At 42.9% G+C, this 72089-nt stretch overlaps 1 protein-coding gene across 1 annotated transcript; it reads right to left on the minus strand.

Moving 5' to 3' along the window:
* Positions 1-10752: 10752 nt before the first annotated feature.
* GABRP (gamma-aminobutyric acid type A receptor subunit pi) lies at positions 10753-40313 on the minus strand. The gene is made up of 9 exons (XM_032768769.1): positions 40258-40313; positions 32085-32197; positions 24891-24958; positions 21663-21880; positions 20766-20848; positions 16797-16934; positions 12795-12947; positions 11876-12069; positions 10753-11055 (listed from the first exon to the last, which is right to left on the minus strand). Exons 1-9 carry the CDS (start codon positions 40311-40313, stop codon positions 10753-10755), a joined length of 1326 nt encoding a protein of 441 aa, XP_032624660.1.
* Positions 40314-72089: the final 31776 nt, after the last annotated feature.

Raw genomic sequence — 72089 nt, forward strand, 5'->3', positions numbered from 1 at the left:
CTAAACCAGGTGATCAGTCAGACCCACATCACCTAAAACCATAGTTCCTTACTATATAATTATGGTGGAGGGGCAGAGGGGCCCCTAAAAGGGGTAAGACTCAAGAAATCCCAGGTCTGGTTTTAAATTAATGATTGTGGGGAGCAATGAGCCAATCAGCTTCCATCTCTCTCTGGCTGGCCAATGGGTAGTGAAGTTCCTAGGGGGAGAAGGGGCTTGCCAGTGCATACACTCCCCCTTTTGTTCTAAAGCTGGCAGGCACCTTACAGATCTAATCAAGCTTCCTGCCCATTAAACCAGCTGGTGCCTGTTGTTTAGCTCCCATCCACAGTTTCTTTGGGCTAGCTCAGTAGTTTGAGCATTGGCCTGCTAAATCCAGGGTTATGAGCTCAATCCTTGAGGGGGCCATTTAGGGATCTGGGGCAAAACATTGGATGATTTAGTTGGGGATTGGTCCTGCTTTGAGCAGGGGGTTGGATTAGATGACCTTCTGAGGTCCCTTCCAACCCTGATATTCTATGTTGCTTTTCCATGGAAGAGGAAGTTCTTAGTTATCTCCTGTTAATACACTCAGGGCTTGTCTTCACTGCAAAGTTAACTCAAGTTGTAACTAGAGGGTTGCCCCTAACTTGAGTCCCATCCACACACAAAAACCCTTTATCCTGTAGCCCATTGGATTATTCTGCTAGCTATTATATCCTACTAATTCAGCCAGCGGTATTAATATGTTCCTTTTTCTAATATTAAGTCATTTTATTCTTATATTTTATCAGTATTAATTCCTTGGAATTTAGGGTGTGTTGAGACATGTATTTCCTAATAAGTAGTTTTGCTGAAATGCAAGAAGCCTGCCTTGTAAAATCTGCTATATAGCAAAAAGTATAATCCGTTATAAATGTTAGCATAAAAGTTGGCAACCTTTGGCACCGTTAAGAATGGTCCATGAACTTTGGGGAGCCAAAGGGAGGAACTATCCACATCACATCGTAGGTTTAGCCGGCTCCTACAACCAGTTGGTAACCACAGGGTACACCACAACTCAAGGTCATCAAGAGAGCCTAGGATGGCAGTTTTGGAGTGAGATAATTCTAGTTAATATATTTAGAAAGTAAGTGTCATAATCCACTAACCTATAGGAGAAGGGTATCCATAAATTTGTTAGGATACAGAAACCAGATTTGGGTATAGTAGGTTAGCCTGAATTACATAGATCAGGATCCTATAAATTACCCTGTAAGGGTTGGTTAGTTAGTCTTTTAGGAGAGTTTTAGGGATAGGGTCTCACTCCTCTAAATTCTACATTCCGGTTCTAAGCTCTATACTCCAACTCCTGAAGCTTTGGTTTCTTGGAGTACTTTACTCTAGAGACTATCAGCTCACTTTATGCAGTATAGTATAACTACTCAACATTTCTAACCATCGGGGAAGCCAGCACCATCGCCTAATCGGGCATGCCAGGAGTGAGGCTGGTCCTTCACCTCCTATTACCGGGCTCCCAAGGAAGAGTGAGAGTATGTTAGGTTAAGGTACTTATAATAGAAATGTTACCAGCAGGAGTTTTGGAATTCTTTTACTGGTTTGCAGTTATAAGTTTCATTACATTCCTTGTTTTTTTATGTTAATGGCAATAAAGATTTATCAATCTGGTATTGTCCTCAGTGTATGCATTCTTGCCAAGCACCCCAAGAATCCTTTCCCCAATATAGAACTCTGAGTTCTTAAACTCTGTAGTCTGAATTGGATAAGAACCTATAAATCTTCTGGTCAGATGCAATCAGTGGCAAGCCATAAAAATTCACCCATCAAATTCAAGTCAACAACTCGCATGTAATGGTGCTTTTAACTCACGTTGATCAGCCAGTTGGGGGTTATGGGCTAAAACATAAGCAAGCACAACATGTCAGCTGCTAAAATGACCATTCTGCAGTATGGATGGAGGTTGGCTCCACTCAAGTGTTACTAGTCCTCGAACGCCTTCCCATAATTCCCCCCTTCTCCTTGCCATCTGCCCAGAAAGGACAGACTAGCTCTCCCACAACACACAGAGGGAATTCATAGTGCAATGCAGCTTACTGCTAAGAATCATGAGATGTGCCCCCAGAATTCCTATGGTCACAAATGAGTGAGTGTAGTGTCATTGTGAATGCCGTAACTTCACTGCTGTGTGGGGCCGCAAGGAGGAGTCACTGGACCTGATGGATCAGAATCAGATTTTCTGTGAGATGGTTCAGAAGGAGTTTCAGTGCTAAAAACTGCACATGGAGTGCAGAATCAGCTTCCTCAAATGGGTTCACATGATCACCAGGAAGCCAATGTCTTGGCATCTTCTATGTTAGCATGTCGAGTTTCTAAATCTTATTCACCATACTGCACTAGAGCCAACCAAGAAATACACCAAGCCACAGACACAGGGAGACAGGAAATTGGCTGGAACACCACATCCTTGGTTAGCATGGACCATGCCAACCGCAGACTGTACTTCCCATGCTGAAACAGCGAGATCATCAAGTACATAGCTGCCATGTGGTGCCTGAAGGAGCTGGACATGTACTAGGGTGGCAGTAGCAACATTGCTTTGCTAGGCAGAGTTGTGTGGCGTTGAATGGAGTTTGTAAGCAGTGTTGGCATCTCCTTATTGCCATGTGTAGCCCCTTAGATTTCTGAGCAAGAGGTGAAGAGGAATCCCCAGCTGGGCCATACCTCCTGGAAGCTGATAGTGGTTAAAGAAATAAACCCATGTGAAAGTTAAAAAAAAACCTCAAACCCTAACTCAACTATTTCGCAGCATGGCTGCGCTCACTGACACTAGGCTAACTTGAGAGGAGTAACTCATGTGTAGATAACCTGAGTTAACTCTGACCTCAAGGTCAGTCTACGCTGCAATGAAACACCCGGGGCTGGCCCATGTCAGCTGACTCAGCCCTCTGGCATGAGCCCCCGTGAGCCTGAGTCAGCTGACATGGGCCAGACCCAGGTGTTTCATTGCAGACCTGAAGAGGCTTTTGGGCAATGGACACTCACAAATTAAAACAGGATTACTTTTTATTACAGCTCCAAATCCCACAATGACCTCTGCAGTTGCTGAACTCAGTGAGGCTCCTTCAGGACAAAGGGCTCAACCTGCATGGAGATCAGCACAGGATCACGTGATGGGGTGCTGTACTCACCACTGGTAGCGCTTCCTCCTGGTCACCCTGGGAAACAGCTGCGTGTGGCTGATGCCCCTTCCTGTGGTTGCCTGCCATCACTGTCTCAGCCTGGGCACCATGCTTACTCCAGGAACCAGTGTCCACTTTGTGACAGCCATCCAGCCCGGTCACCAAGTGGTTTCCCAAGTCTGTTTCCACCAAAAGGCTAAGGCAGTCTTCCTATTCACTGCCTTGCTGGTGCCACTTCCCCAGTGGCTGGCAGGAGAATCTGGGCCCACTCTGGGTTCCAGCTCAGAGGCACTCTAGTCAGCAGGCCAGATTTATTCCATTCTGAAGCTTGCTGCATTTCCCTGAGCCCGTTCCTAACCTTCTGGCCCTCCCCTTCTTCTCTGGGTTTGCCAGCCTCAAAACACCTTCCTCCCATGGAGTAACTGTAGTAAACTAGTTGCCTCTGTAGCCCCAACACACCTCCTTTTCCCTCCAGAGAGGAATTGCAGCTTTCTGCTGCCTGCCCCCTGGCTTTAGGAAAGCCCAGCCTGTTCCTGCACATGTGAGTTTCTTCTAACTAGGGCTGTCCTCTCAGCCATAATTCCCCCCAGATTGCTGCCTAATAGGTTAATTGACCCCTCTGGCCTACCTTCAGCCCTTCAGAGCAAGTGTGGAGAGGACACCCAATCATAACAGGCTTTAATATGAAAGTGGATAATCACAGATGATATGTCAGTAATACTAAGAAAGTTCCTCCTATGTATGTATGTGTGTGGGCACATGTTCATATGTGTGAGCAAGATTGGTTAGAATAGCCTGACTGCTCCTCATGCTTGTTACTTTCAAATCTCTTTAATTCTTTCTATCCCTGTACTCCTTACTCCCTCCTTGTCACTAGATTTGCTTAAATACTTAAATTTACTTTAAGGTGTTTCCACTCCCTTAATCTACTGTTGCTTTCAGAAATATGTATGTTTACTAGAGTGGGAAATTTACTACCCAAAGCTTTGGTGAATATTAGTTCACGCTTTGTTTTCATAATTTAGTTTTGATTGTGTTTGCGTTTCCTTTGTTGTTTCTGCAACCAAACATTCTAGCAAATGAATATACTGGCCAGAATATTTATGGAGGCCCCGATTCAGCAAAGCACTTAGGCATGTGCTTAGTTGCTTTGCTAAGTCAGAGTCTGAAACAGCAAGATTTAAGCAGATTCAGCAGAGTGGCTACACAAGCATTCACAAGGAAACCTGATTCTATCTGTTTGTTTGTCCCAATTAAGGCAAAAGAAATACACCATGGGACCTGTGTCCAATCACAGCAGATCAAATTTTGACTATCAAGTATTCATAACTAAGTGCCCGCAAACAAGCTATAGATCAAGAGTTATTCACAGATATTATTAAGCAAACAATATTGAATACCGCATAAGTGAGAGAAAATTGCACCCTGTTTGCAGGCAGTTCACAGAACGAAACAGAAATTAAATGGTTGGTTGCAAGTCCCCCTTCCCACAGTGATAGCATTTACAAATTATGAGAATTATAAAATCAATGAAAATAAATGAAACAAAATTGTCCACAGAAATTCCAAGGGCAGGACTTTGGTACAACTCAATAAGAGAAAGATCTACAGAACCCATGCTAGATTTGGTGGTTCTATCTGTTGTGCTTAGCACAGCAGAAGCAAAGAACGCAGTTTTCCTTGACCAGGTTGCTAAGTAGCGTGTCACTGGAAGTGCACATTCAGTGCGTCCCATGAAATGTGGCAGTACCCAGAAGCAATATCACGTGAGGTGTACAGAGAAAAATTGAACATTATTTGTACATTTCTTCAGTGACTAATCCCTCTGATTATTCATGAATAGTTGGCTGCCAAAATTTGAAATTTTCACTGTGGTTGGTCGGTCATCTAAGTCAACTGGTCAGCTGGTATTATTCCCTGACTGGAGTCCTGATTCAGGAAAGCATTGAGGAGGTGGGGGGCCCTGGGAACTAGGGGTTTGCAGGGGTGCTACAGAACCCCCAGGTTCCTGGCCTGTGCCTCGGGTCCTGGCTGCCAGCCCATGCTCCTGGCAGGTCACAGAAGGGTCCGGGTCCTGACTGCCCAGACCCACTCAGCAGAGTTCAGACTGCCGGCTGTCCACCCCCACGCCCAGGAAGAAATTGACGCAAAAAGAAAGGTGATTTTTAAAAAAACAGATGACCTCTCCAGGGCTTTGATTTTATATTTCAAACATTCACTTTATTACATTTTATGGAATAGAGTTTAAATGCCACTATGTACAAGTCTACATTTCATTATTGGAATTTTGTTTATTCACTTACCATTGTCATTCAGTTCCCATTTTTTTCTCTGGTGCTGCACTTAATACAAAGTATGATTTATGAATATGTGGTTTTGATCCTTCACAATGTACTGTAGCAAAATGGATCAATAAAAAGTTATTAAAGTAAGAAATCCATAAATTTTCACACACTTTGCCCACCTTCTATAACAAACCCTAGTAAGAGATTTAGCTCACTTTAGTCAGTCACATATCAAGCAAACACTCATGCTTGCACAACTCTGATACAAATATGCACGCAGATATGTCCTTTCTCAGGCAGAACTCCAACTGAAGACAGACATTGCAATCAACAGTCGTTTTGCCTGAATAAGAACTTCTAGATTATGCCTTTAGTGAAGGCATGAAATGAAAGTTGCAGGAAACAAAATCAGCCATATATAATCTGTTTAAGAGACTTACTTTAAAATCAGGAAATTAAACCATCCTCTCTAGCCTAAAGATACACAATACCAAATGGAATTTGGTTCCCAAATGGTTAGTGCTTTGAAGTGTGTGTGTTTGTGGAGGGGCACATTTAACTCTTTTCTAGAACAAAGCAGTCAGTCATGCTGATTTTGGAGTGAGCAAAATAGAGCTGACAAACAGGATTAGCTCCCGAGCACTGCTTTGAATTTGACTTTCTGGAGAAGTGTAACAGTGTTGTACACTTAAACAACAACATACTACCCCATCTCTGCCTTCATCTGCAAAGGCAGCTTTGTCCCTTACCAAGGTTGCATGGATAAAGACCATTAAGAATATATTATTGCTGAGGAAGGAGGCATTAATGATGGTGTTCCATTGTTAAACAACCCTTTGATCTGCACAGTGCTATTCCTTCCCCATGCTCAGAATATGCTTTACACAGCTGTGGCGACTTGGGATGTTGCTTCTGGAGTTCTGTGGTGTCCAGCGCCCTGACAAATGTCATGTGTCACAATGTCACCTGCTCAGTAAGTCTAGGGGCAAGAGGCAAAAGGCTTAATAACAGAACATGGAACTTGAGAGATGATGCAGTTTTTAATCTATCTGTGTTTGATTAAAGATCCAGTCAGGGCTTTTGGTGGTTTGTGTGAAATGTGAACTCAATCCAGTTCCTAGCAGGCAGCTGATTACATTATAAAACCCATCATCTCACTTTATTCCTGTGTCTGAGCAGAGGGGCCAAGGCTGGTGTAGACCACAGAGACTGTACTAGTCCCAGGCCACGTAGACATTCACAGAGTTGCGTCAACTTGGCAGGGCAACTTGCACAGCTGCTGTTATCTGTAAAGAGGACTGGGCTAGAGGGCTTTCAGTTCTGGCAGCTTGTGCCATCATCTTGGAGCTGTCTGAACTTCTCTGCTTCCCTTTTATTGAACCTCTGATCCTACTCCCATCCCTGCCCTTGTTTGATTTGTCACAAGCAATCAGTTGACCCCATGTTCTTTTTTAGCTCCTCTCCTCTTCTGAGGGAGCAGCCCAAAGTGGTTCTTTGGAAGTAGGCCTTTCAGAGTATGTCTATGCTACACTGCAGCTAGAAGCGTGCCTCCCAGCTTAGGCAGAAAGATTTGCACTAGCTCTGCTCGAGCTAGCACGCTAAAAAGAGCAGTGTGGACATTATGGCATGGACGGTAGCTCAGGCTAGCCACCTGAGTCCAGGTCCTCCAAGCCCTGGGTCCATGCTTTGGTGCCAGCCCAAGCCACCGCCTGTGCCACAACATCCACAGCACTATTTTTAGCATTCTAACTCAAGCAAAGCTAGCAGGAGTCTGTCTCCCAGGGCTGGAAGGCTCACTCCCAGCTGCTCTGTGGACATATCCTCAAGGGCTCTCTTGTCCAATCGAGGTCAAATAGCCAGCAGTCTAAAAACAGGTGCCCTCACACTCAACACAAAGGATTTAGGGAGCTGGTGTTGGGGGGCTGGATCAGCCTTTCCTGTGGTGAGACCTGAGGGAGGGAGCTGAGAAAAAGGCTCCTCCAAGGACCACTTTGCAGAGTTTCTCTCCAATCAGCCCATTGAGGGCCACACAGGGTGAGCCACAGAACTGAGGAGACCTTGGCAACATGGATATTAGAGACCCATGCAACCAGGGACACCCAGGCCACAGCTGGCCCCTTTAAGGAGAATCCCTACCACAAACATAGGAAACATAATACAACCCTAGGAAATATTTATTTTTCCAGGTAAATTCCATGGGGCTGAAGAGAGGACAAGCTGTGCCCTACCCAGTGTGAGACTGACAGCTCCCTACCTCCAGCCCAGCAAGGCCCTGCTTCTCCCTCCATGCAGGCCCTGACCCTGCAGAGACCCCTCAGTGTGGCCATTGGGGTGGGGATGCTGCCACAGAGCCAGCTGATCCCCTTCTGACACACTGGAGCGGTGAAGTCTGGCGCTGGAAGATTCCCTCTATACCCAGATCTCAGGGCATGACTGACTCTCTAAACAGAGATCGATGATTGGGCATGGACAGTAGCAGAATTAACAGAGACCGCTTTTAAAAAACAACAACAAAGACAGCCAGAACCAGAGGATTAAAAATATTCAGGTAACTTTAAAAATAAATCACATTCCTCCTCACTTCCTGCCAGGACTAGAAAAGCAAGCACACAAACATTATCAAAGATGAGCTATTCTCAAGATATGTCGATAATGGCAGAGACTAGGTAGCTCTGGCAATTGTGTGCAATGGTCTGATTTATAGAGTTCTCTAGTCCAATTTCCAAACCAAATTGCCTGTAAAATATGCTTGGGTTTTTGAGTGGAATATTCAAGAGGGACCCAGCTCAGTAATAATGCATGGTTAACATTCAGCTTCTGCATATCTGGAGCAATTTTCCTGTACAAAGTTTTAATCTGCAGTTCTGTATTTATTTCACAGTCTTTGGCCATTGATGAGATATATGGATGGAAAATTTATGGGATTAAGAATTTTACTTCACTTGACCTGAAGTTTCCAGCATATGCACTCTGCAACCACAGGGGCCTGATTCTGTTCTCCAATACACCAGTGTTATTCCCGGGTTATGCCACTGACATCTGTTGATCTACTCAGCATTTACACCAGCATAACGAAGTGGAATTTGTCCCATTATCATTTCACTACTTAGATTTCTGATTTTATTACAAAGAGTCATACAAAGAATTATCTATAGAGTCAGTGATGTGTCACACTGTAGAAAAAGAATGAGACAGGAAGATGCTGAGTTTTTAGGCACTCGAATCCAGGAGTATAGGAGTTCAAGAGGGATCTCAATAAATCTCCAGGCACAGAGAATGTTAGGGGAACTTTTTTTTTTTAAAAGCAGGATGAGAGAACTCTACTGAGATTAAATACCTGCATGATGTACTGTTTGTGCTCTTGGGCTTTTATTCACGAACAGAAACAAGTGCCCTATTGCCAACCTCAAGTGCTCAAAATCATGGATTGAGTCCCACAAAAATCATGAGATTGGCTTAAAGATCACGAGATTTTAAACATTTTCAAGCTTTTCTCTGCAACTACGAAGGCTAGAAATTGACTAATTTTTAAAATGAAAGATAAGAAATGATTTTCAAAGGGGGTGGAAGCTGGCCTTTAAAACGACCCTCCCCAATCTTGTATGGGCAATATATTTTTCACATGGACCTGGTGTTGTATGAAGAACGCATTTTTGTGCACACAAATGGGATCAGCATTTTCAAACTGCACCATTATGACCCTTCCTGCGTCTGCAAATTCAGTGTGCGTGTGTGTGTGAAACTCTGCATTTTTCCATATGATACAACAGACATCAGAAAAACACTTGCCCGGAAGCTGGCACAAACAATATTTGGAGTGCAATGTTAGAGGAATTGTCAGAGGTAACAAAAGTTGCAGCGACATTCCCCAGTGTTATCTGGATCAGTTTGCTGCCGGGTCACTCCAATCCTCGACTCTGGGAGCCAGCCTTACCCTGCTCTGCTGTGAGAACCCCCACTCCCGGGCTGTTCACGCACAGCTTTTAGCATGTAAGCTGCTCCCAGCTATGCGAATGAGCACTTTTGGCCAGCTGCTGCTTGGATTGTGCAAGCAAATTACACTAGCCAATATCTCCTGTCACAAACACAACCCTAGGAACCTTCATCTTGTAGTGTCCAGTTATGCCCACTGGACACTGCAAGCGTATATGAGTTTGTCAATTTAACAAAGAAATTGATATGTACCAGGCTTGTTATCCCAAGAGGAGTCTCTGACACGCTTCAGACCAAATACACTGCTTCAGGTAGAATAAACAAACAAATTTATTAACTACAAAAATAGATTTTAAGTGATTATAAGTCAAAGCACAAGAAGTCAGATTTGGTCAAATGAAATAAAAGCAAAACACATTTGAAGCTGATCTTAACACTTTCATTGCCCTTACAAACTTAGATGCTTCTCATCACAGGCTGGCTGGTTGCCCTTCAGCCAGGCTCTCCCCTTTGATCAGCACTTCAGCTGCTTGGTGGTGGTGTCTGTAGATGGAGGTGGAAGACATCTGTCTCTTTTATCATGTTCTTTCTTCCCTTTTAGCTTTGCCCCCCCCTTCAGAGTCAGGTGAGCATTACCTCATTGTAGTCCCAAACTGACCAAGGGGGGTGGGGGTGACTCATTTTAGAGTCCAACAGATCCTTTGTTGTTGCCTAGGCCAATGTCCTTTGTTCCTGTGAGGCTGGGCTGGGTTTGTCCCATATATGCCCTGATGAGGTGTGAACTGCCCCTCTGCTCCTGGAGAGTTTTTGTCTAGGCTTGTTTTAAGCCATGAGGACACATTTTCAGCCTCATAACTATATACATGAAATTACAACCTGTAACATTACTATAACAACAATGGTCAGTGCATCACGAGCCTTCCGAAGACACCTGACATGACAAACTTTGCATTGGATACCACACAATCATATTATAAGGATGAATGTGGGGGTGCAGGGTGTTCCCCCAAGGTACAGTGCATCACAGTTGCCATGGTAGATTAATAGCATTCTATGGAGAGAAAAGTGGCTGAATCACAACTACACTCTGACCCACATATATTAAAAGAAACTCAAGACAAGGAGCAGGATAAAAATGCTGGTTACAGAGCAATAATAAGGGTTCATTGGCTGTATTCCTGGTCCCCAAAGTTCTGAGAATTGTAGCTCCTTCTATGAGCTGTGGAAGATCTACCTTTCTTTCTAGGACAATTGTAATGTGGTAGGATTAGTTCAGTGAGTGTTCTGTCCAGTAAGGGGTATCAAGGAATAAAGGTGGGTTGGTCTCACCTGGTTTCAAGCTCCTCTGAAGTGTGAGAATGAAGAGGTGTCATTTTCTAAAAATACAGATAGTAAGCCCAGTAAAATACATTGACTAGCATGAAAAACAAAGGAAAAAGTAACTTTGAGTAATGGTCAACATTGCTGGGATTCTGAATTGTGAAATAGCTTATGATGCTGTGCATTTTGTTTCTCAACACAAACCTAATTTTGTCATGGGTTTTCATGGTCAGGTCACAATAGTTGACGTTATCGCTGGAAATCTCAGTGCTAGCTAAACTTATTTTCTGCTTATAACTGGTGATGGAGCTATTGAGGATGTTCGTGATGTGGACATCTTCAGTTTCTTTGGTAGGCCCCTAAGAGATGATAGAATGAAATTAATGTTAGGTGATGTGATTTGGATACATATGTAATGCACTGGCTAAGTGTGTCATATCCTCCTCTATTGGCTGCTCTGTACAGAAGATAAGAGACTACACACAGGTCTCAACTAAGGGAGTTACTCCTTTAGCTTAAGTGGTAGAGTCCTATGCTTTAGATTGTTGATGACCCATAATGCTAGGGTTGTTACATGCAAAATTTAAACACTCGGTAAGTGCCATCTTATGGATCACAGCAGCATTTCCTGAAGGATGGAGGTACTCCTTAGAGGCCTCTATTCCAAGCACTGAACCAGCCCAGTCCTCTTAGCTTATAAAATCAGCTGGGTGCACAGCGTAAGGCTGCATGTCAATAGGAAAGAAAAGCCCCTGCAGGCTTCATGTTGCAACATGCAGTTCTCCCCATGGTCATGGCAGTCTTCCCCACTGGTGTAATGCTTTGGCTTGGCACAGTTACTCATCAAATTTTGCCAGTAAGAAAGGTTCTTCTGGCTATTAACATGCATCTAGACAATCCGTGAACACAGTCAGATTTGTTAGGATTCTGGAGATAGTAGCACTCAAGTGTTGCCAAACAGTAGCATCATGGCTATGGGCCAGTGTTGCATGAGACTGTGGGAGTTGTATATACCATTGCTTAATGGGTACAGGAACAAGAGAGACTCATGTACCTCTTATTTGTCCCCCAATAGGAATACTATTTCTCTAGTTCACTATTCACTGGATATGCCATTAACAAGGACCAACTATGGCTGACTCAATATCACCTTGCTCATTAAGGCACTTCTGTATGTACCTTTTGAGGCTCTTTAGCTGCATGTTTTTGTGATGAGCTGTAGTGAGCAATTGCATATTCCAGCAGGGCACCAAAAATGAAACTGAAGCAGATGCCAAGATAAACGTCAATGGCCTTTATGAAGCAGTTGGTTTTAGGCAGCGAGGTCCGGGAGCCAATCATCAGAGTTGTCATCGACAGCACAGTTGTTACTCCTGTAAGGCGGAGAAGGACATATTTTCAGGTCCAATGGGAAAGCATTTCACCCATACTTCAGGAAACAAAAAGCCTGGTTCTCTTACCCCTTGGATAGTCCTTTATACCAAGGCCTAGTGAGTATAACACTACCAAATCCAAATCCTCCATTGATTTACAATGGTAAGCACTTCATACCACTTTGTGCAGATGGGGGAAGCAGAGAATGCAGCTTCGCCACTCAGGGAATCCAGTGGGAAGAGAAATTCCTGCCCCATGGATACTGAAGTGCACCAGTGTAAAATGTCATCCCCTCCGTGGTGCTCTTCTTCCCTCCCCTAGGCTGTTTTCTTATCCTCAGCTAGTGCAAAGAGTCCCTCTCTGGGGGAGGTGCAGAACCTAACTGATGTCACTTCCTGCAGTATTAACTCAGATGCAGATACCCTGGTAGATGGAAGGCAGCCTGAAATGGACAGCAGGCGCGCCTGAGGTCCTGGATCGCATTGGAGCCCTGGCAATGAAGGGCTGTGGTGGAGGCAGTGTTCCAACTAGAATGTACTTCTCCAGCCTCCTTCCTCCTAATCTGGCTCTTCTCCACATGCCAAAGCTGAAGTGTAACAAGGCCTTTTGTATTTGTCATTCTCCATTTCCATGCTCATCTGAGAAAAGCTGGCATTTGACTGTACTGCACACTGCCCAATCACTTGCACATGCCTCAAGTACCCTTCCCCCAGCAGCAGCTCACCAATGCAGGTTCTTGCAGGAACTGAATCCAGGGTGATCCAAAAAGAAACCCAGGACAAGATAACGAGCAGCGTGGAAGGAACATAGGTCTCCAAAATGAAGTACAGGATATTTCTTCGCAGCTCAAAGTGCAGTATCAGTCTCGGGTAGTTGCCTGTTAGGAAAGCAAGGACACATGCCACAAAAGCAAGGCTTCCAGAGAGACTTTGATTAGGATTCAAGCAGACCATAGGCCAGTTCCTTAGCTGATGTGAACCAGCGCAGCTCCACTGAGGTCACTGGAGTGATATCAGGTTACATCAGTAGAGAGACTGACCCATTTTGTCTTTTTATTCATTTCATATTTCCTAAACAAACCAATGTACAATGTAAGTTAATTAACAATGTACGGTAACCAAGAGATATTTAAAACAAATAGGCAGCTCACTAAGGACTCCCCAACTTATTATTTACAGGCAATATTCCATACTATTACCCTAACAAAGCCTGAAGACAGGTTGATGCCTTCATTTCTTCTCTAACAAGCAGCACAGAGTATTTTTCTCAAGGAAGCATTTTGAAAGGACCTTGGCAGATTAAGATTCTGATCCAGTACCCACTGAAGTAAATGGGAGTCTTTCCATTGAACCCAGTGGGCTATGGATCAGGCCCAGAAATAGCACTCTGTTAACATCTGTCCCATAATGTCTTTAAGTCTGGTTAACCTGTTACAATACTTCCCACATCAATGTGCGCCTCTTAAGTTTCCTACAGCAAACAGCAAGGGTGGTAGCTGGTTGGCCTTGTAGCTTAATAGCAGCCCAGGTGATCTCAGGTTTCTGCTTCGTAGGCTGGTAGGAACTGGGAATATCACCACAGAATTGAAGTTCTCAACCATGGAAGGCCAACGGGAAAGATGGAATGTTTGTGCCATTACAATTGGATGCAACATTGTGTTCTCACTTCAGCTCTCTGCTTTGTACCATAGAACAGCTGTAGCACGTCTGTAATGATTTGGTTAAATACAATATATGATATAGCCACTAGTGGTGTCTGTGTGCTGTATAGAGTTCCAGACAGGATGTGATCTCTAGTAAACAAGGGATACCAAAACTGGAACCAAGCTGTGTGGAAGCTCATCTGTTTGCCTGTATCCGTTTTCTTAAATAAACACCTCTTGTCAGGGCTGTCCTTAGGATTTATGGGACCCTGTGCATTATTATTATTAAATTGGTGCCCCTATGTCTGATGGCAGCCCGAGCTCACAGCCCGGTGGGGAGGGATGAGGCAGCAAAGGATATCGAGTTGCCCAGCGAATCTCGTGGTGGCGGAGAGTCACAGATCCCCGCAGAGAGCCCCGTACCCTTTTCCTCATGCAGCATGCGCCGCGCTGGCACATTCGACTCTCTGAATACGCCTCTGCCTAAGGACACTGCACCGTGCACTGGGTGTGCGGGAGCCTACCTGCTCTTACCTGCTGTCATGGGCAGTGGATGAAGCGCTGTTTGAGTAGGCTAGCTCACTAGCCCACCTCTTCTGCCTATGGCCCCACCCATACTCCACTCTTGCTCTGTCCCAGGCCCCACCTCACTCTGCCCAGGCCCTGCCCTCTCCCCACTTCTCCTTTCTTTCTTCCTTCCCCGCTCACCCCCTTCCAGCCAAATCCCTGAACCCAAATGAAGCAAATGCCATTTGAAAAAAAAATTTGTCTGCAATTTCTTTCTAAAGAAAATGGAATGTTTTTTCCACTGCATGCCAGATGGTGAAGACTGGACATGCAGAAGGTACCTAATTAAAAGCACTAAACTTGGGAATAAAAAATATCAGTCATAGGTTTTTTGATACACCCTGAAGTTTGTCAGAGATTTATTTGTAAAAACTTTGTAGTAAGGGCAAGTCAGCTGTCTTGCTGAATACAGCATTAATGTTATGGAAAACATGATGCAGCTCTTCTGTTTTACATTTTATTAATCAGTATTTCTAAGATGATTTTATATTTTAAATGTACTCTTAAGCCTTCATAAAGTAATCATTCCACATCACTACATATTTAACTGAAACAAAGACATTCTTTTAAATTAATCAGTCACAGAGGATTAGTGTGTTCATAACAATGTTCATTGCTTTTAGAAAAAGAGAACATTAATTTACTTTGTGTGATGTTCATAACAATAGACATGTTTATGAAATTTCACTAACTTTAAAAAATATGTTTCCAAAGATTTTAGGCATAACAAAGGATTTTATATCTTACTAAGGTACTGATTTTGCTGGAGGTTTCTCTTAAAACTAGTTCATCAAATAGTCAGAAGTAAAGAAGAGGAAACTCATTTGTCCAGCTATCTGGAAGGAAAAGGGTGTTGTCCCTTTAAGGGCTTTCTTCAACAGGTGGGTGAAGGGAGAAAGGGATGGACAGAAAGGATAGGAAGACTTTGGAAGAAATTTTTTGTACTATAATAATTAAAATTAAAATGTATATTTTAGATAAGGGTGCTCTTTTGAAGGATTTATTTAAAAAACTATATGTCTGAAGATCCAAGCATATAAGGCAGGGATTGGCACATGGCGTGTCAGGGAAATCTGCTGGTGGGCTGGGACGGTTTGTTTACCTGCAGTGTCCACAGGTTCGGCTGATCGCAGGTCCAACTGGCTGCAGTTCACCATTCCATGCTGATAGGGGCTGTAGAAAGCAGCACAGGCCGAGGGAAGTGCTGGCCGCCGCTTCCTGCAGCCCCCATTGGCCTGGAGCAGCGAACCGTGGCCAGTGGGAGCTGCGATCGGCCAAACCTGTGGACACTGCAGGTAAACAAACTGTCCCAGCCCACCAGCGGATTTCTCTGATGGACCATGTGCCAAAGGTTGCTGATCCCTATTTTAAGGCTAAAGATGAATACTCAGATTGTACATCTAAAAATCTATGCAAGGATGTTTTAGAGATGTGATTTTATAATCTTCAGCAACACACTAATGAAATATTTTTAAAGTGAATTTTAAACTAAGGTCCTGAAGACTAACATTTCTGAGTAAATATTACAATAATGCACAACATTTTTTGTCAGTAAATTCAGAAACTGACAGTATATACCTGGGGAGTGGCAAATGCCTGTTAAGTGGCTCTTTAACAGTTTCAATGTTGTGCTAATAGATCTGGCAGGCTGGAAGGCTTTTTCACATTTAAGTTACTAGATCCCCTCCATAGCTCTGTTGGGAGCGTGCAGGAAGTGTCAGAATACGGATAGGAAGAGGCAGAAGGGTGGACACTAAGACCCAGGGGTGCCCTAAATTTTCTGATGCCCTACGCAGCCGCCTATGCTGCCTATGCTTAAGGACAGCTCGTATCTTGACAAGGCCAGGATGTCCTTGGGGTTTAAAACCTTTGATCCTTTGCTGCTAGGCCCCCACCCCGGGTCCTGGTTCATTTTGAAAATCTGGTCACCCTGAGGAAGGTTGCTTCACTCCTCATATTATCTCTGACAGGAGGGAAGGAAGTTTAAACCAGCTGGTAATGAGAAATACATTCCCATTGCATCAAGATAGAAGTGACCTTTGGAAACAAATATTCAACAAGTTAGTTTTGATCCCAGTTACTTTAAGTGTTTCCTAGAATGCTTAATGCAATATTCATAGTGTGCAGATGCAGAAAGCACAATCTAGGTTTTTCTGATGTAATAAAAATGTCAAGTGGATTTCAGGCACGTGTGAAATCCATATTTTCCCTGACTTGAATGGGAATAATGATATTTACCTCCCTTTGTAAAGTACCTTGAGATCTACCACTGAAAAGTGTAATACAAGAGCTAGGTATCATTGTTATTATTTTTATTTGACACCTAAGGAACATATCACCTATTCCTATAGAAGCAATTTTACTGCCTTGTTTCCACTGGGACTAGGAAGTGTTAATGATCTCACTACTCATGTCCTCTTGGCTTGCAAGACATCACTGCATAGAATGGAAAGAGAAAAATTATACAGGCTTGCGAGATACACATGCTCTTCCTTCAGTCCCACCTCCCTGCTTTACCTGTTTCCTGCTGGGATCTCGTGACCAGAGTGTAATAACGTTCCACAGTGTACTGGGAGAGACGCAGTTTTTCCAGGCCATGGACTGAATCGTTTCCCCTAAACCAAGTGAACACTATGTCGTTTCCATCATATCCCCCTACAGATAACATAAAGCGCCGTATTACTGTAATGAACCAATTAGTCCATGTGTGGCATACTGCCCTCTACTGGAGAGAATCAGAAATACTCAGCTATGGAGCCACAAGCAACGAGATTACTTAGGCCACGTCTAGACTACACGCCGTATCGGTGTGTTAAAATCGATTGTTCGGGGATCGATATATCCCGTCTAATCTAGACGGGATATATCGATCCCTGAGAGTGCTTATATCAATTCCGGAACTCCACCAACCCCAACGGAGTTTCGGAATCGACATGGCGAGCCGTGGACATCGATCCCGCGCGGTGAGGACGGGTGAGTAAATCGATTTTAGATATTCGATTTCAGCTACGTTATTCACGTAGCTGAAATTGCGTATCTAAAATCGATTTTACCCCGTAGTGTAGACCAGTAGCTACAGGTTTTGTTTTATAGGTATAATTACTTTACAGTGTTGGTGAAAGTGGCTGCTCTTATATTAGCCATATTTTTATTCTTCTGGATCAAATTTAAATTGAAATTAGGCTGTATGGGCTTTATTCTTCAGTGCCTGTTGCAGTCAGTTACCCTTGCTCATGTGGGTGTAAGTCTCTACCAGTGTTGAAAATGAGTGGCGAATTCTGATCTGCATCCACATTGCCCAGCAAAAAATAACATGCAAGGCAGTGAAGAGTCAGCTCCTATTTCATATCATCTGCATACAGAATTTTATTTTACTAATATTTTTTAAAAGGCGGAAATCCCACTCAGCTCTAATTTGATTGCAAGTGGTGATCTTGGTCAATAACAACAATCCCCATGGATAATTACATCAGCCATATGGGTTTACTAGGGATGAAAATGATGAAAGAAGTACACATCATCTCCAACCCTTCACCCTCTTCTAGAATCAATTCTGTAAACTGTTACAAATTCTCATGACTGGAAGCAGAAGAGTCAGAAATCTTATGTGTGTGTGGCTTTCCTAACCAAACAGCTCACCCATTTATGCACACTTCAAAGATGCTTTGGACAAGCATCTAAACATCTGGGACCTTATCAGCCCTGAACTGGACTATTCAAATATTGTGAGTGTCATTTATCAGGGCCACCATTGATTTTGAAATAGAACTCCCCACTGAAAACAATGGGCCCAGACCGGATCTTCAGCTCTATAAGTCAGCATAGTTCCATTGGCTTCTGCAAAGCCACCCCAAACTACACCAGCTGAGGATCTGGCTCTGGAAGTTTAAGTGACAGCATAACATGACCCCAAATTAAAGTGAGTGATCTTTTTAATAACATGACGTTCCTACTCACTCACTGAATAGCCATCCAGCTCAAAAAACTCATATTAATTTAGTGAATAAGCCCATTAATCTCATTAGTTTGATTATTTTAATTAAATGTCTGTGTGAAAAATTACTAGTGACACTGGTTGGCCAATAGTCACCAGTTCACACCTTGTAGGAAAACTACCACGCTTCCTACTGTATTGTTTATCTAATTGTGTTTTCTATTAAACACAAATTACTGGAGCATGCCTCTGACGTATTCATAAATTCTATGCACAGGTTCTGAATCCCTGCATGCAAACCCTAACCATGTGACTTTTCAAAGTTTCTGGACAGTTTTGTAATAATAGCAATTGCAGTTACTTCGGGAAACTTTATAATAAATGACAGGTTGTTAATTTATCTAGCATATATTTAAATAGCATTAATTCCAGGCATTTATCCTAATGAAATCTCCAGCTGGCAATATGCATGTAATTTCAGTGGAATTAGACAGCAACTGAGCATGAGGTAAGACCCAATTACTTTAAAAAAAAAAAAAGTCTGAAGCCAGCTACACTTTAAAAGAAAAGGCCAATCGTCATTATTTCAGGTGCTATTCTTTGTAATAAAGTTAATCATGGTGAACTAATAGGATTTTAATGTGAAAATAATATGCGCTTCCATAGGAGCTCCATTCTAGAAGCTGGCAAGTCAAACCTGGTTTTTAAATAATGAGATTTCAGGCATTTATTTTTTGTGGTTTGAAACAGCAGATTGGCTTCTGCTTTAATCTGAGGATTCTCAAGGATGGAGCTAAGAAAAGCTCCATCTTCACTGATGAACTATTTGTGATGGGGAGAGTGTCTCGGTTCACCTGGAGCACTGGGCAGAGACCTTCCTGCACAGCTGAATTTAAGAAGCAGACAGGGAGGAAGGAGGAGATGAGTTCTCTGGGTGCTCAGTTTGAGGCAGGGAATTGGGAGCCCTGTGTGGGTGCCCCAGCTTAAGAATGCCTGAAAATGGAGATTCCATTAGAGGCTAGGTGGGAGCTCCCCTTCCTTTTGTCCCAGCAGGAGGTGAAAAATTTCTTTCTTTTCATTGAGATTTTGAGTGCGCCACATCTGAGCAGACTCTTTCTCTGGGGAGCAGCAGTGTCTGGACATGCAGACTGCTGAGAAGGAAGCCTGCCTACAGATGGGTGGAATGGTGGGGGAGTCAGCTGACCTCTGCTTAGCATCCAGAGCAGAGATCCCCTCTCCTGAAAGCCACAATGTATTGGTGCAAGTCCCATGGTTCTCTCTCTCTGGCAACTACTGTTGGGTTATCTGTGCATTGTCTGTTGTCAATAAATGGTCAGCATTGCAGTATCCAAGCCTTCGAGTTTAAGTAACCAAGAGCATTTTTCTCACTGACTTTCACTGCTCCTGCAAGTGCCCTGCAGCCAGGAGTCCCAGAGAGGACCACTGTGGGGTTCTGTGGACAAAGGGCTTGCAGGAGCGGGTTTCCATTCTCACCAACATTTATGTTACTGTAACAAAGGGCATAGATGGGAAAGCTTTCATTGTGCCTTCCTGTGCTAGGACCTGCCCTAGCTTGAGCTCACTAATTTCACAGGCGATACACATTTCCTGAATTCAGCTCTTCCCCCTATAAAAAACATTCTCTGCCTTGAAAATAACTTATGGTAGGTGATTTAGCACAGGTGAAAGTTGCTGGACTGAGGACTCTAGAGACTAGCATGCACCATTCATTCCCAGGGAATCAGTGAAAGCAACAGTTCAAACCATACCATCAAATGCACTGGTTAATTGCAGATTTGGTACCTTTTTTTGTATAATATGGACATGTGTCCATTAGCACCCAGAGTGAGATTATCACCAACTCATTGCATTTGTGTGTTTCATCAATAACTGACAGACCTATTCAGAGGGGAAGCCATCAGCCCCGCAATGAAACCTGTAGAGCCAAATTCTTCCTTAGCCACAATCTAGGCAATTCTACTTAGTCTCTAATTTTCATGAGTGGGCATGTCTGACTTATGCAAGTTTACTGTACAATGCATGCATTCAAGACCAAGATTTCTGCATACACAAACATGAACTGCATGTGTGAATGGGGTGCAATATGGATGATAACTGAGGGCACTCGTTTGAAAATTTGGGTCCTATTATCCACCTTTTGTACCAAAAGCTAGCCCTAATGAAAGAGTGTGCTCAAAAGGAGGTGATTTTAGAGAAAGACAGTATAATTTACTTCTATGTGACAGACTGAAATACCAGCTGACTGTTTGGGGGAAGGTAGTGTTTATCACCATTCTGACGTCTATAAAGTGCACTTGGGGACCATGAGGACAGGAACCTTATACACCCTAGAATAACAATAATTTATATTTGAAGAATTAAGTTGAACTGTTTTCTTCTTGAAAAGTTTCTATATTTGCAGAAATAAAGGCACATTTTCAGAGGCTGTTCTGGCTAAAACCAAATATTTGAATGGACACCTACATACAAATAAACAGATTCAAAATAGGCCAGACAAATATTCTCAGGCATCTGTAGAATGCTATACTTACAGCTTTCCAGCTGCAGTTTACACATCTGTGTGTCCATGGGATATTTTGACAGGTCCATGTTACATGCAACAGTAGTAGTGATTCTACATGGGAAGAGAGAGAGATCGGAAGCTGTGCAGTAAAAACATACTGCAGGATGTCTCTATTTTTAATAGCAAACACAGACCCCAAAGATTCTGATCAGGCTTTTGGATAGTTCTGACTTTTGAAATCAATGCACTAATAACACCAGAGAAGTTGCATCCTAAGGTATAAATTCTGAGCTTAGTTATGCCAGTGTAGTCTAACTCAGCGGAGATAGAGTGACTCAGGATTAACATTGGTGTAAGAGAGAGCACAGTTTGGCTCTATGAACATGGGACATTAATGGGGAAATGACACAAGTAGCTTTAACTGAATATTAATGTGATACCTAAAGATCACCACTGGCTGGTATTGGTTAAGCTAGCAGCAAGCCAAGATGTCCAGTTTTCTGCTAAAGTTTGTTCATTTTGTTACTTCCGCCCCTCACATTCTTCCAGCCCATTCTGTTTTATCCACCTGCCATCTTTTGTCTGTCACTGAAATTGTAAGCTCGCTGGCCAGGGACAGTCTTCTGTGTTACTTCTCTGTATAGGAGCAGATGGGGCGGGGGGCGGGGACATGACAGTGATCCTTGACTGGAGTTCGTAGGGACTAATGCAATAGAAATAATACAAGATAACAACTGCACTGACTGGTAGGAATGTGCAACTGCAGCTAAGGCAATTAAAGTACGCTGAGATCCAGAAAATAATGTCAAAACCAGGGGCCTGTTGACTCCATAGCTCTTGTTAACCATGATGGCCACACCAGCCTACACACATTCTGATCCTGTGGTTTTAATAATTTGCTCTTCACCACCAGTACGTGACTTACCTTAATGCATACAAGACAGTGCCATTGGAGAATAATCTTATAAGACGATTCCCCACGGTAACGTCATGCAGGAAAGACCGTTTAGACTCCACAATATATGTGTCTGGCACCCAGAGCAATTCCACTAGACGAGCATCCAAAGTGAAGCTCTTGTTGCCATGAAAAACCAGGCGGGGGTCCGTCCAGCGCTGCCGCAGGTATATTGTAGCAGTGTAGTCCTGAAGGAGAAAGGCAGGCGTGAGAAGACACGCAGCAAGAATGTTTATGAGGCATTGGTGTCCACCTCCTATGTCCAAAACATACTAAGGAGGCTGAGGCATAGTCTTCAAAAACTGTGTGTGTGTGTGTTTGTTTCACCCTCCTTTGTACAACATCTGGCTGTCTTTCCTGAAGGATACAGCCATAGCATTAAATGTAGGGCATGTAACACACCAAACGCAGCTTAAAACACACAGGACAAAGCTGGTAGACTTGAATTCTAAACTTAGTTCCTCTGTTTGCTTGAGGTTTTTCATGTATTCATACCCAATAAACAATCATAATCATAATAACAGGTTTCAGAGTAGCAGCCGTGTTAGTCTGTATCCACAAAAAGAACAGGAGTACTTGCGGCACTTTAGAGACTAACAAATTTATTTGAACATAAGCTTTCATGGGCTACAGCTCACTTCTTCGGATGCATAGAATGGAACATACAGACAGAAGATATTTATACATACAGAGAACATGAAAAGGTGGAAGTACACATACTAACTGTAAGAGTCCAATCAATTGAGATGAGCTATCATCAGCAGAAGAAAAAAAACCTTTGAAGTGATAATTGAGATGACCCATAGAAGGTGTGAGGAGAACTTTACATAGTTAAGCAGAAAGGTTGACTGGCTTACTCAAGACCCTACATCAATTACATATGAAATAGCTTCCAGTGTGGGAAAATTATATAAGTAACCTACACACGAATGCAGTATATATATATATATATACTTAAACAAATGAACTTTCAATAGGGTGAATAGGTAAAATGCAGGTGGTGTTTGTTCTTGGATTTTAGCTCTGGTGAAAGGCCAATGCAGCTGTATTTGCATTCCTGCTCTCCCTCTATGTGGCTATTTTATATATATTTATATATATATACTGCATTCGTGTGTAGGTTACTTATATAATTTTATATAATATATATAGACACATAAAATAGCCACATAGAGGGAGAGCAGGAATGCAAATACAGCTGCATTGGCTTTCACCAGAGCTAAAAATCCAAGAGCAAACACCACCTGCATTTTACCTGTTCACCCTATTGAAAGTTCATTTGTTTAAGCCATGGAAGGCAATTGTGTAAGGAAAGGAAAGACTATGCATAGAAGATAATGAGAAGAATAATCCAGTGATGATGAGAAGAATAACACAGTTTGGAGTAATGGAGATCAGCAGGACCACGAATGAGTCATGCCACTGGTCTTGTACAATATTTGTTCCTTTATTCATTATTGGGAGCTATATTCAGATCACTCAGATGGGGCAGGTAGGTTGTGCTTAGAGAAGAGGTATTTGGGGGGTGATATGTTGAAGAAATGTAAGAAAATAACATGCTATTTAAGCCAAATAAAGTAGGAAGTGCAGTCAAAGCTTGTAGTGTTACTCTTCTGTCAGGTCGGTGCTAAACTGAGCACAAGCCAGGGACTAGGGGTGTGATGGGATTGAAGTTTTAGGTAGGAGAGTCAAAAAAAAAGATCTTGACCAACTGTTGCCCTGGTCCAGTGTCCTGGTCAAATTCCAACTTGGTTGCAATATCCAGCATGTCTAAAATCCCCCCAGCGGTTTCAAGTGGATGAAGTAGTTTTATAGTGCCCCCGTGATAAAGAGAAAATCAGGGCTCAGTTGTAATGGATACAAAGACAGTTCTTTACTGAACCTCCTGGGTACATAACAGGACTTTGTGACAACCCTTGGCTCTCTAGTTTGCAGATAAACTAAATGCAGCTTTCATGATTGTGTAGTGTTGTTGTGCATTGTTATACAGCTACCATGTTCCTGCCCAGACAAGGCTGCATTTCAGTGGCAGATGTATTGATTCCCTTATGTTCAATAGATGGTTTGTAAAATCCTTTGGTATGAAAGGTGCTAAATAAATTATGTTATTCTCACTCTTCAGATTTGATTCTCAGACTGTTGTGTGGGGGTGGGGGAGGGGGTGGGGGAGTAAATTCTACTCCATGACTTAAGTGATTGAAATGATACACTGTTAAGAGTTTCAGTATAGTGAATTATTAATACTGGTGATGAAGGGGAAAGCCTCTGGGTCATTTCAATTATTTATCTAGCCATAGAATATGTCTCTATAATGTTCTCCTTGACACAAGGGGAATTTAGGTGGGATGGGGAGGGAATATATTTTGTAGAAAGGGGTAATTTTACAAGGAATGGGCGACTGGACTCATGAAAATACCCTGTATTTGGTGAAGGTTTCCCTTTATATTTCCCCTTGGACATTAGGGCTTCTCCTCAGCTTTTATCCACTTTACTCTTCTACAATCTGAAGGCTAAAGAGGAGGACTAGGGGTGGCTTCTGGAGCAACACCCAGTGTCATGCCTAAGCCTACAAGAGTAGACTCTGCAGGGAACAGAATGGGAGATGAAAAGGTACAACAGCTGCAGCCCACGGCTAAATCTTCCATTGTGAATAATAATTTTGTGTGCCACCATTTTTGGTGCCTAGCTTCAGACCCCTCAAATGGGACTGACTTTCAGGACATGCTGAGCTCCTGCCTTTTGACAGTCAGCCCCCTGTCTCTGTCTCTAACTCAGTCCTTATATCCCCTTGGCTGTAGCACTCGAGTGCTTCACAATTGTGAATGGATTTGATCCTCACAGAAGCCTGTGAGTGAGGAAAGTGCTATTATCCTTGTTTTGCAGATGAGCAGCTGAGGCACAGGGAGACCATGGCCAAGATTGTCAAAGGTTTTTAGGCACCCAATTCCCTTTGAAAGGGAGTTAGATGCCTACATATCTTTGAGGATTTCGTCCCAAGTGACTATCTGGTCCCAAGGTCACAGGATGTCTGTGGCTTAGCTGGGAATTGCCACACTGGGCTCCCAAGAACAGAGGCACCCAATACGATCAGTCACTCTTGGTCTCCAACTCTGGTGTCTCAAACCTGGATCCCCTCCAGAGCACAGAGCCAAACTGGCCCCTTTCTCCTCAGTATATGATCGAGACTGAGTCACTTACCATGTCACTCTCAGATATACTTGAAATACTTGCAACATCCAGGCTCAGTGCTATTTGAACAGGTTTCCCTGGGGAGGGATAGAGAGGCTTAGATTAGAGAGAAAAAAGGGTGAAGGTAATGCTATGTTGTTGTGTAGTAAACAAAAGAAATGGACACTTCAGTATGGAATTCAGTTCTGCACTCAATCAAGCAGCACACATAGGTAGTCTTGCAAGAATTAGATTTTTTTTTATAATTTTGATGCATAATATCAATGTTTATTTTAAAGATTTTTATCTAGCTATTTAAATTTTCACAGTTGTGGGAAACTATAGGGAGATCAGACAATTATTTAATGACAGTAGACACAGTTTAAAAAAATTAAAGCCTTGCAATCATTAAATCAAATTGTCAACATCAAAATATACAAAGTAAACAGCCTTAAAATCAAACTCTAATTCATAGATTCATAGATTCTAGGACTGGAAGGGACCTCGAGAGGTCATCGAGTCCAGTCCCCTGCCCTCATGGCAGGACCAAATACTGTCTAGACCATCCCTGACAGACATTTATCTAACCTACTCTTAAATATCTCCAGAGATGGAGATTCCATAACCTCTCTAGGCAATTTGCTCCAGTGTCTAACTACCCTGACAGTTAGGAACTTTTTCCTAATGTCCAACCTAAATCTCCCTTGCTGCAGTTTAAGCCCATTGCTTCTTGTTCTATCATTAGAGGCTAAGGTGAACAAGTTTTCTCCCTCCTCCTGATGACACCCTTTTAGATACCTGAAAACTGCTATCATGTCCCCTCTCAGTCTTCTCTTTTCCAAACTAAATAAACCCAATTCTTTCAGCCTTCCTTCATAGGTCATGTTCTCAAGACCTTTAATCATTCTTGTTGCTCTTCTCTGGACCCTCTCCAATTTCTCCACATCTTTCTTGAAATGCGGTGCCCAGAACTGGACACAATACTCCAGTTGAGGCCTAACCAGCGCAGAGTAGAGCGGAAGAATGACTTCTCGTGTCTTGTTAACAACACACCTGTTAATACATCCCAGAATCACGTTTGCTTTTTTTGCAAGAGCATCACACTATTGACTCATATTTAGCTTGTGGTCCACTATGACCCCTAGATCTCTCTCTGAACTGATAAGTCTTCAAGAATCATTTGTCTTACTTTGCCTAACTGTCTATTTTGATAATTACTGATGGAAATACTTTTTCATCGGTTTGCACACGTATGATGCAATCAACATTTACCTATACAAGTCTAATCCTTCCAAGCCTACATATAGGGGTGTCCCTATGGCTGCCAGCGACCAAAGAACTAGACTAAATTTCAGAGAGTTAAACATGAGCAGATTGTTTGAGTTGTGAAATCTCATGCTCAAAAACTTTTCAGCGGACTGAAATGATCACATGCAGCACCAGTGGCCATACACTCAGGCAATCCAGGTAGGCAATATTTCCATTACAATCAGCCACAGAAATCAAGAGCCACACATGACTCAGCATATGTAATGATAACAATCTTGAGTTGTTATATAACACTTTCCATGGCTTGATCTCAGAGTGCTCTAGAGAGGTGTGTAAGAAGTATTATTCTCATTTCTCAGATGAGAAAACTGAGTCCTGGAGCAATTAAGTGACTTGCCCAGTGAGTCAGAACCAGAAGCAGGAATAGAACTGAGCCCCCCGACTTCTAGTCATGTCCTGTCCACTGAACCACACAGCCTTTTCCTGATGCAAAGCAAGGCGGAGTCCCCAGCCTCACTCTCCCTCTACAGTCCTGCAGCCTGTCCCTGAGTTTGGGAGGGTGAGATTTTGTTCCCTACAATTCTAGTTATTCAGAGATTTATAAGTGATTCAGGTTTCACCTTTTGTGAGTCTAATCAACTGCCATGGCCTCTCATGTGAGCAGCACCACTCGCTGAAAGTGATCACTGGGTTCAAATCAAAGCTATCTCAAGTACATCTCCATGTGCTGCAATTACACCTCCCAACTGCAGTGTACACACACGCTCATAGTGGAGACCTGATCTAGGGACTCTCTCAACTGTCCGTGCACAGAGTCTGACCTGCCCTGTCCCAGAGTGCTGAGCCCAGCACTCTGAGAACCTGCCAAAGGGGATCTAAGGAAATCTTTTACAGTGAGTGAGCATTGTGCCCCAGTGAACCATTGTTTGGCAACAAACAACGTGCTAGGTTTGTTTTAATGTGGCCACCTCCGTCCTGCCTTGTAATTGGAATTGAACAGAGGACAGAGTGCTGTAAGGTACACTGGAAGCATATGGGAAGAGAGATTTGCTTTATGGAGAAAAGATACATGTTCTCCTTTGCACACCCAGCTTTGGAAATCTGCTTTCTGTCTCCTGGGATAGGGCCCATTTGACCCTGCTGCTTCACTGAGCACAGAGAATTCAGATGGCAGAAGCCTATCTGGAGAGGATGGAAGAGGAATTGCCAGGTCTCTGCCATTGTTCCTTATTTTCCTGATCTCATAAAAACCTCTCAGTAGATGTACTTTAGGAGGGTATGGGCCAGGTGCAGGGCCAGATAGAGACTGCTGCTGTCTGTGCCACTGTTCCCCATCTGCCCTCCCTGCCCCCAATTTCCTTACCCACAAGAAATTGCTATGTAAAACAACAACGTTATCTTCATGTGTTGTCCCTTCAGAGGTAGTGCACAGTGAATACCCTGTCTCTCTCCCCGTCCCCCCAGGGGTGGCTTGGGCGGCACAGCAGTCTGTGGGCATCACTATTCTATGGGGAGCATGAATTGTGGTGCATTGAGGTCAGGAAGATTTGTGAACTTAGGAGGCCAAACTCCTGCCATTTCTGTAGAGGTGGAAGAAAACTCAGTCCACTTAGTAGAACAATGAAGTCAGAACTTGTGGGGTTTCCTGTCCCCTGGGCAGGTGTTTCCCAAGTCAGGAAATGGGCCCTACTAGAAATTTAGTTAGCAGATTTCAGTACATATGGAGTGAAATTCTCCTCAGCACACAAGACCCACACAAGGTGACAAAGCAGGCCTCACTGGTGCTTATGGGCCTGGGTGAGCCCTCTATGGAGTTCGCTTCAGTGTCCGTAAAGTGAAACCCTTAAAGAACAGCCTGTCATAAACAGATAGCTAAGGGTTAATGCCTATTTCACCTGCAAAGAAGTAACCAAACACCTGACCAGAGGACCAATCAGGAAACAAGATTTTTCAAATCTCAAGGGAGGCAACTTCTGGGTGTGTGTCTTTCTCTCTCTGTTGCTCTCAGCTCTGAGAGTAAACTGTGTCTCCAAGCTTTCTAATCTTCTGTTTCCAAGTGTAAGTACAAAGGTAGAAGACAATAGGTTTTTATATTGTTTTTGTATTTACATGTGTGTAGTTAGCTGGAATGTTTTAAATTGCATTTCTTTTTGGATAAGGCTGTTTATTCATTTTTCTTTAAGCCAAATACCCTGTATATTGTCAACTTGATACAGAGATCATTTTTATGTCTTTTTCTTTCTTTTTATATAAAGCTTTCTTTTTAAGACCTGTTGGATTTTTTCCTAGTTAGAACTCACCAGGGAATTGGTGGGGAGGAAGGACAGGAGGGAGGGAAAATCTCTTTTTGTCAGAGTTGCAAAGCTTACCTTTGCAGGGACTCTGACTGAGGGTGAAAGAAACTTAATTATTGTCTGTCGTTTGCATTTCAAGGACTTGAAACAGGGTGATCGTCCAGGCCATCCAGGGGAATGCCTGGGAGGAATTAAGAGGAGACAAGGGGAGGGGGTTATTTCCCTTTGTTGTAGACTAGGGCATCTGAGTTCTGTGTGTCGTCCCCAGGGAAGGTTTTGGGGAGACCAGAGTGCGCCAGCACTTGAATCTGGCTGGTGGCAGCGCTATTCAGATCGTAAGCTGGTATAAGCTTGGAGGTTTCATGCAGGCACCCACATTTTGGACGCTATAGGTTCAGAATTGGGACTTATGCTTATAACATGGTGGCAGACGGTGGGTATTAGATAAGACATCCAGAAGCAGTAGGAATATTATTTTTCTTTTTCTCTGCTAGGGCTGTTAAGCAGAGAGAAAGGGTTGGTTTTTAAACGGAGCCAGAGAGAAATTTTTTTCTGTTTCTCTCTGCTCAGTTTGGCTGCATTTTAAGCAAGGAACTATTAATCGTTGACAAGGGTCTTTGTTTAACAATAGTATTCAGCTGTGTGAGTAAAGTACCCAGCAAAACACACATGCAAATAAGTTATTTTTTTTAGTTTAATTGCATGTGAAAGATTAGCTAGAAAGAGAAAAAAAGGACTGTTGGGCAGCCCCGGAGGAACAGAGAGCCAGCAGTTCAGAACAGTAACACCAGAGGGCACCCAACACAAGAAGCAGGAACCATGAGTTACAAGGAAAGCCTGAAACAGGAACGAGCATAGGCAACAAGCCATAGAACCAAGAAATGACAACTAGGAGACGGATAGAACTAATTAAAGGCAGAACTCGCAAAGAGAGGCAGCCCCACAAAGAAAACTACAAGTAGAAGAGGTAGCCCACAAAAGGAAACTACAAGAAGAAGAGGTGGCTACAGAAGGAAACAGAAGAAATAGAGGCAGCCCACAAAGAGACAAGCAGCAAAGATGCAGCCACCAACGAGAGAGGGAAAACACAACAATAGAAAGTGAAGAGAGAGAAAAACAGAGAAAGCATGAACTGGAGTTGAGAGCGGCTAGGCGAAATGTTCCAGCCAATCCTAAAACCCTACACAATGATTGTTCCACAGCACAGGAAATTTCCCCCTACAAGGCAGTGATACACTGAGACCTTCTTAGAAATTTTGAAAGAGCTGCCTTGGGTAGATCCCTGAAGACCAGTACATGGTAGAGCTGAGGTACAGCCTCAGTGGACCTTGAGCAGAGGTGGCGGCTGAAATGCCAAAGGACAGAATGAACATTATAAACGTTGTTTCAACCAAGGCCAGTTCAGAATGGGCATATAACCCAGATCATGCCCCGTCAGCGTTTCAGAACCCAAAAGTGGAAACAGATGTGTCATTTCCCATGACACGGCCTTACTACGTTGGAAAGAATTATGAGGCGCTGGATATCAGGAACAATGTTTAATCCCTGAAGAACTGCACCTCCTCTACAAATGGAGCAGTTCTTGGCATGGTGTTCTGAGACATAACACGGTACATACAAGATGGAAAACCAAAATCTCACTGAGGTGGGGGGAGATTGGAGCCAAATGGATGGAAAGTGGCAGAAAGCAAAACCTACTGTCAAGGGAATGAATACCCCAGCAGGGCACACTGACAATAAACCCTACAACCGAGGGCAACCCAAGACCCCTCTTACAACCCAAGGAAAGCCACAGACACCCTATCCTTCCACCTCACCAGTCTCCAGTAACTCACCTCGACCCAGTGACCCATCGGCTGGAAGATACTTTAAGTGTAATGAACTGGGATATATAAAGGCTAACTGCCCAAAGAACCCCACCCGGGTACAAGTCATTACACTACCTTTAGCTAGAAAGGAGGTAGCTTGTCAGTGACTAAAATACATGACAAAATGGAGACAAAATATCCCCTTTCACTGGGTCGATACACACACAATTTTACATTGAACGAACCACATAACTTGGTTGTGTGGCTGCCTCTTTTCAAGTGCTGAAGCTAGGATTCACCACAAGAGGGCAGCTCGACCCTAGGAAATGTCAGAAGACATTAGTGTAAGTCAGTTTATATTTTGCCTCTTTTTATTGTAATAAGGGTGAACTCAAGGAAGATCAAATCCCATCATCACAGTAGCAAATATATAGCACAGTAACATATTAAAACATTTTCTTCATAACCCACAGATCACAAACATTCATATGCACTGGGCCCAATACTCCATTCCTATTGGTTTCAGTGGGAGATTTGGGTGCATAAGGAAGGCAGAATTAAGCCCTAGGGCCACAGGGACCTGATCCTGATTGGTGCTGAGCACCCAAAAATTCTGCTTATTTGCAGGTGGTCACCATGTTTCAGGAACAGGCCATATATAGCTATCTAGTCAACACGTGTACTTTTTTCGCCTATATGACTTGCTCAATCCTATATATCTTGCCAGTTAGAATTGAAGCCACCCACTTTCTAAAAGTCAGTTAGGTTTAACAAGATTTTTTAAATGTACCTAGAATTCATATTTTTCATTTGCCTAATAAGATTTCAAGTTGCAAAAAGGACAATTGTCAAAAGTGCCTAAGTGATTTAGGAGCTAGATCCTGTTTTCCAAAGTGATAGTTATTTAGGTGCCAGAGTCCTGACAATTTTTATCCAACATGTTATGGACACATTAAACTTGTGCTGATATTGACTTGCATGCATTTAAACTTCTCTCTTCTATTTCATAACCATCTGTTGTCCTATGGGACAAATTTCAATGAAGAGCTGGTATTATTCCACAATACCAGACGTAGTGGTCATTAGTCTATGTAACTCCACTATTGTAGAGATTTATCACCACAGGAGGAAGATAAAGAGAGAGAAGCTAAAAGGTGTAAGACAAAGCCAAGGTACACCAGCTACATTACATGGCATAGGGGTTGTAATCAGACTGCATAAGGCTTGGTCATCTGCACTTCACAGAACATCCAGATATGCTCTGTGCACTGAGGAGGCTGTCCCTTCACAAAATTTAAGGCAAAGCCTGGGCATAGGCTGTTTAGAATTTAGTGTCTATGATTCCACAGTGGAAACAAATCCCCAGAGACTGGGACTAAACAGGAAGGAAGTTAGAAGCGAGCAATGCTGCAGTTCAAGGAGGCAGGCCTCATTCATTTGTAGCCACAATGACCCTTATAAAATGGATGTCCATTAACAAATACACAGCCACACCAAGGGGACAAACTGAAACAAAGGGGCTGCATGGTTGTAACAGAGCAGAATTTAGCCCAAGGTAACTAATTTGACAGATGTCAAAACTCTCTAGGCTTCCTGTTCTTTATTTCACAGACAAATATGTTCCAAGGGAATAAATTCTGCCTTCAGTCATACACATGGAGTCCATTGAGCAAACAGAATTGGAGGGGGTAGGTGGGGATGGACTTTGGGCACATAGTTCCAGTCCCAGCTAATTTAACAGGGACAGAAAGTAGTGCTTGCTAAAGAAAACCCATAAAACATCATTCTCTCCATGCAAACGTTACTGATTATATAATCCTTTTATCAGATACTGAAATGTTCTGTTGACGTACCACCAAAGTATGGCCTGAGATATTTGTTGTAGCCCTCTGTGAGGTTCTCAAATCCAGGGAGTGATAACGTGTCACTGCTGTGTGTGTCCGATTTATGGCCCAGGGTGCACTTTCTAAAATATACAAATACATATTGTTAGGCATGGTAGGTCATGCTGGGAGCATCTGTTGTGCAGCTGCAGCTGTGTTCCCTGCAGGCAGAGTTTCCCAAACTTGGTATGCTGCTTGTTTAGGGAAAGCCCCTGGTGGGCCGGGCCTCTTCGTTTACCTGCCGCGTGCGCAGGTCCAGCCAATCGCAGCTCCCACTGGCTGTGGTTCGCTTCTCCAGGCCAATGGGGGCTGTGGGAAGCAGCATGGGATGAGGGATGTGCTGGCTGCCGCTTCCTGCAGTTCCCATTGGCCTGGAGCAGCAAATCGCGGCCAGTGGGAGCCGTGATCGGCCGGATCTGCAGACACGGCAGGTAAACAAAGAGGCCTGGCCCACCAGGGGCTTTCCCTAAACAAGCGGCGTCCCAAGTTTGGGAAACACTGCCTGCATGTATATAGCAGTCCAACAGAAACTGCATAAAACACTTCATCAAAGCCAGTAGCACTTGATTCTACTGTTTAATTTGTGTGCGGGACAAGGACTGTGGGCAATCAGCATGTGACTTAATTAAACAGACATTCCAAAGTTTGGGGTGTTTTACAGCGGTATAGGAGGGATATGATTGTCTGAGGAAGATGCTTATATCCAGAAATAGTTGGAATGGTGACAGTTGGAATTTGCTTATGACTTCCTTAATGTTTACTTATGTGGGTTCTTGTATTAGTGCCTATCACCTGTGACAGACCCAGGTCTGTGGGTACAGGAGTCTGGTAGAGGGCAAATCTACTGGTCACTGGATGAGTAGTTTTCTGTTCCCTGAGTGACCAGAGCAGGGGCTGCACTAGAGTAATCAGGAACCTGCTAGAACCAATTAAGGCAGACAGGCTGATTAGATCACCTGCAGCCAATCAAGGCAGGCTAATCAGGGCACCTGGGTTTAAAAAGGAGCTCTCTTCAGTCAGGCACGGGGGAGCCAGAGGAGAGGAAGTGTGTGTGAGGAGCTGGGAGTAAGAGGGACAAGGAGCTGAGACTGAAAGGGTGTGCTGCTGGAGGACTAAGGAGTACAAGTGTTATCAAACACCAGGAGGAAGGTCCTGTGGTGAGGATAAAGAAGGTGTTTGGAGGAGGCCATGGGGAAGTAGCCCAGGGAGTTGTAGCTGTCATGCAGCTGTTACAGGAGGCACTATAGACAGCTGCAATCCACAGGGGCCTGGGCTGGACCCGGAGTAGAGGGCGGGGCCGGGTTTCCCCCAAATCTCCCAACTCCTGATCAGACACAGGAGAAGTTGACCCAGACTGTGGGGAAGATCACTGAGGTGAGCAAATCTGCCAAATAAGTGCAGGACCCACCAAGGTAGAGGAGGAACTTTGTCACACACCATAGTAGCTGAATGCTTCCCACAGTTATTATTTGTATTGTGGTAATACCTACGTGAACAATAATCTGGATTTAGACAAGGGAGATCATACACAGACGCTATTTTCACCCTAAGAGGAATTATTGAGAACACAACTGGATTCCAAGGCAGTCTTGTCATCAATTTTGTGGACTTTCAAAAGGCATTCGATAGTGTAAATAGAGAAACAATGTGGAAAATTGTGGAACAATATGGAATTCCAACAAAATTAATTAACATTATGAAGACATTCTACGCCAGGGGTAGGCAACCTATGGCTCGCATGCTGAAGGCGGCACACAAGCTGATTTTCAGTGGCACTAACACTGCCCGGGTCCTGGCCACCAGTCCGGGGGGCTCTGCATTTTAATTTAATTTTAAATAAAGCTTCTTAAACATTTTTAAAGCCTTATTTACTTTACATACAACAATAGTTTAGTTATAGATTATAGACTTTAATAGAAAGAGAATTTCTAAAAATGTTAACATGTATTACTGGCACGTGAAACCTTAAATGAGAGTGAATAAATGAAGACTTGGCACAGCACTTCTGAAAGGCTGCTGACTCCTGTTCTATGCCATTTCAAAATGCTGCATTAAAATAGATTGAGTAAGCAATTCAGCATCAAGACAGGTGTAAGGCAAGGGTGCATCCTGTCTCCTTTTTTGTTTATGCTAGTCATCGACTAGGGATTAAAACAATGCAACGGTGATACATATGGCCTAAAATGGAACAATTCAAGGCTATTTGATCTAGACTTTGCTGATGACATCGCTCTTATCAGTGAAGATGCCAATGGACTACAAAAATGCACAAAACAAGTAAAAGAAGTAATGGAGAAGATAAGTTTGAGATATAATGCAAAAAAATGTAAAGTCATTTTAATGGGGACTATAAGGACAGAAATTAAAATTGAAGAAGAGAAACTGGAGAAAGTGGACAATTTTATGTATCTTGGAAGTACCATCAAGATGGTACTAGTTCAGAGGAAATAAGAAGAATTGGAAAGGCAAACGCTGCATTTGGAAGACTTAAAAACATCTGGCAACTCAAAAACATCTCCCTTAAGACAAAACTGAATGTGTACAAGGCAATTGTTATCGCCATCACAACATATAGCAGTGAGACATGGCAACTTACCAAGAAAGATATGCAAAAGCTGGATGCATTTCATCACAAATGTCTGAAAAGAATACTGGGAATAACATATAGAGATAGGAAGATGAATGAAGAAGTCAGAAAAATTACTGGACAAGGTACCTCTCACAAATAATCTACAAAAGAAGACATCAGTGGCTGGGACGTGCTGAGAATGGAAAAAGAATGCTTACCAAATACTGCCCTTGAATGGAAGCCAGAAAACGCAAGAAGAAAGAGAGAGACTGTGAATAACATGGAAATGAACAGTTCTGAATGACATCAAGGACCTCAACCAACATAAAATCAGAAGATTTGGAGAGATGGGCTGTTAACAGGCAAGGATGGCAAATGTGGGTAGCCCAATATCCAGCAAAGCATGGGATGGACTAACTAAAGTAAGAGCTAAAAGCTCCAACCATGTCCCGGGACCCCATTGTGCTGTACACAGAACACAGCGATGGCCACTGCCTCAAAGAGTTTACAATCCAACAAAAATAATGGTAACACACCCCTTTCAGCAACAGACGGGCTTCTGTCTCCTCCTTTCTTACTCTGAATATGAAAATACCCCTGTCAGCATGAGCAGAGTACTGTTAGTGACAGTTGCACTTAACTCTGAATGCAGCGCAGTTAGTGGCTGTTCTTCTCTCATCTGAGAGGGAGATCCAGCCCCAATTGTCAGTCTCATCATGCTGGCTGATAGTTTTCTCATTCAAGTGCAATACAGCCTTCTAAATAGGCCATGGCTGGATGGAGAGAGACAATCTCTCCAGTAGCCGGGACTAATCCAGTGCGAGACTTTGAAAAACAGGTCAGAGACCCTGAACTGAACTGGCTCCTTTAAGAGGCAGTGAGGTCCGGTGCTCCTGGACCCATGACCTGCTGCCCAAGTGGACTTAAGGGAAGGCACCTGAGCCTTACAAAGGTGGACAGAGTTGCAGTGGTTGGGAGATGCTGTCAGAGAGTGATAAGGTTCCTGGAGGGCTCTGAATGAGTAGGGGTGAGGAAGGACAGTGGAGAAGACCAAGCCTCAGACAAAAGGTGGTGGGAAAGCAGGAAGACAGATGCCCGGGGCAGAGGGGATGTGCCCAGCTTGGCACTAGGGTGAAAGAAGTAAACTTGAGAGAGAGAACAGATCTTCAAGGAGTATGGCTTGAGCCCAGCTGAAACTGAGGTGAAAGTTATAGGTTTTGAAGTCTATTAAAAAGACGGTGTGATGATGAATGTTTTAAGTATGTGGACTTTTAAGGGGCCCCAAACATAAAAGGAAACTGAGGCAGGGTGCTGCAGAGCTACTCTTGGCCAGTAGGTGATGCTATAGTACTCAGTGGGATACAAGTGCAGAGTATGCAGTATTGAAGTAATATTTTTCCAATGACTTGTGCTGCTAAGCGTGGGCCTGTCACCTGCAGAGACGAGTGGAGGATCTCAGTGAAATTCTGTAGCTGAATTCATGAGCCTTGGCAAATAAAGCCATGGTCTCTGGCTACATGTGTCTGCACCATGGTAATGCTGCTGAGGCACCACTGCTTCTTAAACAGAAGAGAAGCAGTGGCTGGACTAGGCGTCTGAGATTTTTGGCTCATTTTTAATGCCCCTGGCCATCTTTGGCAGTAGCAAAGACAGGACAGAACCAACATCACAGGTCTGGTCTCCGGCTCTGGATCCAAACTCGGCTTGGAACTCTCGATCACAGCCTCTCTAGTGTTCAGGGTATTTAGATTTATATTCTCCTACCAAGAGGAAAGAACAGAGGAGAGCAGACAGGGATCTGAGAGTTAAACCCTCAAGCTTTTTTTGTCCCATGCAGTTCTCATTCATTGAACTTGGTGGTCAGTGATGCAGCATCAGCTTCTAGTGAGGCTGCTGAATTTTTTAATGCAATTCAAAGCATCTCTGTATTTTTCTCTGCATCAACTCATTGATGGCAAATTTTGAAGCAACATCTGGGAACATCCTCTCTGACACTGAAACCACTGAGTGCCACATGATGGGAAAGTTGAGTAGAGGTGATAAAGCCTATCAAACACCAAATTGGGAAGATAGATGATGCCATAATTGCCATTATTGAGGATAATGCTATGACAGGAACTGTTCGTGAGAGAACAGTGGCAGAGGAAAATGGAATCACCAGAAACATACATAACTTTAAATTTCTGTGTGGCTTGGTGTTGTGGCATGACATACTGTTTGAAATAAATGTTTTAAGCAAGAGACTCCAAGGTGTTGACCTTGATATATCTGGAGCAATGGAACAACTGGACAAAGAAAAGTCATACCTACAGTCTTATCGGTCAGATGAGGGATTTCAAAATGTTCTGAAGAGTGCACAGAAGTTGGCAGAGGAACTTCACACTGAAGCTATTTTCCCACCCATTCAAGAATACAAGCGTCACCGAAGTAGAAGGCATTTTGATTATGAAGCATAGGATAATCCCATAAGAGACCCCAAACAACAATTCAAAGTTGAATTCTTTAACCAGGTGCTAGATTGTGCAATATAGTCAGTTGCAGAGTGTTTTATGCAGCTCAGAGAACACAGCAGTATATTTAAGATGTTATATGATATTCCAAAACTCCTCACTATACCTGAAGAAGACCAACACCAGCAATGCAGGGCACTAGAGACAGTGTTGACACATGATGACATGCGCAATATTGATGCGAGTGATTTAGGTGATGAATTGAAAGCCCTTTTAAGGTACCTTTCAGCAGGATCAACTCCAAAGGCTGTTCTGGAATATATGTGCAGCAATAAGATGATCACCGTCTTTCCAAATGCTTTTGTTGCTCTGTGCATACTTCTAACACTTCCCGTAACAGCTGCCAGTGGAGAACACAGCTTCTCCAAGTTGAAGTAAATAAAAACATATCTACGCTCCACAATGACACAGGAGAGGCTGGTCGGCCTTGCAACCATCTCAGTAGAACATGAGCTGGCCCAGACTATGAACCTTCACGATGCAGTTCAAATCTTGCAACCAGGAAGGCACGGAAAACACCACTTTGATTTTTCCAACAGATAAAAATGCCAGTGTTTACTACGCAGACAAAAAAAGTTACATTTGCTGTTCAGATGTTTGAAAGTTAAGTGTTAAAATTTTTTAACAAGGCATTTTAAGTTGTTAGTTCTTTTTTTGGGGGGTAGGTAGCAGAGCAGTACCATGAGAGCAGTAGAACAGGAAGAAGACAGAATTGAGACCTTTCAAATTTTGGCCCAAGCGAGGGAGTATGGGATGTGATTTGTGCTCCCCACCTCAGGTGCCAAAATGTTGTGGGCCAACTCTGGCTGGCCCTTTCAGATCTTGCTCTCCTAGTCTTTCAGTTCAGTTCCCACAATCCTCAAATCCTTATGTTGTCTTTCTTCTGGGCCTAGAAGCAGCACTCTAGTCCAGTCTTCTTCTAGTTCATGGAGTGCAGGAGAAGGAATACCCACTTAGGCTGGTGGGTTCTGCCCCAGTCATCTCACTCCAGTTCTTGGGTGTTTCTCATCCTGGTCCTGCTCCTTTGGTGGCTTCTTCACAGTTGCCTGATGATAGCTCCCAACCTTGCTGCAGCCTCTTATTCCAAGTGTTGCTGATCTGCCAATCAGCTGCAGCTGGAGAGGTAGCAACTCTATCTCTTAACCCCTTAGTGGGTATGACAGAATGGGGTTCATACACCCAATTACCCTGCTCCCTCCTAAAAATATAGCACATGACCCAGCTACAAGCAGTGTGTTGCTCCCAGGAAGAGAAAAGTGCCAGAGACTCATTCCATGAAGTCATTAGGGATTTGCTGTTGCTATTGATTTTACATAGAAGATGTTCAGATACCACCCTGGTGGGTGGAAGTATAAAGCCCTTATATAGGTAGAAGACAATATTGAAGAAGAGTCAAGCAATCTCTGTGTCATCTACAGGTCTGTCCATCACAGAATAGGGCCCTCCGCAGCTATCTTAGCAGCCCAGTGAAGACTAGGCTAATTAGGTGACTGAGATTTGGTTAGCAGCCTACTGCCCTTGCAGATCTGCCTCCACTATCCCCATCTGATGCATAAGTATAGGGTGTAAACGATGTCCTTCGCGATCATTTGGAACACGGGGTTTGAAAGCCTAGAAATGGAAGAGATTTAGAAGTCTCTAAAACTGTCCAGTATGGAACACATGAAATGGCACCCCTCATTACAAAGCTGATTGGTTACAAGATCTAAAACTGCATCCCCTCATTATAAAACCCATATGTGAATACATCCATTCCTCCTCCCTCCCTGGTCATCACCTTGTGATAGCCAAAAGCTGTACCTTAGGCCATCAGCTCCTCCTTGGTGGTCACCGATATCCAGGAAATGCTTTGCACCTCGCTTGTTGTTTATGGACAATCCTCTAGTGTCAGAGTGTCCCTGCACAGCTAATGCCATCAGGAGAGGGAGGAATCCTACCTTCAGCCTCTGGGTGAATTGGGTTGGGAGATGCAGGTGGCAGCCGATACTAAACATTCACAGCCTGAACCAAAGCTTTTCAAACTGAGCACAATCAAGCTGCTGTGTTCGGCTCTGTGCTTGCATGGCTGATGATCAGAAGTGGGTCTGAGCTCCAATGTGCAAAGTCACTCCCGGGGTGATCAGATGCAGAGTTTTCGTTCAGACCTATCTCTGCTAGTTATGTAAAAATTAGCATTCCATAGTTAGATGAGAAACCTGACCCAGGGGTGCTTTGTAGAGAAATCACTAATGTGTGTGAAGGCATTTAGACACTGAGTGCAAGCTAAAGTCCCTAGCTAGAAAGACAGAGAGGGGTCGTGTTCTAACATGGTGTAATTTCCCAGTGGAGCCAGGCCTTGTGTGCTCACTTACACCCTGCATAAGTGGGTACAAAAAAATTCCCAACGGTGTAAATAAATGGATAATTCTGGTCTTATGGTGTTTATTCTGGTGTAAATGGCAAAACAAGGTCCAAGGCAGTGCATCATCATCCCACTGCCAGCACCTAACGGCAGCAAGGGCTATGCAGTGTGAAATGCAGCAGGTTGGGTTCTGGAGGTTTCTGTGAAATTTTTTCTTCAGTACTCACTTCTGTGGGTTTCATAGCCCTAGAATTTCACTGTATGTTTTGGATCTGAAAGAACCCGCAAATTCCAAAGCAACGATCAGAACTGCTCAGCTTCATGTTGTTTCAGGACTGAGTCATGAACGTTTCAGCCTCCCTTGGAACTGGGCATCGCATCACTTGAAAAATTCACAGACTTTTACACTTTAATTAAACTCAAAAATAGGGGAGGGTCATGTGGTTCCAGATTCTCTAATGGAAGTTACACAAAGCTGCAATCTTTCAAGAGCCTGACTGAGATGTAGAAAGGGGGCAGCACCTCCCTAGTGAGGGATTGTGACTCAGGGAGTTGTTCCCATTGCACTATCCTTTGGGATGGTGTAATCAGCTCTCTCCTGATGCATCCAGCCCTCTTAGGAAGGGATAGGAGGATTGGAGTCTGGACCATGGCTATTTTCCTTCCTGCCCCCAGCATTTATATCAACTACACTTCAGATGGTATCCTTGTCAGGAACCTTACCTTTGAGTTGGAAGAAAAAGCCACGCACAGATGAGGACAAAATATCTGCAGTACATTTCTGGAGTTTGTTTCAGTGCTGGCTGTGATGCTTCTACTGATCATCTGCGAAGCAGAAAGGAATGGCATGTAATTTACAGCATGTAATGTGCACAAGGCCAGCTCTAACTTTTTGCTGCCACAAGCCAAAAAAAAAAGTGCATCCTCGCCGAACCCCTCCCCCCCAAGAGCTGCCCCACCAAACCCAAAAGAAAATCAACCCCGCCCAAGTGCCACCCCACCAAACCAAAACCAACAACAAAAACCCAGCATTGCCCCGCTGAACCAAAACCACCCCCCCCAAGAGCGCTGCCCCACCAAACCAACCTCCCCCCCCACCAAGAGCTGCCCCGCTGAACCAAAAACAACCCCCCCCAAATGCCACCCCTCTGAATCAAAAACAACCTACCCCCAAGCACTGCCCCGCCAAACCAAAAAGAAAATCAACTCCCTCCCCCCCTGGAGTGTCGCCTTGCCAAAACAAAAAACAAAAAAACCCTGAGCGCCACCCCGCCAAACCAAGATTGGCTGCCCCTTATAAGGTGCCACCCGAAGCACGTGCTTGGTCGGCTGGTGCCTGGAGCCGGCCCTGAATGTGCACGAGCACACACAGAGATATGATCCCTGAGGAGTGGATGGGGGACAAGAGTTAAACATTTCTTCTATAATCTGAACATCAGGGCCTGATCCAGCACTCTCAACACATATGGACTCCAGAATCTAGTCTCTCCTTTGGTTCTGTAATGATGCCCATCACCATGGTCTCTCAGCAATGCCTTCCACATAAAATAGACTGGCAATGCTCAGTGCACTACATGGAGGCTCTGGATTTGATACCATTTCTCCCACAGAAAATGTGGCTTCGGGTTGAGCTTTTAGTTTAAGAAGGGCAGAGAAAAGGATTGATGTGAATGGCTTTCTGGCTACGGTGGAAAAACTTTATTAAGTAGGAAGGCTTTTCAGCATTTCCTAACAGTGATCCAACTCTGGATTCATCTGATCTCCTTTCCTCACAGCAGGGTTTTAGCTTCTAACACAACTGGGCCCCAAATATTGCTTTAAAATGTTGTAGTCTCTGTACTCCATTAGGTCATGCCTGCAATAAACATATGGTTATTAATAGTATCACTGGCAGGTAACTCAGGGTTCACTACAGGATGAAATCATTCTATTTAAAATAGTTTTGTTGACTTTTCTGGGAGTGGAACTGAATCTTGGCTTTCAGCCTTAAAATTCCTCAGGTCTGTGCTTTTCTGAAAGGAACAACATGATGATCAACTAGCCTTTATCTGACTACAGTGTACCTGCAGCCCCTCTCCAGTATTTAGTTCCCTGAACAAATGAGTGGGTCAGTTAAAAAGCTTCCCTAAAGCATATGGATGGCTATGTCACACTCCCAAACAAATGTCCTTTCTAACAAGAACAAACTAGGAGTTAGCTGATCTTCACACACTGTGATTGCTAAGACATTCTCATTACTTGGCCATGGTGAAATCAAGTTGGGAACATGATGTTGTACCATCAAACCCATTAAACCACTCCAAATGAGCATGTGAATATGTCTGAGTACATGAGTGATTTCATGCAGATATTGGCAAGGAAATATTCAGCTTTGATGGACCATGTTCTGCACTGAGTTACATTTATGTAAGTCTGGAATAACTCTATGCAAGTCAGTGCAGTTACTCTGGATGTAGGCCAGTGAAAGCAACTGAGAACAGAATTTAACTCAACGTGTTTTCTCATTATGGCCTGAAATTTGCATTCAAACTTCAGAGCTGGCCCTTATTCCATAATGCCCCAAACTAAAACACCTCCAAACTTTGAACATTTCCTATTTTGCAGTTAAAGCCATCTCAGTTAGCACACTGTGGCCCAAATGTGCATTACAATCCTGCCCACTTTCATTGCTCGGGTGGTACAAAGGGGCTGGATTCGGACTGTAACTTGCCAGTGGAGAACTCCCTGGGCAAAGGGGTATTCCATGCTGATGCAAAGCCAGCAGAGCTGATTACTGCACCAGCTGCTCAATCCATCATATAAAGAGCATTCCCAAAGAGAGAAAAGACACATCAGGGCAGAGCGCAAGCATCATCAAGTTCTGTTTTATATGCCCAGGCTTCACTGGTGTAGTCTCTCTATGGGACCATATTCCAGTGGCCTAACTCATGTGGAGCCCAGGCTGTTAAAATGAGAGAACTGTAACCAGTTCCCTGATGGCTCCTCCCTGCTCCTGTGCTGAGCTGAGCTCAGATGCAAGGGAGAATCTAGCCCACTGTTAGCACCCAGAAGTCCTGACTTGGGACTAGCTTGGGCAAGGCTGAGAGTTTGCCCTGGATGGGGTAGGCTATGTAAGTTTTCAGCAGGGATAGAAAACCATCCAATGCTAGAGTGGATGTCACTTCTCTTTAAGGAAGTGATGCCAGCAGTAGCCATCCTGCCACACTATTGCTAGGCAGAGGTGGTTGCACACGTCATTAAAAAGCAAGCCTTGCAATAACTAGATTAAAGAATAATCAAAAACATTGGCTGCCTGTGCTGCCAGTGCCTGATTTTAAATGTAAGACGAAAGAAATGAGTTTTGATGGGAGAGAAACGAGTTCTCAAGCCTGGGGTTCAGTGACCTATCACCTTAGTGTCTCACTCCGCTGTTTGTTTCAGGTGCTCTTAAGGGCAAATCTGAGCTTGAATTTCTCAAGTCCTAATCTACCTGCTGTATGTAATGGATGGGATCAGCATATGGGAACCGAGGGAAGAGGCTTGTTGGTCTTTTCTCATGACATTCCTGGCAGCAGCTCCATGAAACAATATGGCAAGCAGTTTCAGTTAGGCACCACAATGAACCCAAAGGAATCATATAAGGAGAATCAAGTGGGGGCAAAAATGGAGTGTGAATGGAGTGTTTCCCCAAAATGAAATATATTCTGACATTGCCAGTTCTCTGTGTAAATTCTGATGTTCTGATAAGGCTCTTGCATACCTATCCCTTTTCATCCAATTTGGCATGCACTTCATTTCCTACCTGCCCACCACTGAAACACAACTGGAATTGTTTTAACAGCTCACAGCAACACGACACAACAGTTTAGCATGGAAAGTGGAGACTATTGTATCCAGCTGAAATTACTGGTGGGAGGGCTCTTATGGAGGCAGAATTCAATTATTCAAATTGGCATTGGGCCAGAGCACTAGGATTAACACAGCTCCTCTCCTGAAAAGTGCCGTGAGAAGTTAAATAGAATAAAGTGCTGCGGTTGAGGCCTGGTATTCTCATTTCATGTGAAAAATGGCCTCTTTAGAAGAGCAGTACTCATAAATGCCATGATGGGCACATCACCTGCTGGATTACCAATGCAATGCACATATTCCCATTAGTAGTGTCCCATCCAGATTGTGACCCACCCTAGCTCTGCTTAGCAGACAAAAAGCTGACAGTGCTGCAGCTTGAAGACTAATTAAAATCTAAAGACTATTGTGGGCGTGAAGTAATACCTGATTAATTCTGCCCTGTGGATAAGCCAGTTCTTGTTTTGGTTTTTTTCCCCCACAAGTGAAAAACAAGCTAGCAAGTTCACCAAGTTACAGAGCCTTTGCTTTACACACATGGTTGGGAGGTCACTGAATTTTAGCATCCTGGGTTCCTTACATTCTCTTCCTAACATCAAACTTAGAAGAGCTTACTATAAAAAAAGATACCCAATTCATTTGGAAACAGAATAAGGAACTAGTTCATTGAGATATTTTCGTTCTGAGGATTCAATCGCTCATTCCTCTACAACTAGATGGGAGTCAAGGCATAAGACCTGAGCTCCATTGACTTACACTTGTGTCTTCATTTACCCCAATGAACATTTGGATGTGATAACATTTTACACTCACTGTGCTCAGTGGAAATCACAAAATAAGGTGCAGGGCTATGGAGAATCAGGCCATTCCAATCTACTATGTCTGTCTCAATTCATACTCCTAAAATGGTTTCAGTTAGTCCATTTTGTAAAATGGCAAAAATATAAATTTCCAAAAGAGAATATGTTACATTGTAGATTTAAAAGAATGGGTTATTTATTCCTCCCTGTGGCTTCATGAATTTTGATGTCTTATTAAATTACTCGAAGGCTTTTTGCTTGAAAGTTGATATGACCTTGATTTCAATGGCAGTGAAAAGCCTACATTCCTTTAAGGACCTATGCCTCAGCATTTCTGTTGCTTTGTCCCCATCTGTAAAATGGGTTTAATAGCGTTTCCCTACCTCAAAGGGCAGTAGTGAGGAGAAATACATTAAAGATTGTGAAGCACTCAGGTGTAATGGTAATGGGCACTAAATAAGTACCAAAGATATCTAGATCGTACTATACTTGTATGAAAGATAGCACTTCCTAGAACCAAACACAGTCAGAGTGTAAACATCCTCTCTCCTCAAGTTCAACTTCTTTCAGAAGAAGGAGGTATTTAAGTTTGAAAAATGACAGAGAACATATACAATATTTCTTTCTTACAGGCTTCTTTTTTTAGTGATGTTAAGTCCCTGTTCATTCCTGTCACAACACCCTCACGATGGTTCCAGGGCACTACTACAGAGACTGAGTTTCCAAATAAGGTTAAAACAGTAAAAGAAACAATTTCACTGGACGTCTATTGAGTTCCGTATGTGATGCCATTATACATTTGTTAGAATGCAGGCTGTAATGGCAAAGTGGATTTCAGTGGACCTGGAGACATTGGGCCAAAATGTATTGGTGTAAGAGACTCTAACTGAATTCCATGAAGTTGCACCGGTTTACATCAGAGCAAAATCTATCATTGAAATGCTGTTGTGATTGCTTACAAAGAAAGAACAATGTAAATATCAGTGCAGCATCTAGATAACTGATTACTATAGAATTGCCAGGGCAAAATGATTTCATTGCAACTCTCCCATGACATAAAAAAGGATTGAACGGTGCCAAATCCTAAATTACCTTGATGTTAATAAAAAAGTAAGGGGATTAGACACAAAGTCTGCAATGAAAGTGTATCAAGGAAGAGAATAAACTCACAAAACCGAGTGCATTACCATTCTATACATTTAAATATGTGCCTACTTCGGATGTCAAAGAATTTTTACAGTATAACTTCATTGATTTCATTGGCGTTATGCTTGATTGGCACCAGCCTGATTAAAATGAGAATGATTCCCTTTATCTGTGATTTACTCTTGATCCCAAATATCTAGAGAGAGGGGAGTGCCAAAACTATTGCTTTGGGTGGTACTATTTCAGCACAAGAATCCCAACAGGCCAATAAATGCACATACTCTTTCACTTCTATATTCCAAGAGCTGTAATCAAAGATTACAAATGACTGCAGTTAAGCAGATTGGAAAAAGATTGTATCTGGTACAATATATTTTTGTCTTTCTAATTAACTAGTCAAGAATTTTAGTTCATTGTAGAAATAATGTTAGGCTCGGTTTAATTTGGGTTTTTTCTTATACTGTCAGTAAAAATACAACAAATGCAAGATTAGTACATAAATTCACTGATGGGGAAATTATATATAAGCACAGTTATATATTGCTTAGTCTTTTACAGTTATATTGAAGAAGCTGAGAATTTAATAATTCACTTGTTTAAAAATAATAATTTCCCTGTGGATTTTTAAGGTTATACAAATTGTAAGTGTTGTGAAAAAACACCTGGGGCCAGAATCCCAGGTGGTGTTAATCCATGTAGCTCCACTGTAATTAATGCAATTAAGCTAATTTACATCAGCTGAGGATCTGGTCCAATATGTATATCTATTGTAACTCAGCCTATGGTGCCTCACCAAAGGTAAGGAACACAGGAGCGTTAGTTCAAGAGGATGATAAATACACACACACATGCACACACACAAAATAATTTGTAATGTCATCAATCCCGTTTATCTGTAATAAAGTGTTAGTAAGAAAAATAAACATTCTTTGAGGTATAATTCATAACTCTGCTAGACACTAAAAACATGGACTAAACAGACACTATTTTTATTACAACTGGCTTATTGCAACAATTTGTAACACCCCCCCTCTGCCTGCAGGGCCGGCATTAGATTTGCTGGGGCCCAAAGCAGAAAGCTGGAGCCCAAGCCCCGGCGCCTGGGCCTAAAGCTGAAGTCTGAGCAACTGCCTGTGGCATGGGGCCCTGGGCAATTGCCCTGGTTGTCACCCCCTGATGCCAGCCTTCCCTGCGTGCTATGTCTTACCTGCCCACTTCATTTTAAGTTGTCTCTTACAGCATGGGTGAACCCCTTATGACTAACAATTGGTTCCAACTTTTTAGCTCAGACTCTCTTGTTACCTTCCCCAGAGCTGAAAAAGAGATTCTGGAAGCTCTAGAGATGGATCCTTCCACCAACAGAAGTTAGTCCAAGAAAAGATATTACCTCACCTGCCTCATCTCTCTAAAAGTATACATTGTATGTCTCTGGGGCCTGCTTCTCACTTAAATCAAGGCTGCTTTACATGACAGTAAATGTAAAGGACTCCCACGTTCAGGCCTCTTTGCCAAATCAGTGCATAGAGGTCTCAGTGCAAATGATTATTTTCTCTCTGTGATTGAAGAAAAGGGGTAGATAAGGCGACCCAAACACTACCCAGTGAGTACAGCAAAATTATACAACACTACCTTCTCAGTAATGACTCTGCCACATGAATGCTGGGAATAACACTATGAAACAACACATACCAGTCTAATGTTTTAATTTAAGACATAATCTAGAACCTGATCCTGCAGCCTATACACACCTATAATATCCATGAAGTCAGTGGGAATTTGAACTGGGATTATCAGACTGCCTTGTTCTAAGACAGAATTTGAACCTGTACATCTGTTACTTACATTGGTGCCATCCCAGTTGCATGTATGTAACAGAGGAGAATTTGGTTGGAGTTGGACAGAGACAAGCACTTCAAGAAAGTAGATTAATTTGCCATCCAGCATTGGCACAGCTAAAATAAATGCTGACCCGAAAACAGTTAGCATTTTGTTTGCTCATTTCAGAGCTGCCTCTATTTACTGCAGAAAATGAAGAGTCTCATTACCGACTCAGGCACAACCTGATCCATTCTATTGCCCAAGTGAAAACTTGGCAAGGTACTGTTGCAACCAGGTTGCTTTCAGCATCAGTGTTTACCCTATAATTTGCAAAAGGTTCAAATCCAGCCCTTAGGCACAAATGGCTATTTGGAGTCCTGGGTGTCTCGTGCAGGCTCTGCAGCTCCTGAGATCTCTCTCTCCTCTTAGCCTTCAGCCATTTTTAGAACCAAATTTGAATGGTTTTTTTCCGGAAGTGTTAGGACAGCCTTTTTCATTTCCATGTTGCCTCTGCTGGGTGCTGCCCTGACCATGACTAGAATTGCTGGAAGTCTCGCAAGGAAGTGATAACTCAGTGATAGTTTCATCCTGAATGTGAAGAAATTTGGTTTCACCTTGAGTGCATGTCAGCTTCTGTGCAGCACAGCATAGTCCTCAAGTGGAGCCGGTGCAGTGACATTAGAGGTTATCTGGGAGTCAGTGCAACCCCCCAAGATTAGAAACTGGTGGCAGGAAAAGGCTTACAGCCAGAGATTTAGAGTGTCCCCATTTATTAGCATTGTTCCTCCAACAGAGAACACTAAAGAGGGTGTTTCTGGGAATGTCCCCTGTCCTCCCTCAGAGTGAGTGTCCCAGGGCTGTAATCACACTGCCCTGTGGCAATGGTCCTTGGTATGACTAGAATGATTGCTGCTTGCTTTCCTAATCATTTCGTGCCATCAGACACTCTGGGATCAGATTTAATTGGCTTTGGAGTATTCTAGACATCAAGTATGTTTCAGTAGTTTTCCATCTAGAAGAGGAAATGAAGAGATTCAAATCTGAGATTGTCAGTCTTTTTTGCCCAAAGCCTGAATTTTAAGTAGGTATCTCTGAACTGATCTTGAAAGAAACCGGCTTTGGAATGTGGATAGGCAGGGGACTGTCAGCAAGGGCTCCTAAAAATGCATCGTCTTCTCTGCCAGCCAATCAGGAAAGAACCAGGTGTTATAAGGATATACTTACCATACAAGAGTATGGAAATCCAGTTTGACACATGGGCCCTGTTGCGATGACAGGAGAGGAGCCAGTCATGTAAAAGTTATATTATGCAAGAGAGATTTCTGGAAAGGACCCATTTTCTAATTATTATTGAGGTACAAGGCTACAATTTTAAAATCCAAATAACTATTAAAGCCGTTTTTATATACTGGATGGAAAAAACAAAGTTTATAGCCTGCGGAAATGGAGTTCTGAATTTTTAGATAAATTTGGCACATCCTCTTGTAGTTGTGGACTTGAAAAACAAGTCTGCTGATTCTCTTCACAAATGTCAATTAGGAGCAACTCTTTTGAAGGCAATGGAATTACAATGGTTTATTACTGACACAGGAGGAAAATTAGGCAGCTAGTTTATGTATAAAACTGAATGATATTCAAGCTAATCCTCCCAGAACTTTTCATCAGCTAACTTTACAATCACTTAGAATGGACATGGACATGTAGCTATGGACCTGAGGAGTTAAAAGGACTCTGCCAGCCTGTCAACACATGGGAGAACTGCTGCCACAATGGAAGTCCATCTAGTGAGCAATGTAAATGGGACTGACTCGATGCACAGAGCTTCTGCTGGCTCTCTGCACAGGAGTGAATTTGACAATGAAAATATATTTTAAACACTAAACTGGAATGACTGACAAAACTTTGTCTGGGGTTGGGGTGGGCACTACTGCTGGAAACATCCCTTTAAAAAAGAAATAGTCTCTAAGTCAGAGGGTCTCAAACTTATACGTAGTTAGGACCATGCGTTAATAGATTGTCCCATGGACACCTCATCTCCCACTAGTGATCGCACAGCATCCCTATAACAACTACTGCAATTATTACATGGAGAAGTGATATTAGGAAAGTTTTTGTATATATTTAGCTTCTTTTAATGTGATTTCACAACTGGAAACAAGAGCAGCCAACACCCTCTGACCAGCCAACTTTCTTCACACCAGTAGCCAATGCTCTGTTCATCACAGTTTGGTAATTCCTACTGTAGATACTTTTCTTTGAGCAACAATCCTATTCCAACAGAGGGATGGATTAAAGGACCTAATAGTTCCCCCCACCATTATGTCTTCTCTTTGTTCCCCACTTGACATGGTAAAGAGATAATCTGAAAGTGCTGAAGAGTTTTCTTCTGTATACGCATGTCCCCTTCACCCATGTACAGAGCCGCGAGAACTGGGAGCTGTGTCCCCTATGCACTGAGACAGTTAGGTAGGGCAGGCCTGACACTGCCCTGGATGAGCAGAAGCAGCAGTACTGTCACCTGGACTCTGCTGGCAAAGGTGCATGCATGCCTGGGGTAGGATTGTTATGCTAGCACTGAGAACTATCTTCGCAATGCTAGACACTGACGTTTTCCTATGCATTTAGTTTTCATTAGGCTGAAAAAGATTTGCTGAAATCATGAACAACAAATGAGTGACTTTCTGGCACTCTCAGGAGTCCTATACACATTCATGTGAACTTTGTTCTTGCTCAAAATAGACAGTTTCGGTTGAAGCAACTGTCATTACATCATATGAAAAATGACCTTTAAATTCCAGAAATAATTGGCACCATTGAGGTGAATTGTGGCAGTTGCATGGGGAAGTTTCACAGCAAATAGCCACACTGAGCTCTAGCTAAGGCTACCAATGTCTTAAACTTTGGGCCTGTGCCTACATTCTTTGCACAGCCCAAACTCCCATTGAGCTCAGTGGGCGTACAGGAAGTCCAAGGACTGCATACTTAAAACAAATATGAACAATCAATCAAAGGTATTCACACACTTCATTGCCCAATTTTAACTATCTCCCCAAATCCACAGTCAGTAGCTTAAAATATAGAGCCTAATTCCGATTTCATTTACACTAGTGTAGTGAATGGTACACACACTCACACCACTCCCTTCAACAGCATAAGAAAGAGGAGAATCATGCTAGTTTCAGTACATGCCGTCAGTTACACCAGTCAAAGAGTCCGGAGAAGTCTGATGATCTTACACCGGATTAAGATCAGTGCAAATGAAATTAGCAACAAGCCTTTCATGTAGAAGAGAAGAAACCCTTCCACCCCAAATAGTGTAAGATTCCAGGACGTAAGCCCTGATTCTTCACATTGCTTGGTGGAAGTGGAAAACTGAGCCTGCACAGACCCCCACTGAAGTTAAAAGGGACTTCAAATGGCATATGGACCTGCCTGGAGCTTTAGGATTGAATTCTTAAATACATGCAGCACGATAAAGAAAAAATAAAATGAGGACTTCCAAGATTTACTTACATGCAATAAAGTCTTCCTCCAAAATGCCAAGCTTTGCTCCTGGTCAGGCAGTTCATTTATGCTGTTTGAGCAAAATGTGTGTGTGTATGTATACAAATGAGGTTGTTTATAAAAATATATATCACTCCAACCAACGATTTTCCATTCTCTCTCTAGATACTAGATTTCTGAACTCAACTTCTAATATAAACTTGTGTAGAGTCGTCTGTTGCAACAGGGGATCTAGTCGGCTCCCTGCTGTCTGAGCTCAGTCACATTGTGTGACTGTTACAGAACAGAGATTTCATTCATTCACTAAACCTGTCCCCTCACCAATCCACTGCAGGCAGGGATCCAGCAACAGGTGCAGATAGCTCACCTTGCCTTCCCTAGCAGGCACTCAGATTGCAGGCAAAGCTTTGTATTCCCTCTTCAGAGCTCTACCTGTAATCCTATACTCATGGTACCTCCTACCTCAGCAGTTCTCCCATCGGATTCCTCTCCATTGTTTGTGCACAGGTGTGGGACAATGTTATTCTGCTCATATCAGTCAAATGATTCCTTTAGCATATACAAGTTTAACTCGCCCTCATGGCATGAAATGGGGCCACTCCAATGTCATCTATACTCCATAAAAATTGGGAAAGGAATTATAACGTAAAAGTAACCCAAAGGACAGCCTTACTTATAGTCCTTTGTTCAGTTCTGGCCATACCATCTTAGAATAAGCATAGCAGACATAGGAGGGGGTTCAGAAATGGAAGATAAAATTGATCAGTACCAGGGAAAGATTTCCATATAAGAAGAGGTTGAGAAGATTGGGATCGTTTAGCTTAGGGAAGAAAGGAATAATAAAAGGGGCATGATACATACACAGTAATGAACGGTATATAGAAGGTAAGTCAGGCACTAGTGTTTCTTTTCTTATGATACAAGAACAAAGGGACAGTCTATGAAATTGAATGACAACCATTTCAAAGCAAATAGAAGGAGATACTTTTATAAAACCACACAGAATACCATTACCCTGTGGAACTCACTGCCATTACTGGCAACTCTCAGAGGCAGAATACTGGAGCACTGTCATGGGGTGGTCTACTCACTGCTGGAGCATCTCCTCTTAGTCATGTCTGGGGATTAGCTTTGTCAGTCTGACACCCTTTCCTACAGGTCTTCTCTCCCTCTCAGGACTCAATTGCTCCCTCTTTAGTTTTCCTCTTCTGGGGTAGGATGTGTGTGTGTGTGTGTGTGTTCTCAAAGTCTCTTGGGACCCACAGCCCCAGGCAGTCTTCTCATTCCCTGTCCCTTAATGGTGCTGCTTCCTCACTGGCTGGTAAGGGAACCCAGAACTGCACTCTACACTAGATTCCAGCCCAGGGACCCTACAACAAGCAGTCAAGGGCTGCACAGTCCTGAACCATACTGCTGTATCTCTGGGCTATTTCCTACTTGCCTTCTCTCACCCTGAGAGCGGCTGCAGCGTCACTCTCTGCAGCCCCTTTCTACTTTCAGTTACTGGGCTTCATACAGGTGTCTCCTGTTCCTGGCCAGCTGAGCTTCATCTCTAATTAGTTCTTGTTCCCTGGATCCTTCTCTGGGTGCTGTCTAGGTGGTTACTTGGCCCACCTAGCCACTTTAACCCCTTCAGCCTTTGTGTGGTGGACACTCTATCACAAACACAAGCCATTGGCATGATCCAGTCTGTTTCTGCTGTGGTGCCCTTCTCCATTTCCTGGGACCTTGCAAAGGCCCTTCATTGACAGCAAACACAGAAAGAGCTCCCTGGGGTTTGGGACAATGAGATGGTGCAAGGGCTTGACTGGCTTCTCTTTGCCTCTGCTGCTATGGAGCACGGTCCATCACTGAATAGGTGCCTGCCTGGCACAGCACAGCAGGGCTGGAGAAAAGGGGAACTGGAGTTTGGTTTTTCTGAAGACGGAGATAAAGTAGAACATAGAAGAGATGAGATTGTTAAGTGATGGCTCTAGCACTGATAGTGTACACAGCAATGCACAAACATAGGAAAAGTCAGATGGTGCCCAAGGAGCATAGTTCAGACATGAGCATTCATTCTATATGGACAGCAAACTCAATTCTGCAGTGAATCACCATGTCTGGTAGTAAGTGTTGGCAGAAGTAGGCCTTTATATGACTAAGTAGTGCTCTTAAAGCCTCCATGGGCTCCTCTTTATAAATAATATTATTTATGCAATCTTATCCAAACAATAGTTGGAAATGCAGTGCATTATGGCTGCACACCCTTCCAGGCCAGCAGTCATTTTGCTCAATAAGGATAAAATAATCATGATAATTAATGCCAGTGGGATATCATACGTGTAGGGGTATTGATCGCAAAGTGGTGGAGTTGGAATCTGCCAAGAGCAGGATTCAGCTCTTAGTAATATACCTTTTTTAAACACTCACACACACAATGCATTAAGGGGCATAACTAATTATGTATACTTGAAGCCAATGAGACTACTTGTGATGGCATACACTGCATCCAGTAGCAAGTGCTCACAGCATCAGACTCTAAGGCAGGATTGGGCTCTCTGTTTCCCCAGGTCACTTCACTATTGTATGCAGCATCTCACTGAAGTGAGTGGGAGTTAAATTAGAGGGAACTATATCTTTACACAGGAGTGATTGAGCTGTCCTATTTGCAGGACATCAGAGTGTCAAAAACTATCACAGGCAGAGTCAAAAGCAAGCCTGGCTGAAGAGCTTTAACATTTGCAACTTCAGCAGGGTTCCTGTGCATGACATTTCGTATGTCAAGATAACCTCCCTATTATCTTGCAGTACAAGTCACTATCATGGGATTTCCCCTTTCTATTAGTATGAGTCCCATATTACTATCATTGCACTTAGAATAGACAGAGACAAACACCTCCAGGATCCCTATCAGGCATTCTTAAAACTACAGTACCCACAGAACCAGAAGGGTACCCAGAAGTCACCTATTACAAGACAGGCCCAACAAAGAAAGTAACAGAACACCACTAGCCATCACCTACAGCCCCCAACTAAAACCTCTCCAGCGTATCATCAAGGATTTTCAGCCTATCTTGGAGGACAATCCCTCACTCTCACAGACCTTGGGAGATAGGCCAGTACTCGCTTACAGACAGTTCCCCAACCTGAAGCAAATACTCACGAGCAACTACACACCACACAACAGAAACACTAACCCAGGAACCAATCCCTACAACAAACCCTGTTGCCAACTCTGTCCAAATATCTATTCAAAGGACACCATCATAGGACCTAATCAGACCAGCCACACCATAAGGGGCTCACTCACCTGCACATCTACCAATGTGATATACGTGCCAGCAATGCCCCTCTACCATGTACACTGGCCAAACCAGACAGTCTCTACACAAAAGAATAAATGGACAAAAATTAGACATCAAGAGTAACATTCAAAAACTAGTAGAACACTTCTATCTCCCTGGAAATTCAATAACAGACTTAAAAGTGACCATTCTTCAACAAAAAAACTTCAGAAACAGACTTCAATGAGAAACTGCAGAACTGGAATTAATTTGAAAACTTGACACCATCAAATTAGGCCTGAATAAAGACTGGGAGTGGCTGGGTCACTACAAAAGTAATTTTCCCTCTGTGGATACTTACACCTTCTTGTCAACTGTTGGAAATGGGCCACATCCACCCTAATTGAACGGGGCTCGTTAGCACTGATCCCCTACTTGGTAAGGCAACTCTCATCTTTTCATATGCTGTATATTTATGCCTGCTGACTGTATTTTTCACTCTATGCATCTGATAAAGTGTGTTATAGCCCACAAAAGCTTATGCCCAAAGACATTTGTTAGTCTCTAAGGTGCCAGAGGGTCTCCTTCAAAGCATGTGACAACATCTCCATGCCCAAATCACTATCTCATTTGTCATGTCTAAAGTCTTTGGCAATTGAGATCAACAACAGGATTATCAAATAAACCTTCAAGATAGTTGGTGAATGTTTCTGAATAAAGTTATCCCTTCGTTGCACTCTACGTGTAGAGATCTGAGACAATCAGCTACTTTGCAAACCCACAACACATGAAAGCCGTCCCATTTCACTTGCACCCATTCCCTCAGTAAAATACCTTCCTACCATCACTCAAGATCAGAGGTTCTCAAACTGGAGGTCGGGACCCCACAGGGAGTTGCAAGGTCATTACATGGGGGGTCACAAGCTATCAGCCTCCATCCCAAACCCCGCTTGCCTCCAGCATTTGTAATGGTGTTGAATATATTAAACAGTGTGTTTCACATATTAGGGGGGGTTGCACTCAGCGGCTTGCGATGTGAAAGGGGTGGCCAGTAAAAAAATTTGAGACCCACTACTCAAGATCATGATGCAGACTTCAGACTGCAGAGTACTAGTCACATTGAAGGTGATCTTTCATAAGACTGATCATCAATAACTTCTAACTCACTCCCTAAAAAACATAGATCAATTGACAGAGGATTATAATCCTTAAAATATTAATGTCCTATCAGAGGGAAGATTTCACTGGGCCTAGAGTCTCTTCCATTATTAGAAATTATGCCCTAGTCTTAAATAAATTAACTCAATAAATGACTTACTATGAATACAAATTACTGCTCGGGGCTTGCAACCAAAGTGACTTACATCTGTTCCCTAAGAAAGATGAGATGCTTCAACTTGCAAAAAAAGGGGAGGTCTACCGTATTCATGGGCCTCTTGTTTTAAGCAGGCACTTCTTTATTGTTTAATAAATGAATTCTTTTTTTTAAGGGCTTAGGAAGAAGTAATAGAGTGATTGCATTTTCTCAAAGCATATGGTATGGTCCCAGATCAGCAAAGCATTTAAGCGTATGCTTAGCTTTCACAGAAGTCAATGAGCTCAAGCATGCTCTTACGTGCTTTGCTGTAACCTGCTAGAGAGATTAGATGGTTCAGGGAGCTAATAACTAGATAGAGACCTTTTCATCAGAAAATCACTGGTTCAACTAGATCTCAAGTTACCAACCCCCCCAAGTCATTACAGTCAGATGGCTGGCCAGTGACCTTATGTTGTGAATTGGTCATTCGTGAATTTTAAGGACTGACTTCCTGCAGTCTAGATGCCAAAGAATTTCACCCACATATCCCTGAACTGTGTGTTTGCTAAAACATAACTTCCAGAAAGGCATCCAGAGTTTCCATGCCGGAGTGTCTGTCATGTCCCTGGCAGTGCTCAGAGGTGGCCTCAGTCTAGCTCAGACTGACAAGTTGAATTGTAGTCCAGGGGAAGCTTGCACTACCTCTGTCCTAGTAATATTGATTCTGTGGAAAAGTGAAGGAATTGGTCCAGTCCCTGCTCTCTCTTAGACCAGCACAATTCCACTACACATAGAAGGGATGTATGATCATTACTATCAGTATTGTGGGAGCTCCTGGGAGCCCCAAGTATAGAACAGTGAGCCCTATACAAACGCAAAGACAGTCCTTGTGATGCTGATGTAATTGTGATGAATTTAGCCCCACCTTCTTACAGCACAGATGTAATTATAAGTGGATGTTACAGCAGACACAGCTATGGATGAACATACCAACAAAACTACTATGTTAAGACAAAAGAAAAAAGAAATCTATCAATAATAAACAGAGAAAGAAGTTTGGAATCTAGCCATCTAATCTAGTCACACCCTTACACTGCCTCAACTGATGTTAGGTTCACGTTCAACAACACCCATGAAGTTGTCCTACAAATCATTACACTGAGGAACATCATCATGCATCGGCATTTTCCCCCATCCTGCCTGTGTGTTTCAAGGGCATTAATCTAGCTGGCCATTACTAGTTCAGCACTGGATAGTTCTACTGACAGCCATTTAACATGTTTGTTCTCAGTGTTAAAGGCATGTCATGGAACAGAAACATTTGGGGTAGTCTGCAATCTCACCCTTTAGTGACACTATTTAATAACCTGGCCTCGCGTCGTCTAAGTTTGGCCCAGCAGACTACAGAATGTAAATAATAGAGGGCCTGATCTGAAGTCACTAGGAGTTCAGTGTTGGAACAGCCCCATAAGCCTCAGCCTAGATTTACACCTTAAAAAAAGCATAGTCCACGTGCTGGTTGCTTCAATCTTTATATTTAATAAAGTTTCAGGCTTAGCAGGTGTTTGCAATTTTAACTACACATAAAATGTGTGCCTGCTCGTTAATCATTTCAAGCTTCCTGTCAAAACATTTGCCCTCATCATATTGATGAATTGACTTCAGCAACGTGAAAGCAGATGCTGCCGCGTTCCATTAGAGCTGTATTTCACACTAAGGAGCCCTGATGTCATCTCATATGCAGTTTTGTCGTTGCGTTTGTCCTTTACGGGTTACTAATGCTAAACATGGGGCAGAAATGAATATTGAACAATGGTATGTCAATATGTGAGCTTTTGTTTAGGAGACTGATTCCCATCACTTGGCTTTTTGGCTCCTGATTTGCAGGGAAGATAGTTTACCCATTACATTTCTAGGGTAAGACCATGCCTAGGCACAGAAGTTGTGCTGATTTAACAAAAGAAGTTTAGAAACTCATTCAATTAAGTATCAGAGGGGTAGCCGTATTAGTCTGGATCTGTAAAAGCAGCAGAGAGTCCTGTGGCACCTTATAGACTAACAGATATATTGGAGCATGAGCTTTCGTTGCATCCGATGAAGTGGGTATTCACCCACGAAAGCTCGTGCTCCAATATGTCTGTTAGTCTCTAAGGTGCCACAGGACTCTTTGCTGCTGATTCAATTAAGTTGATACAACTCCCTGTTGTGGACAGTCTTAAACCAGTTTCTAAACTCCTTTTGTTAAATCAATGCAATTTGTGTGCAGACAAGATCTAATTGGGAATATCAGGAAAATAATGCAGTTCTCTGGCTTCTTTCTTCCTCCAGATGATGGATGGATGAAATCTTGATTTTTGATAACCAAAGCAGTGTTCTTTTCTCCTGTCAGAGAAAAACTCAGTTCTCGCTTTTTGTTTGAGTGCAGCAAAATCAAATACTTTATTATTTCTCCCGCAATTGCAATAGAGGGAGGGAGTGCCCTGGGACACTGGGTTGCCCCAGTCCCGGACAGGTCTCTCAACAGGTAAACAATTACAGCTAGCATTTATACCTTTGTTACAGACAATAACAAGCAATAATACAGACAATTATGAGCAACAGCTGCATTTTGTTTATACATAGGCTATCCTGCTATCTCATTTTCCTCACTTCTGGGCGCCAGTCTATGTATTTGATTATCAGTGCAAGGTCGTGATAACTTCTCACACAGTTCTTTCCTACTCGCCTCACACTATCCTCGCTTCTACAAATCTCACGTCATTAGGGTTACAGCTGGCCTAACTCTTGCTAACAGACTGATATGCATTAAGATCCCCTACAAATCCTTGTCAATTCTTTCGCTTCTTCCACACTCCATTAAAAATTAAAGAGAAATCTGCATAAAGTGATGATCACTTTTAGTGTTCAAGACCACAGAGAGTCTTTCAAAAGGGTCTTCACATTTCAACTCCTAATTTTTTTTTATGTATTGAAATACTGACTTCCAAAATGCAAGGTATCTTGCGAAGATAAAAGTCAGAGAAATAACCACACCATCCCATTTATTCCACCTGATAGTATTAGGAATGTTTATGAAGGAGATCCATCCAGGGGATCGCTTTCACTGTTTTGTCTCAGACGGAAAGAAGTTCTGTTCAAGCTGGCCCCAAGACAGACTCTCAAAAGAACAACAGTGAAGGAGTAAGGAGTCTTCCTTGGGGCTGTTTTACACAAATTGCAAAACAGGCATTGATCCACTGTGTGGCTGCCGAGTGCTGTGGCAATAAGCGATGATCAGGATAACCTGCTCCTGCAGTGACAGGAGTGCTGCTGCCTTGTATGCTTTTTTTATGATGCTCATCTTCATGGTGTCTGGGCACTTCACAAGGAAATAACGTGTGTGCTTTTGCAGCAGCCTTGTGAGACAGGGACATACTAATATCCCCCTTTACAGAGAGGGAACAGAGGCATGGAAAGGGGAAATGCCCCCAAAGGCACACAGGGTCTCTGCAGCAGAGCCAGCAGGTGAAGCCAGCTCTCTCAAGGCCTAGTGCAGTGTTATACCTCCCAGGCCATCCATCCTCTCTGTAGCAGACAGAGCGCTCTCTCCCACATGGCATTATTATACCTGGCACTGGACCTTATTTTGCTTCCATCCTAATCCACTGGGTAGTAATCAGGGATGAGAAGCAGTTGGCAGGGGTGAGGGAAGGAGGTGGCACATTCCCTGGGCAGCTCTGGGTCCCCTCCTCTCCCCTTCAAGTGAAAGAGAGGTCTGAGAGGAAAGAAAAAGCTTTCCAGGAGCAAGGCCAGCTCTACCATTTTTGCTGCTCAAGCAAAAAAAAAAAAAAAAAGCCGGCTGAACTGCCGAAGCAAAACAAACACACAAAAAATAATTGTTCGGACTGTGCCGCCCCAAGAATGGATGGAATGCCGCCCCCTTAGTATGTGCCGCCCCAGGCACGTGCTTCCTCTGCTGGTGCCTGGAGCCGGCCCTGTCCAGGAAATGGTGGATAGGGGAGACCTGCAGGTTGGTATGACACCATTTTTACAAGAGGAGAGTGAGCTCTGGTGGGAGCAGAGCTGCTGGGCTCCCTCTTCACTTACTTCCCTAGCCCCCACCATGGTAGCTGCCCAGCCTGCTCCCTCTCTCCTCCCCTGTCCAGTTCTGTTCCTTCCCTTGTAGACTTCTGCTCCTTGGGAACCCAGAACTGCCAGTGGAAGTATAGCCTTTGAGGCTATTCTAGGGTACTATTGTTGCGGGGGGGGCAGGTGGTATGTGTAGGAAGGGGAAGCACTAAGTTATATTTGAGGTCAGAAAAGATCTCCATTATTTGAACAGATGGCTTTACTCATAGTTATTATAAAGAATAATGGGAAAAACGGTATTTTGAAAAATGTGTTTAGGAGATTATCGCCTATGTACAGTAGACTGATTTGGATTTTTATGCTGGCAAAAGATTTAAAAATGGAGGAATGTGTTATCAGTTCCAATCTAGCATTACAGCATCTTTGCAGTTTCAGCTCTGTCTCACAAAAAGAGAATTAATCGCCAGGCCAGACTGTGCAGATAAAATCAGTTGGCTTCTATCGCATTTATTTTTCGCAAGTACACTTTGTGCCAGGCAAACACTCTGCTCCCAGCAGCTAAAGAAGGGCAACAGCTTCCACTCTTTCTTGCCATAAACAGCAGCGAAACTCAGATGATTGCCAAAATCCACCTATAGAAATCTTGTTTGATTCTTTTGTTTAGCCTGGGAGAATATACAGGTAAATCTCAGTCCAGACAGCTTAACACCTACAGGGGAGACTCAGATAATAACACAAACACACTGGCATTTCTGAGTCCTTCAGAGCACCTTTCAAACCCAACACATTGCTGCCAGTTTCTGCATTTTCAAAGGAAACTGTCAAACCAGTCCCACTGAATAATTTATCTTTCCAGGTTGTTTTTTAGAAAATAGTTGAATAACCAACAGTAGGTTTTTCCACTGAGAGACTGAAAATGTAAGTTCCAATCTTTTATAATTTGCTGAAAGGAAAATCATTCTTTACAGTAAGGTCCAGCTAAGGCAAACTCCAGAGCCAAGCAAATGTCTCTAAAGCTACAGCCAAAATAATCACTGAATTGTATTGACTTAGATAACCATTACATTGTGTAAACTAGGCTCATGGGCAAACTGATAAAATAAGAACATATCTGAATCTCAGACCAGACCCCTGAAGCCAGATTGTAAAATGTTTGGGTCAAGGACTGTCATTTTGTTCTGTGTGTACAACAACTAGAACAATGTTTGGAGTTCCTAGGAATGAATAAATAAACAAGCTGAAAGATTTTTTCAGGCTTGAATAAACCCAAGTGAGCACTATTTCCTCCACAATTTCCTTTGCTGCAGCCATCATATGGTCTCAACAGATCTGGTGATGGTCTGGTTCTTACATGGTCTGGTTCCTGTCTTCAAATCACCTGAATTCTGGGTTTTTTCCCATGCAACCCCTGTTCACCTAACCACCACTAGGCTACACAGTCCTCCATCCCCATTCAACCCCCAATTCACACAACCAGCATTAGGCTACACAGCCCTGTGCCCACACAATCCCCCTTCTGCTGCTTTCTGGTCTGGAAGGCCAATGACTTCCTACCCTTATCCCCATCTAGTGTCTGTGGTAAATGAACCAGTCATCTCTATGGTTTCATCAGAGGGAGCCATCAGATAGTACAACTGCCTCCCTGTATACTGCAGGAGCAAGCAGCACAGAGCTGCCCATGGTTGTTTCAGAGAGAGCTCACAAAGTCCAGACACTTTCTCTATGGAAATGAGCGGACAAAATACCTTCTGCTAGCGCTTCGAGAGCATATGCAGTAGCCGATTAAGGTGCTAGAACCAAGACCATGTGAGCAATCACAACCATTCAACCCCACTTGAAATAAAAAAGAGAAAAATGGTTACCAAATGTTTGCAGCCCTTCAAATGTGTCCCAAGGTCACATAGGGAATTTATGGAAAGACGGAATCAGACTCAGATCTCCTGACTACTCATGTTGTGGTATATCAGAGAGGAACAATAGGCTTGTGGTTAAGACGTTAGTCTGTGTGTGTTGCCAATTCTGCTACAGACTCCCTGAGTGACTTTGAGAAAGTTACTTAATTTCCATGGGCATCAGGCAAAATAACTATTCTCTGCATCCCCATGGTCTTTAGAGATGAAGTGATGATAAATTTGCCACCACCCTTGGTAAATGCCATTCCTGTCAAGAACTCACATCTTATTTAGAAAAAATTAACTTCAACTTCCAGCCATTGAATCTTGCTGTGCCTTTCTCTGATAGCTAAAGCGCTCCCCTCCACCTTTGTAAAGTGCATTAAGATCTACATATGAAATGTACTACTGTTAGGCAGTATTTATGGACATTACATGAAGGTTTAAGTTATTCATCACAAAAGTGATAGCTGAGATCCATTCACAATATGAAGCCTGTATGGTTTGTCTTGTATTTGTTTAAAACTATCACATGCACTGATACTTTATGAACTGGTGAAACAAATGGAGCACGAAGAACAGGGTTACTCAGGGTTGGCCTAAGTCTGCTCTCACTGAATACAATGAAAGCAGAGTTAGCTCATTGCTGAGCACTTTTGAAAATCCCAGCCTAGATAGTAAACTATCTAGGACACGGACTATGTCTGTTCTATGTGTCTGTAAAGCACATTGCACATTCTGATTGTTCTATAAATAATCAGTGATAACAATAACGGGAAATGCACATTACAGGTATTCTGTTGATCTAAACAGTCTAATGCTTTAACATTTATGTTTGCTTGACTATACTCCCACAGGCTCAATAAACACCATAAGTAGGAACAAAAATGCTTGATTTATATCAGGTATGGTTTAACTGCTCCACTTGAAACGTCATTTAATTATTTCCCTGGTGACCTTAATAATTACAACCTGAAGGGATTAGTTTATCTGTCTGCATATCAGCACTGAATGTTCATGCCCAGATGCATGTGGGATTTTCTAATTAAATTTTTGTTAATAAAGAAAACACATTTTAAAACAACAACAATAGGTCAGTACAACCTGTTGCTAGACATAAGAATAAGGCACAGAACATAGACAATGAATTGGTTAATCAGTATTAGGAGCATAATACTCTTTTTCCATCTCAAATCAATACACAATAGTTACTCAATCTTAGCTCCAAATCTTGAAAGGTGTGAGCTATTTCCATTAGAGTTCCTTACATTATATTACATTTTGTTATTGAAATCAATTGAGCTATGCTGATTTGCACCAGATGAGGATGTGGGCCATTATTCATTGGAAATCTTTACATGTCCTTATTCCTAAAAGGTAGAATTCACCCCATGCAGAAGGCCAGATCAAGGCCTATACACCACTTAAGCTGGTTTGCAGGATTAAGTGGAATGTATATTGTGCATCTGTTTTGTGCTGGCTCTCTTCACTGGGATGAATCTCACCTGGAATGAGAGGAAGGTAAAATCTACTGGTGTTGGACTTTTTTAGGATCCACCCTGTAGACCAGCATGAGATAAGATGAATTGTAACACATCTTCATGCTCCCCCCCGCTCTTTTTTTTTTAAAAAAAAAATTAAACAGAGTAGGGACTACAGCCAGTTGGAAAATGTTTTTTTTTTCCTGTGAAAAATTATGATTTTGGAAGAGAAATGCAAATACTGAAATTATTAATTTGGAATGCTGCCAATGTGCTTTATGGGAGTGGAGTTTGGGTGCCTCATGCGCCTGCTGTCCTTTATCATCCACATTGACTAGTTGGATGACATCTTCCATGACGCACAATGATAGCACTGGGAGGCAGTGCTTCATAAGAGTCCCTGGCTGTCATGTGTCATGGGAGGTGTGGTCCAGATGGAAGGCTGACCCATAGAGGAGAATGAGGACCAAAGGCAACCAAACTGCAACTCTCAGGAGGCACTGGAGGCAGCATATACAAAACAAAATGTTATGGTTTTGGAGCATTTGGCTTTTCACTAAAAAACCGCTGTAAGGGACTGCGGAAGATTTTGTTACTGTGGTTTAGCTAAGGCTGTTCGCCTTCTCAAGGACAGGTTATTAAAGGTTGCTGTATACTAGCATATGCTGTTTGTAGCCGGTTGGAACCGCTTAGCCTGGGAAGCCCGGCGTGTTTGGAAAAGCCTGGCCCTTTGCCATAAAAGATAGCCCAGTTGTGGAAAAGCTCCCACATGCCTATGTATGAGCTGCTTTACATGTTATTAGCATAAGGTTATATTTATTAGAATTTATTTTGCTGCTTTGGACTCGCTCCCCGCTTTGAGTAGCAACGTGCAGAGTCCCCGTTGCGGGTTTTGTTTTCTTTACCTTCATTAAAAGCCATATCACTCACTGTGTGTGTGTGTGTGTGTCTCGTCCCTGCAGAGCACTTAGGCACGTAACAACCGCTAAGTTTTCTGTGGAATGTAGACACTTGTGAAAAAATTCATATAGTCAAAAACCTATTTTTCTTCCAAAAAACAGGTTAGACAGATTTTTTTTTTAAAATCAGCCCTGTTAGGGGGATTCATGGCTTGGCCATGAATTATTGTCAATTGCCTTTCTAATATAGCTTATGTTACTATACTACACCCACTTTGCACATGAAGCTGTCTTCACTGAGCTCTGTCTGGTGATGCCTATATCTTTTCCCTGAGTGATTATAGATAATTCAGAGCACTTCATGTGTACAAGTAGTTTAAATTGCTCCTCCCTATGTGCTTGGCTTTGCCTTTGTTTATGATGAATTTGCTTTGTTCATCACATTGCGCGTATTCCTAGTTTTGTTAGATCTTTCTGGAGCCTCACAGAATCTTCCCTAACACACTGATCTAAATCATTTTGTGTCCTCAGTAAATGTTGCCACCTCACTGACCTGTCACTATGTAATAAATAAAAGGTACTGTTGTAATTTGTTTTCTGTGTACTGAGCTTTTAAATGCATGAGAATCTGTCTCTAATCAGCATAGAGAGCTGCCATTGTCTCTTGGTTTGATGTAGAATGCTACAGAATGAATCCTGGTCTGTCTCATTCTCTCAGATGGAGAGGTAGGAACAGAGTGTTTTTGTTAAAGGTGATCTAGACTGAAAATGTATGTTGTTCTTACTGCACGTGGATAATATATTTTCGAAAAAATAGAACCTAGGGTCCTGATAACTTGTGCATGCATTAAAAATCCCATAGGACTTCTAGCAAGAGCAGGCTTGTTGGTGTCTAGTTCACAGCCTATTTTCCGTAATTAACTACAGTCTACCTACATGACAGGTTCTTAATTTCAACTTGAAAAGGTAAATTTCATTTCCTGCCCTGAACTTTTGTATGGAGTTGCACTGCTCTAGCTGCAGTGTTTTGCTCCTGAGGCTGCTGCATTTTGGTGGTGGGTAAAAAGCTCCCTGTGTATATTTTTGTTATCACTATTGCAACTATGAAACTGTAATACATTGTACTGCTGCAGCACCTTTCATCTGAGGAGCTCAAAATGCATTATAAAAGTAAATCTTAAAACACCGTGTGGAGTGTGAAAATAGTATTATAGCACATTTACAAATGAGTAAAGCAATGCACTGAGATGTTCAAGGCTACTCAGTGGGTCATATAGTAGGCCTGAGTCCTGCAAACATTTATGCATGTGGATAGTTCTGGTGGAATTAATGAAACTACTTACATGTTTAAAGTTACTCGTGTACATAATTGTTTTCAGGATCAGGGTGCAAGTTCGTACATCTGTTACCCGTATAAAGCTCTTTATATTCTTTGCAGGAAAGGCTCAGCTGAAGACAAGAGTAGCTGCACTTCTTGGCTGGTATCAGCAGTAGAGCTTAGGTCTTGTGCCTCAATGAGCACCTGAGGAATGAGCTTGTCTCACAAAAGTTATGCTGTGACAGCTTGTTATCATAAAAGATGTCCATTCAGTCCTCGTCCCAAACATCTTTTTCATTCTATAAGGCAATTGCTATAATGATTTTGGCCTAAAATTCTTGACTTGAGCATGGACTTCTGCTCATGCACAACTTAAGCATAGACGAAGTGGATGCATACACTTTGTGCATGCACTTTTAAAAATACAAGCCATACTTAGGGTGACCAGATATCCTGATTTTATAGGGACAGTCCTGATTTTTGGGTTTTTTTCTTATATAGCTCCTATTACCCCTCACCCCGTCCTGCTTTTTCACACTTGCTGTCTGGTCACCCTAGCCATACTCCACAGTGGATTGATCTTCTGGCTATTTTACCAGAGGCAGCCTTTACGGATGTAGTTATAATTCAAACATCAGCTTAAGCCATCTCTAGTAATTTAAGAGTTGCTCTTTGTGTTCAGAGCTTTAGGGCCAGATCCTCAGCTGAGTAAATCAGAGTAGTCCCATTGACTTCAACTGGAGCTACACTGATTTACCTCAGCTGAGAATCTGGCCATATGTGGTAGGTTCTGTTTGTATGTTATAAATTCTATTTAAGAGTTGTCTGCTGGTCAGAGCATTCCTGGATTTTACTCTTGGTTCTGCCACTGAATTTCTCTCTGACCTTGCATAGTATTATGGTTAGCAGTGGTAGTAAATACATGGCTCTAGTAATTAAAAAAGCTTGAGGGGATGGGTGCGAGGAGGTTAAAGGGTTTACTACAGATCTTGCAAAACTTTAATTGTAGAGTATTTTAAATAGTTACTGGGATGAATTATGGGTCTTTCCCATGAACTAACATTTTTTTATTTCCAAGAGAAAGGAAATTAGGTGAAACATTGGCGCTAGGAGATCACATAGGTTTGTCTTTGCATTTAAATTATTAAGTAGCTGTAGTAGGTGCGGCATGCAAAAAGGAGACTACCTTATCAACTAGAATAGGTGAAGTTTAATAATCTCAAAAATGCCTTGTCAGTATGAAGTGCAATAGAGAAACATGCTTTGTGTTTAAATATAGTTCCAACTGTTGTTAAGAGTAAGAGACATTAAGCAATACATTTGCCCTTCTCAACATAGCATAGTGGTAAGGATAACATGCAAAGGACTAGTCTATTGTCACAATATGAATGAGGAAATATTGCTGCAACTAATTTACTGCATTCCAAGGTAAAACATTACCTTAGTTTTGAAAGACGACGGGATGTAAGATAGTTTGGCTAAAATGTACAATGGGTTTTAGGGATGAGTGAACCCCAAAGAGTTTGAAGGTTGAGTTCAGATACTACAATTGTCACTAAATATGTATCATAGCAAGGTTTTTTATTTTATTGCTGTAGTTATGGTATAGCTTATATATAAGAATAGGAAATACTGTGGTAAAATTGCATACTGTGATGGTTTATTATCCCGACCCCAGGGGTGTCAGGAGACAAAACGGAAGGAATTCTAATTGAGTGGGGTTTCTCTGAGGCACTATGTCTCTTGGGGCTACTCCTAACAAACATTGTGGAAGGGAAATAGCACCTCATCTTTCAGGATTTAAGCCAATCTCTAATGATTAAGGAGCAAGAGGACACCTCCCGGGGGCAGATTATCCTACGCCAGACACATGCAGAATTTCTTGCACCTTCTTCTGAAGCATCTGGTGTTGCCAGTTGGACTCAATAGACTATGGGTCTAATCCAGCCTGGCAATTCCTATGTTATAGACTCATAGACTCATAGGTCAGAAGGGACCAATATGATCATCTAGTCTGACCTCCTGCACAAGGCAGGCCACAAAACCCTACCCATGTTGTAAAGGTAACGCTAGTTTCACACCAGGCCTTCCTCGGGTCTGTACCTAAAGGCACAATCTAATCCTTAACATTTGCTGTTTCCACGTACATTTCTGCTAGTGAACACGTACACTCCGATACTTACATAGGAAACAAAAAAGTAGGAAATAACCAAAGAACAGGTAAAAAAATATATCATAGACTCATAGACTTCACTGTTAACCTACTTGGCTACTTTTGCTAAGATACTCGTTCAGCTCTAGTCTTAGAATTGTAGTTACTTTTAATAAATTGATACAAGTTTTATGATGTTGTTCAGTTGTGTGAACAAGTTGGAACTAGGGAGATTATGAGCATTTGCGTCACACTTGAGCCTATCTAAGTCAGACAGAGAAAATGTCTGGTATTTTTACAGGAATTGTGGCCTATTTACTGTTGAACCTGGAGACAGGTCAGATCACCAAATAGGAACCTAAATCCTGAAGGAAATTATGTGAGAGGTCTCAAAATATACCACAAAGTAAGTACAATGGAAACCATCAGCCACCAAACAGAACCCTTGCAAAGGAAATTCTAAAAGAAACTTAATTGTGAAAACACTGGTGATTAATGCTGAACATCATGTTCCAAGACAGAAGGAATAGCACTGTCCTAGTGTAACAGCAACAAACCCTCGTCGGCGGCGGGGGGATTGAATCTGGGGCCTCTGGCGCATAGTGCATGAATTAAAAGTCATATAGCTGTTAGCTAAGCCTGTAGAGCAGACTCATTAATCTCGCTCTAAGTGGTCTCAGTGTCACTAGATGGGACAGAACACCACATCCAGAAGGTGTGTGGATTACCTACTTACCCTAACTGAGGAAGTGTGTCCCGAGACTTCCCAGTAGAAATCTCAGACATGCCCCCACTTGTAACACTGGCAAACCCTGGTTGCCGGCAGGTGGGATCAAACTGAGGTCTCTGGAGCTTAGCGCATGAGCCTCTACTGCATGGGCTAAAAGCCATATAGTTGTTAACCTAGACTGTAGAGCAGAATCATTAATCTCCTCTCTCTAAGTAGTCTCAGTGCCAGTAGATGGGACAGAACACCACACCCAGAAGGTGTGTGGGTTACACTAGTATTGAGTGAAGAGTGGGAAAAATTATTTGCAACCATATTCAGGCACCTTCTTTTAATAAAGTTTTATTTCCATTATGTTTGGAACAATTTTCATTTCAATGCTCATGAACACAAAGTTTTGTTCTTAAACATGTGCTTGAAAAGTAGATTTTGGGCCCTTTGCCAAATTTGGCAAAATGCTAAATATATACAAGGCTGTGATGAAATATGTATCTGGAAGGAAAACTTGCTGTGAAGAAAATAATCTTTCTGATGGTTCTAACTGGTGTTTGACTGTTTTGAAGTATCAGAGCATACTATGGCTCCATCAGGTAACAGTTGATACCTGATAGCTCCGAGTAAGACAAACCATCATAATTTATCCTATTGACTATGTAGTGCTGTACATAGGGGCAAAAATCCGTCCTGATTCCTGGAGGCTATGCTACAAGAAGATGCCATTTGACTGCCCCCGTCATTATCTTAGGTTTTTATGAGTTATAATATTATTAGTTGCCATAAAACTACCCAACCCCTTAAAAAAACAAAAACAAAACCCAGCCATAGTATTTCAGTTTGAAAAAGTGAAACAATTTGTATAGGGTGTCATCTTTCATTAAAGGGAATACTCTGGAATTTATGAAAGTAAGCAGGAAAATTAAGAGCGAGCAAATACTAACAGGTGTTGGGCTTAAACAGATAGTTCAGCAAACCCTGAAGACAATTTGACAACAGTGCAGTCAACATCTCCAAATCATGATTGGAACTCAAGAGTTCACTTTGCTGATAGAGCGTGGATGGCAGGTTAGAACCAACCTCATGGAGAAAAGACCCATTTGATCTAGCTAGATTGGATATTTCTATATATGTTGTAATCAGATTAAAGTTAACTCAAGTAACAATAGCTGTGAAGCCATGGTAGCAACTGGAGAAGGTACCCAATGTCCCAGGTGAGTGGGGGTAGGCTGTGCTGCTGTGTTCAGCCACAGCTTCACTGCTATTGCTACTCAAGCTAACATTGAGTTAGATTGCAGCTAGCTCAGCTATGCATACACATGCTGCGATCATACCTCCAGATTGCAGTGTAGACATAAACTGAGAACATGAAAGGACATTATTAATAACTACTACTGCATCACTGATATCTACTATTATTAGCATTACTAATAGAAATATGCCCAAACCTTCACTCTACAGACAAACATTCCAACCCTTATGAAAGTGAATCCAAAACGGGGCCTGGATCTGAATTTTCCATGTGGCCTCTATCTAATCATGGGTGAAATAGAAATCCCAGCTCCAAACTTCAGGACAGTTGACATCAAGATCATCTTCAGCCTATTACTAATTAATGAAGTCAGCTTCACAACCACCTTGTGATGTAGATTGGTATTAAAATCCCATATTTGGCAGCTCAGAATACAGCAGCTCAGAGAGATGAAATGATTTGCTCAAGGTCAGGGGGGCAGTGGCAGAGGAAATAGAACCCAGCTTTCCTGACTTTGAGCTGTGCGATTCAACCACTAACGTCATGTTTTCTAAGTGAACAACATTCCCAACTGAGTATGAACAAATGTCATCAAGCAGAGACCATTCATTCTGGATGACACAGCATTTAACCTCTGGGGCTCCACCCAGATTCAAATGTTGACCTGTCACAAATAATAGTGGCTTTGGTGGAGAAGGATCCCTAGGCACTGGTGTAGTTTTTTCCTAGATCACAAAAAACACTCCACAGTTTAGCATGGATACGTTGGCAATATTTTAACAAGAAGTTTCAAATCAGCTACCCCTTACTGTGTGGGTCTCGTGCTGTTGAGAAGAAAGTGAAGGGATGATGGAATCTAGTCAATGGCACCTGGATCTCAGATGCGGCCTCTAACCTCCACTATAATACAAATAATAACACACACATTTTATTTCTAGTCATTGGGCCAACATATGTGCTTTCCTTTTATTTTTCCTTTTCTGCTACTTCAGCCTCGATCCTGCAACTTGTGCCACGCAGCAATTCACCCACATGAAACAACTTGCAGGCTCAGGATCTTAGTGTTAAAAAATAAAAGAAGAACAGGTCTGTTCTGGTGTGAGAGTGTGAAGAGACGAGAGATGATCCAGGGAGACTCGTCCCATTCCCCTTGAGCAAGGTGCAAGGGGGACTTTGGTTCTTATGCTCTCAGCTTGCAAAGACCTGGGCACTTCAATGGCAGAAATGCCATCGGGTGCAGAGAGTACAGGGACCAGGGTGAGGCCATGTTCTCCCCCTTCCACACTGGGCCAGCAGGGGGAATGTCACTGCACCTTGTGAAAGGGCTTTGCAGAAGCTGATGATGTCCACAGTAGCTTCAGTGCTTCTTAAGATGCCAGGTCCACTGGTATGTACACTGGAACATCACTCTTAACCTCAAGGACATCTGGGCCAGTCACCAGCAGCCTGACCTTCAGCCGGTGTCAATTGTCAGAGTTCTATTGAAATTGCATATAAGGAATCAGGCCTAGCTCTAGTGAAATCAATGGTGCTAGGGGCTGAGGATCTGGCCCCCATTATGTAGCTGCTGCTGCCAGACAAGCCCTCTTCAACCTCCCCAAGGTGTCTGTTAATGCAAAGGCAGCCTACACCCTATACCTTGGCAAATCATGGGCATTAACTGTGGTAAGTGCAACAGGCACAAATATGCACATGCACATCTATGTGACTTATTAGTATTATCACAAAAATGGCTTTGTAGCTTTTATTCCAGCTTGGCACCTTTGGGTGACTGAAAGCCTTATTTCACAGCTCTTAGATTTCATTAAAGTGTAGGAACAACACGTTGAAAACAGGAGTGTCTCTGATCACTCATTTGAGCTGCTGAGATGCTGTAGAGGCTTGGGTTAGGCATGTCATTGCAAATTGATACCTGCTGTGGGAATATTGTTCACTATTTCATGTTATTTGTTACATGAGAAAGTTTATTCTCATAATGGTCAATGCAGTAGACTGGTAATCAGGATTTCTGGGTTATATTACTGACCTTGCCACTGACTTTCTTTGTAACCATGGACCTCTCACTTACCCTTCCTGTGCCTCTGTATCCTAACTACAAAATGGGTATTAAAGCAGGTGTTTGCTAGTGCTTGCTATAGCTGAGGTTTCAAAACATTTTCACTGATAAAACCCTGTTTTCAAATACAACAGAACCCCTGTTTTACAAACTAATGAGAGAATTGATGAGTTCATAAAATCAAGAAGTTCATAACATTGAACATCTCAAAATTACAAGTGGTGAGGTGCATAAGTTGCAGTATGAGGTACTGCATCACTTTTTCTTGTCCGTCATACTGCTGCCAGAGCCGGTGCAAGGATGTTTTGTGCCCTTGGCAAAACTTCCACCTTGCGCCCTCCCCTATCCCCAAACCCCTGCCCTGAGGTGCCCCCCCCACGCAGCAGCTCCCCCCCTCTGCCCTGAGGCACCCGCTCTGCAATCAGCTTAGGCGCTGCAAGCCTGGGAGGTGGGAGAAGTGAAGCAGCCACGGTGTGTTCGGGGAGGAGGCAGGACAGAGGTGAGCTGGGCCGGGGAGTTCCCCTGCGTGCAACCCCCTACCCCCTTACTTGCTGCAGGTGGCCCTCCCCGCGCTCCCCTGCCCCAACTCCCTCTGCCTAAATGCTGGCGGTGACCGGGGCAGCCAAAGATCTGGCTGCCGCGGTCGCTGCTGAAGAAAATGCTGCCCCTCAAATCCTAGTGCCCTAGGTGCTGCAAAGCTATTTCCAATGCACTGATGGCATCAAAATTTAAAGCGATGTGGACTTGTTCTTCATCAACATCAATGTGGTTGTGTGGTTTCTTTTTCATCAGGAAATACAGTTTGCACAACTTGATGTTTGTAAGATTTGTGTTCATAACCACTGAGATTCCACTGTACTCCTAGCACTCAGGTCCCTTCTGCTTGGGGTGGGGATCTAAAATTTCCAATGCTTAGCCTATGCCCCCAAGTGAGGTTTTTTTGTGCAAAGTTTGAACAAAAACTAGTCAGCTGTTTGTGAGTGGGGGAGGGGAACAACCCCGCTCCCCCGCATTAGACAAATTTTTGCTGTGTTCGTTTGTCAGTTGGCCTCTATCCAAA

The sequence above is a fragment of the Chelonoidis abingdonii genome, chromosome 7 (assembly GCF_003597395.2).
Source record: "Chelonoidis abingdonii isolate Lonesome George chromosome 7, CheloAbing_2.0, whole genome shotgun sequence".
In the NCBI taxonomy this organism is placed as follows: Eukaryota; Metazoa; Chordata; order Testudines; family Testudinidae; genus Chelonoidis; species Chelonoidis abingdonii.

Excerpts from the sequence above, each read along its gene's own strand:
- GABRP (XM_032768769.1), bottom strand. The coding sequence starts at position 40,313 with ATGTACTGCAGATATTTTGTCCTCATCTGTGCGTGGCTTTTTCTTCCA. Across the intron at positions 32,198-40,257 it reads CTTTTTCTTCCAACTCAAAG|AAAGTGCACCCTGGGCCATA; the intron begins GTAAGGTTCCTG and ends TGTATATTTTAG. Across the intron at positions 20,849-21,662 it reads ACTGTCTTGTATGCATTAAG|AATCACTACTACTGTTGCAT; the intron begins GTAAGTCACGTA and ends CTTCCCATGTAG.